The sequence below is a fragment of the Nicotiana attenuata genome, chromosome 6 (genome assembly GCF_001879085.1).
Source record: "Nicotiana attenuata strain UT chromosome 6, NIATTr2, whole genome shotgun sequence".
Taxonomy (NCBI): domain Eukaryota; kingdom Viridiplantae; phylum Streptophyta; class Magnoliopsida; order Solanales; family Solanaceae; genus Nicotiana; species Nicotiana attenuata.
Window position 1 is genome coordinate 76547492 of NC_031994.1, and position 62304 is coordinate 76609795.

At 40.8% G+C, this 62304-nt stretch overlaps 1 protein-coding gene and 1 long non-coding RNA gene across 2 annotated transcripts in view; both read left to right on the forward strand.

Annotated features, from left to right (window-relative positions):
• The window catches only part of LOC109227250, a 2341-nt gene extending 1498 nt beyond the window's left edge, over nucleotides 1-843 (forward strand). The window contains exon 2 of the long non-coding RNA XR_002068248.1: nucleotides 251-843. This is a non-coding gene — a long non-coding RNA (uncharacterized LOC109227250). The remainder of the gene's footprint in view (nucleotides 1-250) is intronic.
• Nucleotides 30048-56736, forward strand: LOC109227251 (angio-associated migratory cell protein-like). The gene is made up of 11 exons (XM_019392338.1): nucleotides 30048-30234; nucleotides 30348-30404; nucleotides 30869-30910; nucleotides 47946-48065; nucleotides 48197-48342; nucleotides 48422-48569; nucleotides 48653-48736; nucleotides 49346-49461; nucleotides 49582-49640; nucleotides 56053-56143; nucleotides 56280-56736. Exons 1-11 carry the CDS (start codon nucleotides 30126-30128, stop codon nucleotides 56505-56507), a joined length of 1200 nt encoding a protein of 399 aa, XP_019247883.1. The 5' UTR covers nucleotides 30048-30125; the 3' UTR covers nucleotides 56508-56736.

Here is a 62304-nt window from a genome sequence, read left to right on the forward strand (position 1 = left end):
CCTCCTTTATTAGCATCTGGGAGAGAAAGAAGAGGAGGAGAGGAGGAAATATGACAAAAAGGGTATGAAGTAGGTTGCGTGTAGCGATTGCGATTGCGATTGCTTATTTGGTACAATATTTATTTAAATGGTTAAACCTATGAGAAAGGGGTTCACCTGGTAGGTGGTGTTAGCTGGGTGCCAATCACGTCTAGGGGATAATTCGGGAAGTCATAGATGAATTGAGACTTATGCCGAAACCAATTTGCAGGCTGATCCCCCTTAACTATCCAAAATTCGTGAAGAAGATATTATTGGCGTCACAGTATTGCTATTAACATTATCCTATGCGGGGCAAGAATTTATTCGAGTAGGATATTATGTGAACAATGATTACGATGATGAACAATTAAAAGAGGAACCACCTCAGAAGGTTTTGCTTGATAGGGTCCAGAGGAATATTTTGGCTGACAAACCCCAAGTCACGAAATTCCCCAATGATTTCCATCCAGAAAACAATGAAAATTGAGAACAGGCTCCTGCCTCTCCTGACCATGCCACAGAAGTCAATGTGCATGTAGAAGAACCAATTTTTTCACCCAATCAATGTTTAGTGCAGTGTCCTCAAACCTGAGAAACAAGAAGCAAGTTGCATTGGCTGTCAAAAGTTTTCTTTCAGAGTTTGATATTTTGATGATTTCTTATACCAATTTGGTGTTATGGTCTCAAAATCTACACTGCCTAAATGGTATTTTTAACTTATGCCTTGAAATGTATACATGAAATGTTGTATCTGCTGGAGTTGTAGATGAGATAAATCATTCTTAAATTAAATGCTGATTTGCAAACAAGAATTTGATCACATATGATATTTGCACATGTTATATCTCTGATTACTATAGCAGCCACTTTTTCAGTCTCTTATGTGGTGCTCGAATTCCTGTTTTGTGCTTTTTTCCTTTCCTTTGTGGTGAGATACAGCTACAATTGGGCAAATATCAATATGTTCATAGTTGAACTTATAATATTCTGTCACCTTTTTACAGAGAAAATGTATGTTCTGGAGGGATGAAACAAAGGTCACAAATTTTGACCCTTAAATATTCTGCTCAACACATCCAAACTAAATAGGTTGAATGAGGTTTGTAATCGTTTAAATTTTAGTAGGTGTACTCCAAAATAACCTATCCAAAAGGCTAGGTATATGAAAGGGAAAGAAGACAAACTGAAGAAAGAAAATGAAAAGAAAAGAAAAAAGGAGACTGCAATTACTCCTTGTATTTCTGGTAGCTAAAGCGTTTATCTGAAGATTTCTTCTAAAATAGGAACTTCAACTCCTTAAATTTCTATCATATAAAGAAAGCTATGAAGGGAAGAAGCTTTGTGTAGAATACAATTTGACCAAGATAATGCCAATAAAACTAAATAAACTTTTAGATTATATCTAAACATCCTCAACTACTCCAATTTTCATCTTGTGTTAACTTCCAGAACACATGATTGCTAAGATTCAGACACAAGACACAATCAAAGCTCACCTTCAACAAACATTAGACAGAGAAGTCCCATGACGAAACCCAAGTCTTAGGTTCCATGGCCACCCCACCAATACATGCATAGCCTTTCAGAATTAGAAATAATAATTGTAATGTAAACAAAAGCTTCCAACCTTAAAATGCCAAGGAAGCTATTTGTTTACTCTTGGATCTGGAGAAGGTGAGAGTAGAGGCGGCGGTAGGATTTGAAGTTCATGGGTTTTAAATTCATCATTGAACCCATAGTTTGTCTTAGTAATTATTGGGTCCGCAATTAAATATTTATATATATTTTATAAATTTTCTAATACAAATACAAGGTTTAAGCAAAAACTACTGGGTTCGTCCAAACCCGCAGCTAATGCTCTCTCTCCGCCCCTGGGTGAGAGGTAGGAAAAAGAGGTTTGGATAGAACTAAAAGGCCAGAAGAACTAATAAGGGATGTGGAGGGTCTTATTTACTAGAACGAATTCAAAAATATGACAGTTACGCAGGAACAAAGATATAAGATAAGTACCAATGTGCAGCAGCTTCAGCAAATTAATTGGATTTTAAAGAATACAATGTTGAAACCATCCTTGTGCCTTTCTATATCTAAGGAGAAAACATGATTGTGCTGAAAAATGTTAAGAATCAGCTTACACCTAAATGATCCAAGTCTTATTACTTTAGATACTAAAATTTAACAAGATCAAGTAAAACAGCACAGGCTAAGTAGAAAATGAACCGAGTAAAGTAATAAAAATAACAGTAAATAGAAAACTCAAAGATCGAGAGAAAGAGAGGGAGTCGTTTTATTATTATTCTGCTGTTCGGTCCAAGATGCAAAGCTTTCTTGTTGATATAAAGTCAGTCAAATCTAAGAACAAGAACAAGTAAAACAAACAGAGCTTGACTAATGTAGTAGCTGCAGTGACTAATTGATGATTGATGCCCTTGCCTGGAGGATTTGATTAGGCTCCTTTTATAGGGTGAGGTCTCTATGAGATGACAAGAATCATGGTCACTTGATAAAAGCGTGACCCACGGATGTTCGTTTAATTCAAAGTTTTTGGTCGTCAAGGGTATCTTCTTTGGCTTGTTTAGAAGAGGCTTGTTATTCCTGTAGATTTATTATACCAACAAGGCACCAATTATATTTTTGTTAATGTTAATCCTTCTTCATTATGTATAGATAGAAATCCAAATTGTGAGTTTACTTTTTAAGGCTTCTCAAGTTAGTGAAACTCCTAAAAAATTCAAACAAGTCTAGAGCTGGTCCGGGAAGATAACCCCTGAAATTTTGTCTCTGGAAGCTGCAATATGAGTTTGGTAGCTAAATATAACTCTAAACATACGATGCTACTTGCTTGGATGGCTACGAAGTAGGAATTTAGTAGGTATTTTGATTTTAAAAAAAAAGGATAGGATAAATGACTTTGGATTGTCTTAATATTAGATTTCTAATGCCTTATTGAAAAATAAAATAAACCTCCTAATGATTTAGTAGGCATTTTAATTTGACGAAAGAGGGGTAGGATTATATTTTTTTTAAAAAGCACAACTAGAGGGGAGCTAAATGATGCGTTAGTAAGTTTCACAAGTTTTTTTTTCCTCTTTGGGCATATCTTTCACGAGAAACTTAGATTCTTTGGAGAAAGAAATTTAATGTGGTGACCCTACTATTGCCTTTTGCACGTCAAATTTTCATGTATTATAATGCAAACACATAATGGGTGAAGATGATGGGGTTCCTCGTAGAAGTTGTTGGCCATGTGCACTAAAGTTTGTTTGTATGTGTTAATATACGTAGTACGGCTGTATTGTGGCTCGGGCCCAGCCCGGGACCGCGAGACCATGGGCCAAACGGGCCGGTCCAAACGGTACGGTCCCAAACGGTCCTAGGAGCCCACTGTGGGCCGGTCCTCCATTTTGAGACCGCGAGTCCGGGACCATTTAGACCGGGACCGGCTGGCGGGCCTGGGCCGGTTTAACCGGTCCTAACGGGTCCAACGGCTATTTTTCAAAAAAAAAAATTTAAAATTGGCCAACGGTTGGAAGTTTAAAAACTAGCTGTTGGCCTGCCAATTTAGCCGTTTGGCTTTTTAAAAAATAGTCATTTGGTCCCCAAACTTTGTTTTAACCCCAAACTTTTTATAATTACACTTTTTCCTATTCTCAACTATAAATACCCCCTCATTCTTTCATTTTTACTCACAAAATCATCAATCTCTCTCAATCTAATTTTCTTCTATAATTCGCTTACTTTATTATTGCAATTTGTGAAAAATTGTGAAGTTGGTGAATTGAAGTATTCAAGTCTTCAACGATATGCAATTTTCAAGAAGTTGTTCGTCAATTCGGTAAACTCGTTCCAACTCTTAAGTTTTAATATTATTGTTTGTTTTAGTTTGTATAATTATAATTAATATGGCCTTTTCTTTGAAAAAAATGTTTGGTGATAAGGGAAAATCTAAAATTGGTGAATCTAGTGGCCAAGCTACTAGTCCTCCCCCGGCTCCCCGACCCAGACATGTTACCCGTCCTCCTCCACCTATTATTCTTGATAGTGATAACCCTTGTTTTCAATTTACCGATAGTCAATTTTGCCATGATATTGCACCAGGTCAACAATTAAATGATGAATATATGAATGCTCTTTATAATAATACAATTATCGATGAAGATGATGAGGAAAATAATGATTTAGATGAAACCCAATCGGATTTAGATGATACACCTACTAGTCATGTTGTTAACCCAACTGATAATAATCCAAATGATGCCCCGCCTGACCCTACTGTAGTAATCTCTACTTTTAATAGACAACCTTCTAAACGGCAAAAAAACATCTCTGTTTGGCATGTTTTTACTCAACTAAGAAATCAAAATAAGGCTAAGTGTAAAACTTGTGGGACTTTGGTGGCTCATAAATTTACTAGAGACTGTAGCGGTACGGGTACTTTAACTAGACACATAAAGACACACCCGATAAAGCTAGATTTTTACAAATGAAAGCTGCGCAAGAGGGGACAAGTGTAGGTACTCAGGTTAACCCTAGTACCGGGTCAAATCTAGTTCAACCGGGAATTAACACTGTTACCGGTGGCATTTCATATTACGATCCAAATAAAGATCGTGAAGAATTGGCAAAAATAGTTACTGTTATGTGCTTACCCTATAGTTTTCCTTCTAACCCTCACTTTGTGCATTATATTAGAAAAGTTTTTATTCCTACTTATAAAGGATGGCATCGCGCAACCGTAAAGAGCAATATTTATAAATATAAATATGAATATGAACAATATTTGCGCTATTTATTTACTCATATAGATTGTCGCATTGCTATTACTACTGACATTGGTAGAAGTGGTAATGACTGTGATTATCTTACTGTAACCACTCATTGGATTGATGAGGAATGGAAAATGCAAAAGCGCATTATTGCTTATAGAATAATTAATTGATGTCACACAGGTAATTTTATTGCTAATACAGTTGCAGATATTTGTAGATATTTTTGCATTACAGATAAAATAATGTCAGTTTCAATGGATAATGCTTCTAGTAACACTAATGCTATAGGCTTGCTTACAACTACACTGAATCCTGCATTTAGTAATATTTTCTATGTTAGATGTATTTGTCATATTTACCATTTAATCGTCGGTGATGGTATGAAAATTTTAAATGTGGAAATTGAAAAGGTTAAAATGGCTCTTAATTGGCTTTTTTATTCAAACAGTAGAAGTAGACTTAGAGAATATTTTTAAAAATGTGATGAATTTGGCCTTAGAGAAAGTAAGGTTCCTAAAGCTTGTCCGACTAGATGGAATTACATGTATGAAAGATTAGTTGTTGCATATGAATATAGAAACCCAATAAACGCAACGTTTAATGCTCGTGTTGGTGGTGGTGATGATGATGAGCACCTTACAAATCAGGATTGGACAAATGTTAAAATTCTTGTAGATTTTTTAGAACAATTTCATGTTGCTACAAATGAATTATCTGGGCAATATTATCCTACTATTTCTAAATGTTTAGTTTATATTGCAGCACTTGCAGATTTGTTAGTCACTTTTTAGAGGGTGGGGTAATTTATCAACTTGCTATTAATTCTATAAACGATAAGTTTAAAAAATATTATTTTTTCCTATCCCCCTTATTTATGGTGTTGCTGCCATGTTAAATCCTACCATGAAATTAGGAGGTCCTCACTTTTGGTATACAAATATTTATAAGGCTTTAGATCTTTCAGATGAGGAATTTGCTACACTTGCAGATGCAAAAGCTTCAATTAAAATAAATGCTCAAACAATTTATAATGCTTATCAACTTGCCTTAGATCATGCTAGACCAAATGTTCCAACTCCTACTTCGTCTAGTTGGCAATCATCTAAAAGAACTGCGGGCCTAAAAACACTTAGTTCTTGGACAGAGTTCAGGGGTTCTCAAGGTGATAATATTGGTGATACTTCACAACTAAATGAGCTTCAAGTTTATTTGTCGCAGGGACTTGAAAAGGAGAATCCCGACGGCTCCTTTGATGTTTTGGAATAGTGGAAGGACAAAGAAAAATACTATCCGGTTCTTTCAAGGATGGCTCGAGATATTTTAACTGTTCAAGCTTCAAGGATGACATCGGAGCGCTTTCAGTCAAGCGAGACTTCAAATCGGTGATCATAGAGCGTCTATGAGGGAGAGCTTGAAAAAATCAGTACTCTTCGGAGATTGGATCCGTTCGGAAAGAAGAAATTTTGGACTTGCTGAATCACAACCGGAGATAGACGAAGCTTATGAAGAAATGCTAGCGGAACTTGCGGAGGATGCTGCTTCGCCCGGAAGCGGTGATGAACAAGCTTCTTTTCCGCCACAACCAACGAAAATTCCTCCGAACCTTGAAGGATTTATAAAATTTGTTAGAGATAATATGTGGACTAATATGTAACTTGTATTTTGGCACATCTTAATTAGTTTTTTTTCCTTTAATGGCGGTATTAGCACCTTGTTGTGCTCATTCCATTGGGGGGAGGAAGACTAAGAAAGATATTGCCATTTTTTGTTAATGTCGTAATAATAAAAATTATAAGGCATTTCCTTGAATATTTCTTTACAATTTTTTTGTGTTTAAATTTGAATTAGAAGATTTAAGTCACAATTATATAATATAATTTACAAGAAATTGCCTTAGATAAAAAAAATTTTAAAAAAATGCCCGGAACACTTAGGCCCGTGGGCCCGACCCATTTAGCCCGGGACCTGTGGGCTTAGGACCACAGTGGGCCAGTTCCACCCTCTAGGACCGTTAAGCCCAGGACCGCTTGAGGGCAGCCCGCCAAAGCCCGGGACCATTTGGCCCGGCCCGTTTAGCCCATTTAGGCCCGGGAGCGGACCACAATAAAGCCTTATTTCTTAACTATGAACTTGAAGCTTTATAGCATGAGTGCCTTCTCTGAGCTTTGAAGGATGTTGATCTTATGGATACTACTCCAGAAATTCTACTGGAGATGTCCACTACCCCTGCCATCTGGGACAGCCGCCGCTGATTCGATCTCTCAAAGTGTATGCATGTTTGAAGCGAGGTATAGCAATTTGTAATCATCAGCTGTATTTTTTTTTCAAATTGTACTTTAGCATATGCATTTTCCTATACGAGGTTCTAAGTACGACCATTGTGAGACTTTTTGGAATGTTAAGAATGTAGAGTAGTTGTTACTAAGATTTGATCGAATGCAACAGAAAGACTGAGAAGCACACTTCACTATTTAAAACAAAAAGCTTTGAGGATTTACCAATTTTATCAAAGAAGATTGAAAAGAAAGATTTTACATTTATGCATTAGTCTGTGCTAGAAATAGCTAAAATTGCTCATGTTGAATTTGCAGTGTCTCAGAGAATCAAGGAGCTTAGAGACATAGTACATCTATTTGTTACTTTATTTTTTGATAAGTTTGAATGTTCAACTATTACTTCCTTCTTTTTGTTAATCATGGTATAATGCATTACCTTTTGAATTCAACTAGAGTGCTTTTTTGTTGTCGTCGTCGTCGTCGGATTGCTTTATGTATGGGGTCAAATTTGATCGTCAACATCCCTACGCCAGAGGGTACGCCCAGTGAGTGTACGCCGACTAACGTAGCAGGTACGACTCGGACGCGGGGACAAAAGCGACATCGTTTAGGACTCAGTGTCTTCACTAGGAGACGTTACCTGTCTTTGTAACTTTTTGATTCTTTCGAGGAAGGTCTCTTATTATATAAAGGAGACCTTCACATTATAAAAGGGGGATTCTGATCTAATACAACTCTCTCATTTTTCTGTCTTTCTCTCTCTATCTCTACCTCAAACGAACATATCTTGTTAAATTCATACTATCACTTTGCAATACTAGATCTACAACAATAATATCATCTTTGCATCTCTAGGTTTATTATATTTGATTACGATTTACCCTTTTCTTACTTTTGATTGTTTTCTAGCTTACAAAGTATATTGCTAACTTTTGAGCCAAACAATTTGGCACCGTCTGTGGGGATTTCGAGAATCAAAATCATAGTATCCACCTAGAGAACAACCAACTACCATTCTCTAAACCACACAAACACAAAAGATGGCTGAGAATAACCCAAGATCAAAAGCTATATTGGGTGTCACTACCAATCTCCTTGGCCCTCTCAACGAGGCTAGTGACGATGGCATCCTGAATGCAACCCCTAGTATCACATCGGGTGCGGAGATCTCACCTTCCCCATCCGAAGATCTGAAGATTTTGCACGAAAAGGGAGCCTCCACATCTGCGGCTACGGAAGCACCCTCAGCGGTCAAGAAGCTACTGGAAAGATTGCTAACAAGCACTCTGAGTAGCTTGGTTGAGAGGTCACCACAAAGTAACATCAGGCGTACACCAACGGTAGATACCATTGCTGCCGCGGGCGAACCGGAAGTTGCACTAGCAAATAACGAACCCGTCGAGACACAGACCAACGATGGCATGCTAACAGCCATCCTAAAGAAGATGGAAGAAATGGAAAATAAAAACAAGGCGCTCCACGATCAGATGAAGGAACATCAGGAGAGGGTCGACAAGATCCCCGGTGCCCCCAAGTTGCTACCAAAACGCGACGTGGGAAGGTTCGTTGAACAACCATACACTGAAGAAGCTGCCCCTCACTCCACCCCAAAAACCTTCAAGATGCCACCCTACTTGAGGGTATATGACGGAACCACTGATCCCGAGGATCATCTAATCCACTACGTCACCACTGTGAAGGGCAACGACCTATCAAAGGAACAGGTACCGTCGGTACTGCTGAAGAAGTTTGGCGAGACGCTGACAGGAGGGGATTTAACATGGTACTCTCAGCTACCAGCTAAGGCAATATCAACGTTCGAGGAAATGGCGGATAAGTTCGTCACAGCCATGCAGGCGCGAAGAAAGTGGAGGCCAGGGTCAACGACATCTTCGCCATCAGGCAAACTGCAGGAGAGGGACTCAGGGACTTCCTAGCAAGGTTTAACAGAGTAAGGATGAGTCTACCAAACATATCAGAAGGTATGGCAGTCGCCACTTTCCAAAACGGGCTAAGCAGGGATGGTTCAAGGGCAACCAAGAAGTTACTGAGCTGCCTCATGAAATATCCCCCTACCACATGGGAGGAAATCCACAATGCCTATTGCGCTGAGGTACGAGCGGACGAGAATGATCTTAATGGGCCGACCCAACGGCTAATAGCGATACATCCACAAATGAGGACAGATCGACGGAACGAAGGACGACGAGAACAACTCCCTCGCTCCAACAGAGATCGACATCAGCCATACACCATATCCTCCCATCCGCCACCAAGGCATACAGACGCGCTACAGCGACATGTCGCCCCACTTCGAAACGAAAGAGGTACGCCCCCTTTATTATCCGCCCATAACTTTTGTGTGTCTCCTTCAGAAATAGTGTACGCACTGGACAAGCTGGGCACCAAAGTGCAGTGGCCGCAAAAGATGAAATCAGACCCCTCCACAAGGAAATCAAACGTCCTATGTGAGTTCCATCAGGAACAGGGGCACAAGACCGAAGACTGCATAGGCCTACGGCAAGAGGTGGTCAGGATGCTGAACCAGGGATACCTGAGGGAATTACTCAGTGACAAAGGGAAAATCAACTTTGCACGTGGAAGGGAACAACCCCATGGGCCGCCGAAGCCGCCTTCCCCAGCACGCACGATAAACATGATCGTCGGAGGCGGCGACGACTTGGCGATCAATCACGTCAAATTCACCACCACGCACAAACTAAAGCGGACCATCGCCCATGAACGGTATGGTGACTTCGAAGATAGTATCACCTTCGATAAGTCTGATGCCGACGGTTTGTCTTTCCCTTATTACTATGCTTTAGTTATCACTTTACGTATCGCCGATACAGATGATAAAAGAATCATGATCGATGACGGAAGTGGCGCTTGTATTATCCACCCAAGGGTCCTCGTACAAATGGGACTCGAGGATAGGGTAATACCGTGTTGCATAACACTAACCGGTTTTAACAATGCAGTGGAACGGACGTCCGGAGAAATAGCACTGCCCGTCTTAGCAGGAGGAGTCACGCTGGAAACAACTTTCCACGTGATGAACCAAGAAACGGCGTACAACGTCATCATAGGACGCCCGTGGATACACGCCATGCGAGCGGTCCCTTCAAGCCTTTACCAAGTGATCAAATTCCCTACCCCATGGAGAATATTCAGTATTCGAGGCGAGCCACGCACCGCACAAGAGTGCTACAAAATAGCCCAAGATTGCGCCCACACCCAACAGCTAAAGGGGGCGAGCGCGGAGGCATAGCAATTAGCCGTGTCGGGGACTAAGGTCAACCCGACAACGGACGCCATCAAAGACCCCGACGATGTGGAGGCTTGTAAAGCGACGGTCGAAGATCTCGACCCAGTTCAATTGGACGAAACCAATCTTACGAAGAAAGCCTATATCGGGCACGGTCTCGCCAACTCAAGTAAGTATTGTGACTTCTTAACTAACCATACAGATTTGTTCGCCTTTTCCCATTCAGATATGCCGGGGATCCCGCGAGACATCGCTACCCACAAGCTGAATGTCGATCCACTACATCCGCCTGTGCGACAGATGAGGAGAAAATTCAACGCCGCTATCAATGAAGCGGTCAGTGCGGAAGTAGACAAGTTACACACCAACGGCTCCATCAGAGAATCAAAATACCACCAGTGGATCGCCAATGTCGTCATGGTCAAAAAGAAAAACGGGAAGTGGAGAATGTGTGTGGATTTCACTGATCTGAACAAAGCATGCCCAAAGGATTCATTCCCATTACCCCACATCGACCAACTGATCGACGCCACTGCAGGACACGAACTACTGAGCTTCCTAGGCGCCTACTCCGAATACAATCAAATCATGATGGCCGAGGAGGACCAAGAGAAGACAACTTTCATCACCCACCAAGGGACTTACTGCTACAAGGTAATGCCCTTCGGGCTCAAAAATGCAGGGGCTACGTACCAGAGACTGGTCACCAAAATGTTCAAAGAGCAGCTCGGTAAGACTATGGAAGTCTATATCGACGACATGCTGGTGAAGTCGACAAGAAAAGAGGACCACATCGACCATCTGAAAGAAGCCTTCGAGATATTGAGAAGGTACGGGATGAAACTGAACCCCGAGAAATGCGCCTTCGGCGTGGCCTCAGGAAAATTCTTAGGGTTTCTCGTATCACAACGAGGTATCGAAGTCAATCCAGATCAGATCAAGGCGATAGACGCAATTCGCGAGATACTGAACAGCAAAAAGCAGGTGCAAAAGCTGACGGGGCGAATAGCCACCTTGTCTAGGTTCATCTCACGATCCTCCGACAGATGCCATAAGTTTTTCAATGTGTTGAGAAAGGACAATGGGTTACAGTGGAATGAGGAATGCGTCGAGGCCTTAAGAAAATTGAAAGCGTACCTATCTTCGCCGCCACTGCTGGCCAAAGCAAATCCAAGCGAGCCCCTGCTGGTATACTTGGCCGTATCCGAGGTCGCCGTCAGCGAAGTCCTAGTCCGTGAAAACGAAGGTACGCAATCTCCTATTTACTATATTAGCAAAACCTTAGTGGACGCCGAAACACGGTATCCACACCTTGAAAAATTAGCTTTGGCATTGGTCGTAGCTTCACGGAAGCTCCGACCCTATTTCCAATGCCACCCCATAAAAGTAGTGACAACCTTCCCCTTGAGAAGTATCCTACACAAGCCTGAGTTATCAGGCAACTCGCCAGATGGGCCATAGAACTCAGTGAGCACGATATCTCATATCATCCAAGAAATGCCATCAAGTCGCAAGTACTTGCCGACTTCATAGCCGATTTCAGCGCAGAGATGCTACCAGAGGCGGAACTAGAGGCACGTCGTGCCCCCTCCAATGCCGACCTATGGACTCTTTACACTGATGGTGCCGCTAACGCCTCGGGATCTGGACTAGGACTCGTTTCGAGGTCCCCACGGGTGAAACAATTCGCTAGTCCATACGATGCCCCGAGATGACTAACAACGAAGCCGAGTACGAGGTTGTTATTGCAGGTTTGAAACTAGCCATCAAGTATAGAGCTCGACGACTCGTTCTCCATTGCGACTCTCAACTCGTGGTGAACCAGGTCACTGGGACTTACCAAATCAAGGAGCAGAGGTTACAAAAATACCGGTCAGAAATTCACAGGTTAATAACCGAGTTCGACGAGTGCCGCTTCGAACAAGTTCCGAGAGCACGGAACGTTGAAGCGGACGGCCTAGCGAAACTGGCCGCAGCCACTAAAAACTTCAACAAAAGAAAGCGTGGTCACCGTCCTCCATTCAGCCATTGATCACACTGAGGTACTCTCTTTAAATTTGACTTGGGACTGGCGCAACCAGTTTGTGTCCTATCTGCAGGATGGAACAGTCCCACTCGACAAAAAAGAAGCCAAGAAGCTCCGCGTACAGGCCGCCCGGTATTGCCTAATAAACCAAAAACTCTACAAAAGGACGTTTGGCGGACCCCTAGCCAAGTGTCTAGGGCCGCAACAAACGCGACCAGTGCTCGAAGAGGTACACGAAGGTCATTGCGGCACCCATACAGGTAACCGCGCCCTCGTGCGCTGCATAATACGAGCTGGCTATTATTGGCCCACTATGAAAAAAGACGCAGCGGAATATGTTCGCCGATGCGAACAATGCCAAAAGTATGCCCCCATGATACACCAACCAGGAAAACCACTTCACTCAGCACTTCCCCATGGCCCTTCATCAAATGGGGAATGGACATAGTCGGTCCCCTACCAGCGGGACGAGGAAAGGTACGATTTCTATTAGTTTTAACTGACTATTTTTCCAAGTGGGTGAAAGCAGGAGCGTACGCCCAAATACGCGAACAAGAAGTCATCGCCTTCATATGGAAGAATATCATCTGCCGTTTCGGCATCCCCAAGGAAATCGGCTGCGACAACGGACGGCAATTCATCGGCCAAAAGACAACAGAATTCTTCGACAAATGGCGTATCAGCGGATACTATCCACGCCATATCACCCCGCCGCCAACGGCCAAGCAGAGTCTTCCAATAAAATAATACTGAACATACTAAAGAAGAAACTCGAGGAAGCCAAAGGGCTATGGCCCGAGATACTACCGGAAGTGTTATGGGCACACCGAACCACGCCCAAATCCTCCACAGGAGAAACGCCGTACGCACTGGTCTATGGAACCGACGCGGTCATACCGGTCGAAGTCGGCGAACCAAGCTTAAGGTATTCACATACCAGCGGAGCAGAGAACGACGTAAACAGACTTCAAGACCTCGACGAGGCCGAGGAAAGAAGAGAAATGGCCCACATAAGAATGGTGGCTCAGAAGCAACAAGTCGAAAGATACTACAACAAGAGAGCCAAAATAAGACCACTCAAAGTGGGGGACTACGTCCTCAAAGCCAAAACATTGGCATTAAAGGACCCAACCGAAGGAAAACTGGGCAACAACTGGGACGGACCCTACAAAATCACAGCGGCAGCAAGTAAAGGAGCATTTCAATTAGAAACAATGGAAGGAAAAACGCTCCAAAACAATTGGAACGTCGCCCACCTCAAGTATTTCCATTTCTGAAAGGCGTCTCCCGAGTCGCACTATTTTTCCCTTACCCGGGTTTTGTCCCAATTGGGTTTTCTCGGGGAGGTTTCTAACGAGGCGACAGAGGGGACACCTGGAGATATTTGAGAAACAAATTTATCATACCAGCCACTCCATATGTCCTCCCGACTGGCATGACAAAGGGACTGGACTAGCGTGATCTCCAATGTATGAACGGCTACAGCCATCTCCAATGTATGAACGGCTACGGCCACCTCCAATGTATGAACGGCTACGGCCATCTCCAATGTATGAACGGCTACGGCCATCTCCAATGTATGAACGGCTACGGCCATCTCCAATGTATGAACGGCTCGGCCATCCCCAATGTATGAACGGCTACGGGCCATCTCAACGTTTAAAAGGCTAAGGCCATAAATGATATTATGGCGAAAGCCATCGACGCCGATAAGTCGACCCAGCTCGACCATGACGGCAAATAACTCGACGACAGTCGAAGTTACGCACATGGCTAAGGCCATCAACGGTATAATGGCTAAGGCCATCGACGCCGATAAGTCGACCCAGCTCGACCACGACGGCAAATAACTCGACGACAATCGAAGTTACGCACATGGCTAAGGCCATCAACGGTATAATGGCTAAGGCCATCGACGCCGATAAGTCGACCCAGCTCGACTATGACAGCGAGTAACTCGACGATAGTCGAAGTTGCGCACACGGCTAAGGCCATCAACAATATTAAGGCCGAAAATAAAAGGTACAAAAAGAAAAGAATAACAGCAAAAGTATAACTTCCATTATCATCCAAAAATACATGTACAAAAGGACCCATTTACGTCTCCAAATACAGCAAAACAAAATGAATACAAGTCCTAAGGGGCTTCGCCATTCTGTTCACCGCCCCCCGTCGGACCGCCATCTCGTCCACCGCCGTCCTCGGCCTGATAGGCCGCAGAGATCCAAGAGCCGGATTCTAGACGGTTGACGTCTTCGGAGTTATAGCCCGCCCGGTCTGGGGAATCAGAACTATACCCACAAGTTTCACGGGCGACACGGGCTATGCGCCGTTGCTCTTGAACCTCCGCCTCAGTAGCTCGACCCGCAGCTAAGAACTCCTCGAATACGACCAATCTGGCCTCGGCGTACACCCACATGTCATGCGCCTCACGATGCGCATCCTCATCAGGCCTTGGTGCAGCAGTCCGCTTGAGGACTTCAATCTCAGCCGCCTTGGCATCGAGTTCGGTGGTCATAGCGGCAACCTTGATCCGCAAATCAGCAGCTTCCGCCGCTACCCCACGGCCAACCTCCAACTCTTCTTCCTTAGACTGGAGAAGAGTCTCCAGCTCAATGTTCCGAGCCAGGGCGGTCATCAGCTGCTCGTCGATCTGCTCCAACTCGGCCACCCTCCGTTTCAGCTGGGCCTCCGACTGCTCCAAACCCTCACGGAAAACCCGAAATTCCGGGTCCTGCTTGAGTAGGTCCGCCAGCGCCTGATGCTTGACGCGGCACCGCCGATATTTCTTTACCATCTTGTTAAAGGTGGCTGCCTTCCTTTGCGCTCGCCGCCCCCTCTCTACCTCCAAGATGAGAGTCTAAAAAAGAGGAAAAGGAGGAAAGGCAAGTCAGTATGCATCAAAATTTACTTTACGGTACATGAAGAAAATCGAAAAATACCTGCAAGGCCGCGCCGGCAACCCTCCGGGATAGTTCCCCGTCGCTAACCCCTTTTAACATTTCACGCTCAGCGGCCGCACATAGCAGGGTCATATCCGCTGCGGCCTGCTCGCTGTGTTGCAACAGGTTATACCCTCCTGGGATCAGAATTCGGCGGTTGGATCTACCTGCCGTCATCCCCACACGGGCCGAACCCCGCGTTAACACATCTGCATCCGCCTGGGCGGCCTCAGGGCCCACCCTCTCGGTATCATCGCCCGCTTCTCCAACGGCAGCCGACGAGCCACTCTCCGGAATGCGTGTTGGGCTGGCGTCGAGAAGCACCCCCCCCCTTGGGGAGGCGACCTCCCGGAACGGATGGCATCTGCCATAAAAACTGGCCTTAACTCCCGACGCGGCTCGCTCGCCCCCTCGTCTTCTGCGGCTATCCCCTTGCCGGTTATCAACCGGCATCTTTTCCTTTTCGGCGGCTCCTCGTTCTCAGAAGTTTCCTCCACAGCCCGTGGAGATGGCATTGAAGGAGTCGCTTCCCTCGTGGACACCGCCACGGGCAGCGGTTGAGGAACCTCCGCGCGCCATCACTGGGCGAGCCACAGGGTATGTATCCATCTTCAGAGTCAGTCCCCGCCCCAGGTGAGGTGACGTCATTCTTCTTCTTCTTCTTCTTAGGGGCGCTCCGACCTGCCAACGCGAATAAGTCAGGTAACAAGAACGTAGGGAACTCCCAAACCGTAGCCAAAGAATTACCTGACGGGCCGTACTGTTGAAGAAATGCAGCCCAGGTACGGCATTCCTCCGCATAAGGTATTATTTTTTCCACCCATGGCTGTATGGTCAAAAGCGCAAGCAGTCCTGAATTCTACGAGTAGAAATACTTATGTTCTGGATTCCATCTTTCTGGGAACCCTTCGGGATTTGACACACCAGGTGCTCCGTCCTGATGTAGAAATATTTACGCCAAAGCGGCGGTTGGGCTTATCATCCGCTTTAACAACCAAGCCCCTTGTACCATGACTTTTTAACTGCAGCATGGTACCCCTCAAGTAACCAGGGCTGAATAACTGCAAGAGGTGGCAGACCGAGACGCTGCACTTGGCCCTGGCCGCATAAGTGGTCATAATACGGCACACCTTCAAGGTGTAAGGAGTGAGCTGAGCCGTACACACATTGTAAAAACGGCAAAGCTCCTCCGTCAGAGGGTAGATTGGAAGATTGTAACCGATCAAGAACGGGTACTCATAGAATGTGCAGTATCCAGGCCGGTGCACATTGGCATAGTCCATCCCGGCCGGAACCATTTCCACATGGTCTGGAATATGGTGCGTCTCTTGAAGATCATCTAAGTGGGATTGCAATAAAACGCTGTGCTCCCAGGGAAGGTCTGGGCTTTTAGTTGGAAAATCCCTACGAACATGCATCTCCTTCGGAAGGACGTTGTCTACACTGAGAGGAACAAGGGCCTTCTCCGCCTTTTCCCCTTCTCCACCGGAAGATGGCGGAACCCTAGACGGGGCATTATCTTTAGCCTTTTTACTACTCTGTCCACGTTTTGTCATGATTATATTACGTAAGAAACGAAGCACCGACGATAGGAAGTGTGGTTTCAGCAGAAGTGGGAGAGTCCCTCACGAAATAACGGTTACAGGAAAGGAAGACAAAGGAGTAAATCGGAAAATGCTTTCTGAAGTCTTGAAAGGTGAATCGAATCGAACCTCTCCCCTACTTATAGGGATAAGTTGCGCAGAAATCGAAGAGTCATGATTCAAAACGTGCGCGGGAAACCAAAATGTCACATCACCCTCTGAACCGCCTCGGGGGCAAATATAATAATGACGCATACAGGCGATGACGTCATTCCAAAAAGGAAGCCACGCGTCAGTGGCTCTACAAACGTCATATATCTCACCTCATTCATATTGCCGCCCCTGGTCGAGGTCAAATTCTCCTAAGCCGAGGTTCGCATTTCCGCCCATCGAAGACGCCCACCGAATGTGTCTCCAACGAGCGGAGGGACTAACTGTATGGGGTCAAATTTGATCGTCAGCATCCCTACGCCAGAGGGTACGCCCAGTGAGTGTACGCCGACTAACGTAGCAGGTACGACTCGGACGCGGGGACAAAAGCGACATCGTTTAGGACTCACTGTCTTCACTAGGAGACGTTACCTGTCTTTGTAACTTTTTTGATTCTTTCGAGGAAGGTCTCTTATTATATAAAGGAGACCTTCACATTGTAAAAAGGGGATTCTGATCTAATACAACTCTCTCATTTTTCTATCTTTCTCTCTCTATCTCTACCTCAAACGAACATATCTTGTTAAGTTCATACTATCACTTTGCAATACTAGATCTACAACAATAATATCATCTTTGCATCTCTAGGTTTATTATATTTGATTACGATTTATCCTTTTTTTACTTTTGATTGTTTTCTAGCTTACAAAGTATATTGCTAACTTTTGAGCCAAACACTTTAGTTAGTCCATCGGGTTGTGACGGGATTCACCCCTGTTTCATAGTAGTTAAAGTTATTGATGCCGGCATGTTGAACAACTGAAGATGAAATTTGATTTTGTGTCTAGCTTTACATTTCCCTATAAGGCTTAAGCCGCACGATAGATTAATTTGATGGAAAAAAACATTTAGTCCATATAAGGTGCTTTTGGAGAATGTTATTTGAACATTTAAGTTTTCCAAACTCATAGGACCTCATTGAAATGGACTAAGCTGGTACCTTTTCCCCATGTGTGCTTGGGCCCGGGATCGGCACGGGCTCCTCACAACTAGTTATTTATATGGTTGATAAGTTGATATGGTAGCGCCTATCAAGTAAAACCGGCGTTATTCTATACAACTAGTATACGTACCCGCGCGATATACGTAATGGTATTGTACGTGTAATTGCAGTTAACAATATTACTGTACGTGTACTTCAACATGCATCCACAAATCTCCAGGTGACCAAGATCCAACACACATTCAGGGAGGGTAATATTGTGGCATATATTAGCCAAGCATGGGAAGACAACCACGGATCTCCAACCTAATGATGTTATCATTTTTGAAAATCCCCCTACTTTTGCTTTATCGCTTTTACCTTCTAATGTAACTGGAATTGTAACATACCGTTCAGTTCCAACTTTTGTAACACACTAGTTATATTTTAATAAAAGCATTCTTATCAAAAAAAAAACCATGCATCCATAACCATATGCTTTTTTGACAATCAAATTATTCTTTGTTAAATTCACCCAAATACCAATGGCAACTGAAGTAATAAAGAGATTATTAAAGGGCGTAAAATTTCATCAGATGATGGCGCTGTCAGTTTGTTAAGGGTTCAATTATGGTAATACCCTTCTGACCCAAGTTGTAACTGGATGAGCTCTCTTTTATTAGCCAATAGAAATATTTTATTCTTATGCAATTATAAAAAAGGATTTTTACATATCTATACACTATTAGAAACTTTATTACCCTCCGTACTCAAGTTTCAATTTAATTATCTCCTATATAAAAATTTACCAATTATATACACTTTAGAAATTAAATGAGTATCCCTTTATATTAGGAATCAATTATTTCTCATGCTTATCTCTCTCTCTCTCTCTCTCTCTCTCTCTCTCTCTCTCTCTCTCTCTCATCTTTTCTGTATCTTTCAATCCCTAATTTCAGTAATGTAGAGCAAAGGAAAAGAGAGCATCAATTCCACCATTGACAACCATTAAAAAGCTTTGAAGCTTTGAATTCGAATTTGGGTTTTCAAAAAATATTATTTGTTTGAGTTGGGTGTTGTTGCAAAGAATTGAGAATTCTCTCTATGTCTCTCTCTATCTCTCAATCCCTAATTTCAGTAATGTAAAGCAAAGGAAAAGAGAGCATCAATTCCACTATTGACAGCCATTAAAAAACTTTGAAGCTTTGAATTCGAATTTGGGTTTTCAAAACCATTATTTGTTTGGACTGGGTGTTGTGCAAACAATTGGGAATACGGTTTGAAGTTTATATCTCAATTTTGAGGGTGTTTTGGTGAAGATTAGACTTGATTTTGGCTGAATTTCAGATTGAAACTCGAAGAAGAAGAAGAAGAAAACGTAATATACAATTATATTTACGAAATTGTAGTAAAATTGTAGAAAAATTATATTTTGTTGTTTATATATTTTTCTTTTATTTAACTATTGTATGAAAGTTGAACAATATTGTATAAAAATTATATTTAAGTTGTATGATGTTGTAGTTGTATATAACTGAGTGAAATAATGTATGAAAATTGAGATAAGTTGCAGATAAGTTGTATAATATATAATTGGTTGTATGAAATTTATTTTTACTATGTATAAATCAGATACAAAATATACAAAAGACATATTGTCTGAAATTTGTATAAAAATTATATTTAAGTTGTATGATATTGTAGTTGTATTTAACTGTGTAGAAATAATGTATAAAAGTTGTAGATTAGTTGTAAATAAGTGTATACTGTAACTATTGAGTATGATCCAACAGGAAACAGCTGGGAAAATCTCCAGATCATAGAAAAAAGATAATTAGAAAAGAGACAAAGGCTAGTTTAAACAAATACTTTTAAAATTATATTTAGTTAATCCCTTTTATTTTTAATTCGTGTGGGTTGCAGATATGGTGAGCCTGTGAGAAAGTTTAATATGCCACCTCCATAAACTTTGTTTGTGAAGCACTGAATCATGATCTTTGATGCATGATTTTTATACAAAAAACACAACTAGCATCCTCTGGCAGCAGCCTAAACCAGCAAATTATGTATGGAATTGGAATATCTAAGCTCTATTTCATTTGCTTACTCATCAATGTAAGCGAGCAGAGAAATCTCTTTTCAGAATATATTCTTTTTTTTAGCAAATATACCACTAGGCGGGCTACCTAGTGGCTAATATATAAATAAAATCCTAAAATGGGTCCAAAGGTTACAAGATGAAACCAAAATAGAAGTTGCATGAAGCTACTAGCTACTAAAAGGATAGGAAAGCTAAAGTCTAATGAACTAATTATTACAACATCGTCCGCTGAATGCTTCCTTCTCCTGTCAGTGTATGTGAATCCAATTGCCAGTGCCAAATACCAACCAACACCTATCAAGCTCTCACCTGGCGCCAGTGTATCCAGTCCATAGGCTAGAATGAATTCCAAACATCTCCACCACATAATTGAAGCTAGCATAGTCTTCCAATCATTAGTGTTGCTACAATATGATCTCCATATGCAGTGTACTGACTCTATCCAAGTATAAATCATGTGGTCGATCCTCAATATTATTATGTAAAAAAGCATGGCTACAATTGTCTTGAGGCTGGCTTTAGGCAGGCTTTTCAAGGCAAAAGCCAGGCTGGGGCTGGCTTTAAGCAGGCTTTGCAAGGCAAAAGCCAGGCTGGGGCTGGCTTTAAGCAGGCTTTGCAAGGCAAAAGCCAGGCTGGAGCTGGCTTTAGGCATGCTTTGCAATTCAAAAGCCAGGTGGGGCTGGCTTTAAGCAGGCTTTGCAAGGCAAAAGCCAGGCCAGGGCTGGCTTTAAGCCGGCGACGCCAGTGTAACGCTAGGGTATCATCAGGCTTTAGCCTGGCGCCGCCAGGCCTGTGAAGCTGGGTGATTTTATGTTCTTGTAAGCTCAGATCCTTCTCTTCCCGAACCTTTAATGTAGAAATCATTCTAAACATTGCTAAACCATCCTCAGATTGATCACGAAGACATGCTAATACCACTGAGAAATGATTCAACAATCTCCAGAAATTCCACATAACAAATTCAACCTTTTCCTTAACATTTGAACATATCAGAAGTAGAATAAATTGCACCATCCAATATCTGCTTATCACATTGGTCTTGTACACTATCAAAGCACCCCCAGAATGATCATGTGACCATGCTAATACTACTGGAAAGTACCTTAATAACATACAGAATACATAAGAGAAACACGCAGGTATGTGCAGATTCCAATCCTGTGAAGCCATCAGTCTGGGGCTCTTCTCTTTGCTATTCTAACCCTAAGGTTAGGAGTTTGAGACTTGTCTAAATTAATCAACCTCCTCCCTGCACTAGGCAGTTCAGAGAATGAGTGAAACTCAGATGTACCTGCAAAAGAGAAAACAATGTTAGCTATAAAATCCGCCACTGAGTTGCCTTCTCTGAACACATGTTGAAAGATCACATTGAAGTTGCCCCTCATCTCTCTAATTTTCTTCACATCATTTGCAATTACCCAAGGAGGATCCCATTCCCCTTCTATCACTTTCTTCATCACTAATGAATCAGTCTCCAATATGAGAGGGTGAAGATCATGCACCACACAGTATTCCAATCCTTGAAGAATAGCCTTAGCTTCAGCCACCACATTAGTTGTCACCCCCAGGTCTACTACCCTTGCATACACCACATCACCTTCATCATTCCTCACACAAAAGCCTAATGAGCTAGGACCAAGATTTCCTTTTGAGGCTCCATCATTATTGCATTTTTACCAACCATGAAAAGTAAGCTGCTATGTTACTCTTGTAGTGATCAATATAGGTTTATATCCTTCAAAATATTGAATTATGTCTAGCCATAACAATGGAACATTAGGCATCCAAGCATACCTCACCCTTGCCAGTTGATGCAATGTCCTATTGATCTCATGAATTACCCTATTTGTGGACACTGAACCCCCATGTTTACCTGCATTTCTTCTCTTCCAAAGTTCCCAAGTGATGATAGCCGGTACTGCTTGAAACAATTGTTTTAGCTTTGGACAACATTGAGCATACCACCAATGCCTTATAACCTGCTTCAATTGAATCAATGGCACAGTAATTCCAACAGCCCCCATGAACAAGTTCCATACTTTAGAGGCAGTAGGACTTGTGATAAATATATGCTCAATAGATTCCTCTTGGGGCTGCTGACAATACCAACACCTAGACATCACCATTTGTCCTTGCCTCTCCCATATATCATCAGTGGCTATTTTCTTCCTCCACAATCTCCACAAGAAGAAGGATATCTTAAATGGTAATCCTTTAATCCACGTTAACTTGAATTCCTGATTATGATCAGCTTTATGCCTTAATATTTGCCAAGCACTGCTAACATTGAACTTGCCTGAAGGAGTTGGCATCCAGTATGGCCTATCCTAGTATCCCTCACTGACCCTTCATAATGTACATTTAGCCTTATATGTTCTGCAATTTTCTCATTGAAGGTTTGATCTAGCAGCTGATCATCCCATGTTTCACCTTGCCGTAATTCTGCCACATCCTGAAGATCTTCATTGATTGTGAAAGTCTTCAGGTAATACATGATAAAGTGCAACCAATCCAGTCCAATTTTCATGCCAAATATTAGTTGTTCCACTCTTCAATTCCCATAGGATCTCATGTTCTACTTCTTCCCTAGTATTCAACATTTTTCTCCAAACATTAGACCCTCTTCTACACTACACCACCATTGGTATCTCCTTCTTGCAATACTTATTCCATATGAAATTAGACCACAAAGATTTTGTGGTCCTAAACCTCCACCATAGTTTAGCAAATAATGCCCTCGACACATCATGTAAGGACCTAAAACCTAGGCCCCCTTCCTCTTTAGGAAGGCAAAGATTTTGCCATGAGGCCCAATGTCTGCTTCTCCCTTCTTCCTTTGTGCTCCAAAAAAATCTAGCAAAAATCTTATGAAGATGCTCTAGGACATTTTTTGGTGGATGCAGGACTGATAACATGTGGACTGGCATACTTTGCAACACACTAGTAATGAGTGTTGCCTTTCCACCAAATGACAGCAGCTTTCCTTTCCATGAATGCAATATAGCCTTTATTTTCTTGATAAGATCCTCATAATATTCCTTCCTCCTTCTAGTGTAGAAAACAGGACACCCTAGATATGTGAAGGGGAATTTACCTTTTGCAAATCCTGTAATAGCTTCAACCACCTGACACAATCCAGTAGGAATCCTTGAATACATGTAGTATGAACTCTTATCTTTGTTGATCATCTGGCCTGATATCTTCTCATAGTTCCCCAACACGGCCATAATATTTCTCAAGCATGGAGGATGAGCAGAAGCAAAGATTATAGTATCATCAGCATATGCCAAGTGGTTTAAAGGATCAGACCACTTAGGCATTCCAAATCCCACGAATGACCTGTCTTCAAATAGCTTATTCAAAGACCTGGAAAGTACCTCAGCGGATAGAATGAACAATGCTGGTGATAGAGGATCCCTTTGCTTCACACCCCTTGTAGACTTAAAGAACCCTGAGGACTGCCCATTCACCAATACTGAATACCAGTTATTTGACATCAAGTTCCACACCATGTTGATGAAGTGCTCAGAAAATTCTATCTTCCTTAGTACATGCAATAAGTACTTCCATGAAACCCTATCATAGGCCTTATCCATATCAAGCTTGATCACCACATTAGCTGGCTTTCCCCTTAACCTTATGTCAGTGATAATTTCTTGAGTCAATAAGATGTTCTCAAATATACTCCTACCCTTCACAAATCCGGATTGATTAGGAGATATTAGAGAAGGCAAAAAATTTCCAATCTATCATGTAATACTCTAGACAAGACCTTGTTAATGAAGTTGCTCAAGCTAATAGGTCTTAAGTCAGAAAAGGTCTCAACTCTAGGCTTCTTGGGCAGCAACACTAGATTGGTGTGAGTGATGGATTTAGGCAGTGCAGCTCCTTCATAGAAGTGTAGCACCATGTTGTGTATATCAGCACCAATAACATCCCAGCATATTTGATAAAATAGGCCAGTGAATCCATCTGGACCACTAGCACTCTCCCCAGTAAGCTCAAAAACTGATGTCCTTACCTCTTCAATTATTGGCAATCTACTAAGTTCCAAATTCTGTTCCATAGTGACCATCGAAGGTACATTATTGAGCAAGGAAAAGTCAGATGCATCACCTTCATTTGTGAATTGTTCTTGATAAAGTCTACTGCAGCTGCAGCCAACTGCTCCTGGTCTTCAATCCATACCCCACTTCCACTTTTGATCCTCTTCAGTTGTAATTTCTTTCTTTTTTCCATTGACATGATTGTGAAAGAAACTGGTATTCCTATCTCCTTCAGCAAACCAAGTCATCCCTGCTTTTTGCTTCCAATACTGCTCCTCAATACTCAAGTATTTCTTCAATTCAGATTATGCCTTTTGAAGCACAATCCTGTTCTCAATCGAAGGCTCTTCTTCAAACAACATCTCTTTTACCCTAACAATGTCCTCCAAATAGCCAACTGCTTGAAGATATCACCAAATGTTTCCCTACTCCATTTTGACAGTAGTGTTGCCTTCACCCTCTTAAGCTTCTTCTTGAACATCCAAAACGGATCCCCTATGAAATCAGCTTCCCAATTCTGCCTCACCACATCCATAAATGTAGCATGTTTAGTCCAAAAGTTCAAGACCCTAAAAGGCTTGACAAAATTGGTGGTCTGCTCCCCACATGTCATTAACAATGGTGCATGATCTGACCCAGTTCTGATTAGATGTTCAACTTCAATAGTTGGCAACATGTTTTGAAATGGCAAATTCACAAAGATCCTATCCAATCTTTTGAATATACACGCATCTCCCATTCCACCATGTAAATGGACTTCCATTGTATCCTTGCTCAAACAAACCACAAGAATTTACACAAAATGCAAAATCCTCATATTCAGGCGGGTGTACCGGTAGTCTTCCTATTTTCTCATCTTCATGTAATATCACATTGAAATCCCCTCCTACCAACCATGGCAATTTCATATCACTTGCTAAGTAATACAAGTGATCCCACTATTCCAACCTCTCAATTGCTGAGCATTTTGCATAAACAAATGTCATCATCATGTGCTGCCCTAGGTCATGGTGAAGTACTCTCACAATCACCTGTTGCTCAGTATCCTCCACTAATTCCCATTCCACCACTGCATCAAAGAACAACCATATTTGCCCATTAATATTTGCATAAGCCGTCTCTATATTCGACCTTCTTCTATATCTATCAATGAATCTCTTCCTTTGAAAAGGTTCCATCAATGCAACTACACAAAAGTTATTCTCCCTATTCATGTTGATCACCCTAGGAAAGGCCTGCTGTGTATTCACAGACCTTATGTTCCATATTAATGTTTTGATCATCATTTAGATAGAGAAGTTGCCTTCCTGGGCATAATTCTTAGAGGTTGTTGTGACTCTTTATTCTGATTCTTCTTTGTTTTCTTGCCTCCTTTAGCACTAGTTGTAGGTGATATATCCCCATCCCTAGCCACCTATTTGAAGTTTTCTTCTGTTGATTCATTATCTCCCTCATCCTCTATAGGATTTTGTCTCATTAATTTTTCATCAATTGGCGTCACATTGTGTGTAACTAAATCATGTAGATGTTGTAGTGGAGTCTTCAGTGGAACATTAAGATGCAGTTGCATAATTTGATTAGTGCCATATTCCATAGGCACTTCCTCTATTTCATGCTCTTGGAACAATTGCCTGCTCATCATTCTTTTCATTGCAATTCTCTGGTCCTACTGTATCATCCCTAACCTTCACGTTATCATAGAGTTTGTTCTCTAATGCATACACCGGAACATCTTCAACATGGGCCAAAATCTTGCCAGTTGCACTAGGAATAGGGTTTACTATCGATGCTTCATCAGGTGACCCTAGCGCCAGGCCTGGCGTCGCCAGACTAACACCTGGGGTACCTGGCTTTAGGCGTGGCGTCGCCAGCCTAACGCCTGGGGAGCCTGGCTTTAGGCCTGGCGTCGCCAGCCTATCGCCAAGTGGGCTGTTGTCCCTCACTTTGTCTCCTGTTGTCTTTGTCGTGCCTATTTGATCATCCTCCACCTCAATTACATCACTCCCTCCAGCCTTTGGTGAGTTTATCTCATCAAGGTTCTCAAGCTGCCCAGAATCTGCAAATGTTTGAGACGGCATATCTTGAGATGATTGGTTTGTAGTCACATTGAGTTGCCTTAGCTCCTCTTTGCTAGTTCCAAACCTTCTATGAACCCAGTCGATTGTGGATTCCTTATTAGCCTTTTCATCAGTACTTTGATCACTAGGAACAATAGGATTAGCCTTAGCTAAGTTCCCATTATGCTGATCTTCCAGCACTTTGTTCTTTGATTGATTTTCCCCATGTTCCTTCTTCTTACCATTGCTAAGATCCTCACCTTTGCCTTCAGTAATTTGTAGAATAGGTTGATGAACTTCCTCAACCTCTAATGCATTAAACTTGTTCTTGGTTGCTACTTCCTCAAGTTTGGCCTTCCCTTTACCCTTGTCAGCTTCCTTACCTTGTTTGTTATCAATAATGTGACCCCTATTATCCAGTTGGTATTTGTTCTTCCTTGCTTGTATCCATTCCTGCTTGGCATGATTAGTAGCAGGCTTACCAACCACCTTTCCACTTGACAGAACCTTTGTTGAATTTGCAGCTGTACCAATTGCTTCAGTACTCACCACAACTGTCTTATCCTTGCCTTGATCCTCAACATCTTCATCAAATCTCTTGTGTAACTCAGGATGAATTACCCAACATTCTGCCTCACTATGCCCNAAGAAGAAGAAGAAGAAAACATGATATACATTATATTTACGAAATTGTAGTAAAATTGTAGAAAATTTATAAAAAAATTATATATATATATATATATATATATATATATATATATATATATATATATATATATATTGTATGAAAGTTGATCAATATTGTATAAAAATTATATTTAAGTTGTATAATATTGTAGTTGTATATAACTGAGTAAAAATAATGTATAAAAATTATAGATAAGTTGTATAATATATAATTAGTTGTATGAAATTTGTTTTACTATGTATAAATCAGATACAAAATATACAAAAAGACATATTGTGTAAAATTTGTATTAAGTGGTATGATATTGTAGTTGTATTTAACTGGATAGAAATAATGTATGAAAGCTGTAGATAGGTTGTAGATAAGTCGTATAATATGTAATTAATTGTATAAAATTTGTTTTTACTATGTATAAATCAGATACAAAATACACAAAAGACATATTGTATAAAATTTGTATTTAAGTGGTATGACATTGTAGTTGTATATAACTGAATAGAAATAATGTAGATAAATTGTATATAATTGGGTAGAAATAATGTGTAGTTACATGCCACTGTATGAATGCCCAACAAAAAATAATCTCACAATTCACTAAACTAAGCAATGGCTGATCAAAATAGTACTGGTTCTCCTGGAAGTTCTATTCACGACGTTACTGCAAAGAGCAAACTTTTGCCTTCTCAGTTAAATCCGATCTCAAAATCCCCACAGACACAATAGTAAAATATTTAAAAACCAGCCCCCTGGGGCACAACCGGTATAATTTTGTGTTTCTACTTACTTCCAATGGTCTGCCAGTTATAGAACTGCGGCTACCTATATTTACGAGTTTTGGTTTTTATTTTCTTTTTGTTTTTGTGTATGTAGATAATTTTTTCTATAAGATACTATTATTACCAGATTAGGAAAAAGTATATGTGATTATGGTGTTTGCTAAACCGGTTGGGAGGGGAACCAGTAACTTTACTGAAGCAAAAGCTGCCTACTTTGGGGTGAAATGGTGCATATCACATGGCTTTCTGGATTTTATTTTGGAATGTGATTCTTTGTTAATTGGTAATATGATAAAAGGCAATGCAAAATTGGTGTGGCAAATGCAGGAAACTATCATGAAGATTAGAAGAATTAGTTTGCAGGCAAATCAAGTTGCCGATGCCCTTTCCAAATACAGTATTGAAGACATGGAAGCAATTTTCTATGATCGTAAAGATCTTCCCAGGAATGCGATAGGCCCTTATGTTCTTGATAAAGCTCAAATCGCGTCAATAAGGCATAGACAAAGGAAAAATCTCTTTGAGTGATATGGTATTTTTTGTTGTATCTATCTTTAGATTACAAGATAATGTATAGCAGGATATACTTTTCCTTGTCTCTACTATGTTGTCCATTTGTAATCAGTTGCATTTGCTGAAGCTTTTGGCTCAAAAGTCCCCCTCTGTTTTTGTATAATCTTTTGGTTTGCAATAAAGACCAGCGCCACCTAAAGGCGTGAATTATATATAAAAAATAAATAAAAAAAAAACAAAAAGCATCATACAGAAGCTATAAAGAAGCTCCAAACAGGAAACCTGAAAACATAAAATGTAGAACACTCTAAGGGAACCTTTCGAATAGCATAAATACTCCAAAACTAGAAATAGTTTATGATGCACGAACAATTTTTGGTCAGGAAAAACTGATCACTTTACATAAATTTGTAAGTATTTGGACGGACGAGGGGGAGAAAGAGAGAATTTGGAGAGAAGAGGGGAGAGAGAAGAGAAAAAAGGAAAAGGGTGTAATTACATCTCTTGATTGAAGGCACAAATAATGGATTGAGAGCCTTTTAAGGTGAATTGTATATATTTTGTAAACAAAACTTGTTTATGCCGGGTAATTAACTAAACAAGGATATTAAAAGTAATAAAGTTTCAAATAGTGTATAGAAATAAAAAAATACCATACAAAAAATCCTTCTTTGACCCGAATTTTAACCGGATGCACCTTTTTATTCAACCGGATGCCCTCTCATTCCCACTTATTAATAGTAGGAAAGTTAGTTATATGAAAACTCGATTTAAGTTATCGAGGTTACACTACTTCCTATTACCCTTTCAAACAGAAATGGCCCTCTCCTCACGGATCACTCAAACCGACCTTCTAAATGGACTCGTGAAGGCCATATGTCAACCCAGCCATAAGTCAATTCATTAATAGCTTGTTTGGTCAAGTTTATTTTGGGCCATTTTTTTTGTGGTTAAAAGACTCTTTTTTCAAAAATTAATGTGTTTGGCCAAACTTTAGAATGAAAAAAAAAGTAATTTTAAATAGAAGCAAAAGCAGTTTTTGAGAAGCAGAAAAAATAGCTATTTTTCTGAGAAACATTTTTGAGAAAAATACACTTAGAAGCGGTTTTTAAAAGCTTGCCAAATACTAATTACTGTTCAAATTACTTATTACCAAACACAAATTAATTAGCCAAATACAAATTGCTTATCACCAAAAATACCTTTTAAAAAAAAATACTTTTCTAAAAATTACGTTTTAAAATAAGCTAATTTTAAAAGCTTAAACATGCTATAAGTCAATTTGACTGAATTTAGCCGTTGAGTTCAATTTGGTAATTAATTAGGACACCAGTTTATAGCTTGTTTGGATGGTTGTTACGTATCGTTTCATAATGTATCGTATCGTATTGTATTGTACTGTACTGTATCATTTGATAAATACAATATTTGGATGGATTGTGTCCTTTTGCCGTCGTTTTATGGTATCACGCACTAGTAATATGATGAATAAACTTGCTATATTATAAAAAAAAAATGATACGGTATATAAAAAGGTAGGGTAAGTGATAAAATAAAATTATTTAATAATAATGAAGGGTGAGATTGAGAGAAAAAAAAATAAGAAAACGACGCAACCACACCAAATCGGTCGTTACATAAAGTGGCACATTTCATCATTACGTAACGACAAATTTAACGATACGATACAATAAAATTTAAATAACAATCAAAACAAATATTGTATTTAAAGTAACAATACGATACGATACAACAGGTAACAACCATCCAAACAAGCTGTTAAGGAAGACATGGGTTGTTATGTAATTTTCAACAAAAAACAGAAAAAACTCTTCTAATACCCTACCCAAGACGATGCAAATATCACCGCTTTTTTTCCGCCGCCGCCCAAAGATCACCGCTTTTCTTCAGCCGCCGCAGTTGCAGTATGGACATACACATGATTGCTCCATCACTCTATCAAGATGAGGAATTTGGAGATGACTTCTATATAGATGAAAATGATATAATTCAAGAAATAAACGTTGATGAAGAAGGTAGAAAAAAATCCAATCTTGCCCCCCTAACTCTTCTTTTATTTATTTTATTATATACACAGTTAGATTTATGGCCAAGCACAAAACAAAAAGTTATTAATTTATGGTTGCAGAGCTTGTTGATGCTGATGAAGATGATGAAGAAGAACAAGGAGGAGGAGGATTCATAGGTGTGTAGGTTTGGCTCAATTACTTCCAGAAGCTTCCTTTTCTCATTTACGTTTTCAGCTTTCTATTCGACTCAATTACTTCAGCATCTTCTTACACAATTAGGTCGTTATTTAGACAATTACAGTTAAACTATGTACTAGACTACTTAGTATTATTGGTGAACAGGTAAAAGTGTCAATGTATATGATTTAAATCCAATTTTCCTATATCCTGGTTACTCATGTTGCTGCAGTAACTTTTTTTACTTATATTTTACTGCAAGCTGCAAACTTTGCGATATTTAATTATTGCTGCAAACTTTGGGAAATTTAGTTATTGCTATAGTTCTGGGTTTGGACTTTCTATTACTTATTTTTTGGTTGGGTGCATTGTTTTGGGGGTTGGGGTGGGTTTTTTAGTTAAAAACTTGTTCTTTGCTAATTACGTAGCACACTTATACGGATATTTGGGATAATGGTTTCAGATGAAGCTGATGACTCTGTTCATATATTCACGGGCCATACTGGTATTGTACTTCTTTTAGTATTCTTGTAATGTAATTTGATATTGAGTAACGAACAATGCTCATTTCATATGTTATTTAGTTGCAGATTTCAGTTTGGTCCTGCAGTAATTGGTTAAGTTCACATCTTTGTGCATTGTAAAAGAAAAGAAAAAAACATGTGTGGGGTATTGATAGGTTGTTTAGACTAAATAGGGAAACACTGCCTTTTCAGTCACATAGAATTCTATGCTTAGAAGTGATATTGCCTTAGATTGATGGTGCTTCAGATAAGTGGCACAAATAAGCATTGTGGGAGTTGCATTGTGGAATCTTCAATCAAATAAGCAAAGCTAGTTGCCCGAGAGGCAAGCCTGAAATTACAAATAAGTACAAAAAGAAAGATTCGAGGATGAAAGAGCTCCTTTTTGATCATAAGTTTAAGGATTCAGTAACAATTTCAAATTAGATTTTGTTGAGAGAGAATGTCCCCCTTCTCTCTAGGTTGACTTTTCGTCATGTTTCTCCCATCCCTTACAAACATGAGTTTTCTGATCACCTCTCCCCTTCTCTTCTCCTAATACTTTTCCACTCTTTCTATTTCAGTCCTTCAATTTCCACTTTTCTTTCTTACCTTCCTTCCTTCAGTTTTCACTAGATCATCTCTTCTTGTTTTGATCTTCTAATAATTGGTCCCCCCTCTTACGAGGGGCAGGAAAATGCTTCGCAACAAAGCAGAGATCTTTTGAGATAAAGGAGAAAATCACAGAGCATATCTGTTGGTATGAGTGAATAGAAAGGAAACCTCGTTTTAAATTTAGGATATGTCACACCCCTTTTAAACCAACCCTTTTAAAAGACAGAAAGATATTTAAGAGTTAAAGGGGTTTTAAAATTAAAAGTGACTAAATATTGCATTTAAAAAGGACTTTCCGGAGTCGCCACTTGACATTTGATTTTGGTGTGCCAGGTCACTATTTAAGACCAATTTTCCTTTCAAAACACATTTGACTCCAACAACTGATTTGCACAAAGATTCTAAGTAAGGGGGTTTATTTAACTCGGAGAAGGTATTAGGCATTCCCAAGTCCCGTGAAAGACATGATTGCATACTTGTTCCGGTTGGCTTTAAAGGATACTCGGATTGAGATAAAAAACAAACAAGAGGTTTGAGGTCATCCTCACCTAATAAATAAAAGAAAAGGAAATAACAAAGTAAATCTAATTATCCTATACTATGCTTCCATGATGATGTCGCCTCGACTTCCTCTCTATATTCACTTCGGGGCATTCCCGTAATAAAAATATTTACAAGCTACTCGGGGCATTTCCCGGAAGAGGAAAACCTCTCACCTTAAACCTAAAATAAATAAGCGTCCTAATATTGCCTACCCAAATGTGGACGGCCTAAACATGCTCCTAGCGGTTGAAAACAACTAATAAACAAATAAATAAAAATTCATTTTCATGCTCATGTTCTTTTAACCTTTCTGTTAGACCGTGCCCAACTCCTAAAGCATGTAGACAACTTAAATACTAATGGGCTCAATCTTTCCCAACTCCCACAGCCCAATCCATACAAAGAGGCATACAAACAGTGACAAATATGAATCACGTAAGTGAAATCGAACATCTAAACAAAGAAAAACATCTAAGATCATCTGTGACATACATCAGGGAACTAAAGAAGCTAAAAAATAACAAAATAGTAGGAAAATTGAGTTAAAGCCATTCAAGGATGTCCCGCGTCACCCTAATTTTGCTCTCTGTTCGAATTAAATTTACTCTTCATTAACCTATTAAGTGCCAAATAGGATAGTAAGAAGGTAAAATTAAGGGGTGAAGCTAAAAGAACCAAAAACCTAAAAAGTAAAGATGTCCATATAAACCTAACATGAGACTTTTTTTGCCATATGATCTGTACGGGTCTTTGAAAGAATAGGAAGAAAAGAAAAGTAAAATGAAAACGAAAGAGAAATAAAGGGTCCTTGGGAGAAAAAGGGAACAGAAAAATCTTGGTTGCTTAAACTTTTAGATATGCACTCATTGAGAGGCTTTGCTCTGCCAGTGCACTACTTGTCCATTTTACCAATGGATTCCCATGCAAGCTATAAGTCAAGTTTTGTAAAATATTGACACATATATGTAGAACTTTGCTTGAGGGGATGGGTGCAAGTGCACCAAATATTCGAACATAGATCTGCCCCTACTTGAGATCTCTTTTAGTGCTGGGTGGTTTGAAGTGAGCGGACAAAATATGGAGGTTTGTGGAAAAATCCCCTTTCATTCAACCCGTAGTAATGGTACAACCAAAAAAGAGATTTGTAAATGCTGCCAAGATTTCTAGTTCGCCTGCTGAACCCATTCAATGCGAGGAAGTTGATGAGAAGTCAAGGAAGATAGCAATAAATATGATTCTATAAGAACTAGGACATAATCTATAAGCAGCAAGCTGGCTTCATCTGACTCGGTTCTTAAAGTCTTTGTAAACTTGCAAAAAGAGCCACTTAGCAACTAGGGTCTCTTTATTTAGATGCATGACCTTGGTTGTGGAGCGATCCTATTCTAGTTTCCGTCCTTGGCAAAATCAAACAGAATTAAAGTTGGTAAATTTACTAGAGGGGAAAGAGATACGACTAGGACGATGGAGTATGGACATTAGTTGTAAACAAAATCTACAAGATACATGGGTCAGATTCCATGATTTCTCACTCCATCTGTGGTCTCCCAGTTTGTTTCAAGAGGTTGGTGATTTGCTTGGGGTTCTGGAGATTGATTTATAGACACAATGGATAAAGGAAATTTAAGTAAGGTTAGGTTATGTGTAGGAGCCCTATCACATAAAATTCCCAAAGAGATTGAATTAGAGGTGGAGTATCTCATTTACTGCATTCCTATATTAGGTTGGAAACAATCTCAGTTCCGCTTCATAGATCTCCAAGAACATCACCTTTTTAATTGGTACATCCTTTGGACCGTTCAGTGCAAAACATTCAGCTGTTGCTGTCCTAGCAGGTCTAGCCCACATGGGGCTACTCCATCCCTCAGCTCAAATTTTGAATTGAGTAATGTTGGGCGAGTCACTGAAGCTTCTTTTCCACCTTTAGACCTTCCACAATCCCAGTCCATAACAATTATCCCTCGGTCAGTTATAACAAGTACCCAAACCAAACTCACCAAAAAAGATGCCCAAGCTCTTCGAGACAAGTCAAAAAACCCAACCCCCCTTTGGCCAAACCTTTTACCTACGACCTAAACATCCGCCCAATAAATCAAATACACACGACAAAAAAAAGAATCCCCACTTGAGGTATGATTCCTGGTAACCCCTCTCCCGCACTTCCAAAACCCCTTCTACCAACCTCGACAAAGTTGCCTTCTCTGATCCTGTAAATCCACAACTGAAACCAACAATCCCCAAACTGAATCGCCCCCCGCTATAATATCTCACCTAGCTTCTCCATCCTATACATATTGAACAAGAATTTCATAAACCTCTCAGCCAAACTTTGACGGCTGCACGTAATCAATTTGAAATAAAATAACACTACATGATTTGGATCTAGAGCCCCTAATTATAGACAATCTTGAGGAGATTCTCCTCTTGCCTTGGCATCCAATTGGAGACTTCAAATAGAGTTTAGATTCTGATGTAGATTGTCCTGAAATTTCAATGTGGACTTGAAAGAATGCTTCCAAAGTTGGAAAAATTCTAGGGGTCAGAATGGAAAGAGTAGATGACGTTATTATTGATTTTCTTTTGAAATTGAAAAATGCAGACATAATCAGAGAAAACAATCCATCTTAAGTAACTCCTAAGTCCAAACAGTGAGCCAAGAGAAATATTGAGGTCGAGAATTTGGAATGCCTTATCAACTACGAAACAAGCACAAGCAAGGGCAAAGGCATGAAAGTTCCGTCTCTAAAGTACAAATAAAGCTAAAAATTGTCATGGAATTTTAGGGGGCTTAACAGCTCAAGAAAAGAGAAGTTTTAAAACTGTCATTCAGAAAGTAGAAGGCAGATATAATGTGTTTATAAGAAATAAAAATGCAGAATTTCCTCCATACTATGCAAGACAACCGAGAATAGGTCGCAGGGCTAATTTTTAGAAATATGGAACAAAAGGAGGAGTTGTTATTATTTGGGATAAAGAAGTTTGGAATTACACTGAGTTATTAAGGAGACATTCGATACTTCTAAAAAGAATTGTAGCTGGTTTTGAATGGATAATTTCAAGAGTTTATGCCCCTACTTGCGACAATGAAATATCTTAAGTGTGGTTGGATTTGACACAATTAAGGGCCTGTCAGATAAATCGTGGGTTTTATGTGGCAACTTTAAATTCACTAGGTTCGAAATGAGAGGAAGAATTGTAGTCGGGTATCTAATGTTACGAGGGACTTCTCGAACATCATTGAAGATCTTGAACTAATTGATTCGCTACGGGAAGGTGGAAATTTCACATGGTCGAGAGGTGCATCAAGTTCAAGAATTGAAAGATTTTTTTTCACTTCGGCTTGGGATGATTAATTTAGAAGTATAAAACACCTTAATGCCTAGAGTTGTCTCAAATCATTCTCCCTTAATGCTGCTATGTGGTTAGTGGTCTTCAAATCTTGTTATATTTCAAATTTGAGACATGTGGTTAGAACATGAAAGTTGTGATGGCTTGGTAAAAAATTGGTGGGATTCTATGCACTTTAAGCTAATCCAGATTTTATTTTTGCCAAAGAACTACAACAGCTCAAGACTCTGTTAGAAGACTGGACTTTGAAAATCTTTGGAAGATTTGAAAATAGAAAATCAATGATTTTGAGTCAAGTGCAAGTAATGGATTGACAATCTGAAATGAGGGACCTTTTGGGAATTGGTGATCAAAGCTGAGTTGTTAATGGAGTTGGATGAGATTGCTCGGTTAGAAGAGATCTCACGGCGACAGAAGTCCAGAAGTCTTTGGTTGCAATAGGGGGATAGAAACACATGTTTTCCCCGATCATAGCCAACGTGCACAAGAGATACAATCATATAGAAACGTTAATCTAACAATGTCATTCTAGGAGAAGAGAGGCGAATCAGAAACGAGAACCTAAGTTTCTATGAAAATTTATATATTGCTCCTAATCGATGGAGACCAACATGGTCTATGGAAAACCTTCCTTCCATTCTCGAGGATGATGAATAGTGGCTCCAAAGGGACTTTGAGGAGGAGGAAATTTTGGGACTGATCAAAGAATGCAATGGGGACAAAGCCTCTGGTCCAGATGGTTGTTGTATGGAGTTCTACAAGAAATGTTGAATCACTATCAAAGATGACCTTATTCGAGCAGTAAACCATTTCATTCTCATGAACGCTTCGAAATAAGCCTTAATGCCTCAGACATTACTCTTATTCCCACTAAAGCTGGTGCTAAAGGTCCCAAGGATTATTGGCCAATAAACTTGATTAGTAGTTTCTATAAGGTGTTGTCAAAGTAGCTTGCTAACAGATTAAAAACTGTTATGAGCAAGCTGGTTTCCCCTTCTCAAAGGGTTTTGTGAGTGGCAGACAGATTGTAGATGCTTCTCTTATTGCTAATGAGTGTCTTGACTCCAGAATGAGGTAGAGAAATGCTGGAATTTTGTGCAAACTGGATATTGAAAAAGCGTTTGACAATGTACACTGGGATTTCCTCATCTACATGTTAAAGACTGTGTTTTGGAAGGAAATAGGTGAATGGGATCCAATTTTGTATCCATGGTAAAGATGTGCATTATTATAAATGGCTTACCTAAAGGTTTCTTCACAACACGAAAAGGTTTAAGACAAGGAGATCCCTTTTCTCCTTTTCTTTTCACCGCGGTCATGAAAGGTTAAAGCAAAAAGTTGGTGGCAACTGAGTTAAAGGTTTTAATTCAAATATGAGGAATCAGGGAGAGATGCATCTTTCACTCCTCTTTATGCAGGCAATTTCCTTATATTTTGTGATTCGGAGAGATCAAATGTTATATTTACCCATGGTCTCCTATTTCCCGAAGCAATGTTTGGCCTCCACATTAATATTTCCAAGAGTGTTTTATACCCATAAAATGATGTCCCCAACCTATTGGAAATGGCAAATGCTATGGGTTGCACAATATGTACCTTTCTTTCAAAATATTTGGGTCTTCCCTTAGTGGTGAAGACTAAGGCTAAGGCTGTTGCAATATGGAATGACATTTTAGAGAAATATGGAAGGAAACTTTGCTGTTGGAAGAGGAAATACCTCTCACTTAGCGGTAGGTTAGTGTTAATCAATGATGTGCTAGATTCTCCCCCAACTTACATTATGTCTTTGTTCCTCCTTCGGCATATGTGGCTCAAAGAGTGTACAAATTTCATAGAGACTTTTTTGTGGCAATGGAATAAAGAGCATATGACTTTTAATCTGGTAAAGTGGGAGTGGCGGTTACGGATAAGAAAGCAGGAGGCATGGGAGTCAAGGATCTAAGAGCTCAAAGAATTAGCTTGCAACAAAAGTGGTTATGGAGATTTAATAAAGAGGAAGGGGCATTGTGGAGAAATTTTTTCATTAATCATAACAAAATATAGTTTACTAGACCCTTAGATTATCTAACTTCCTCGGATTCCCAGCACATGTGGACTATGGTATTTGGAAGCAATTGACTGGGATTCTTTTCAGCCTTTTGTTACATTAGAAATTGGCAATTGTATGAAAGCAAGATTCTGGAAAGATATGTGAATAGGATCTACTCCTTTAAAGGATCAACATCTACATTTACTCTCTTTGGCACGGAATCGGTAAGGCATCAATGGCAGAAAATTGGTCAGATCTTGGCTAGAACATCACATTCAAACGCAATTTTAGTGACGGGGAAATGGGCAACTTTGCTTCTTTATTGCAACAACTTCACAATTATTCCCTTTTCTCACCAAAATTGATTCTACTCGGTGGATTCATGATTCAAAAGGCCTCTTTTCTGTCAAATCATGCTACAAGTAGTTAAAATCCCCTCTTTGAGAACTGGCCTTGGAAATGCATATGGCGCAACATGGCATCAATGAAAGTAGAATGCTTTTCGTGGTTGGTGGCAAAGGGTGCATGTCTTACACACGACAATCTTCAGAAAAGGGAAATCAACATATGGAGCAGGTGCTCACTTTGTGGTAATCAAAGCGAAGATGTCAACCACCTATTTCTTCACAGTTATTTACTTTACAGATATGGATCTTCTTTTTAAGTATTTTGGGGGTCACTTGGACAATGCCAATGACAACAAAGGAGTTATTACAAAGTTGGCATCTAAGAGGTTTAGAAAAGACAAAGAGTATAACCCGGAACACAATCCCTTCGGTGATTTGGTGGGTAGTTTGGAAAAAAAAGAATGCAAGAGTTTTGAGAGCAAACTTTAATCTGTAATTACCGTTAAATACAAATGTATATCTTGCTTATTTTTTGTGTGCAACATGGCTATTGCAAATGACATTGAGGCCATGGTTGACCTTTCGAGCTCATCATGCAACTCGTAATGTAGTATACTGTTGCAAATACTTCCACATCACTTTCTAATTGCTGAAATCAATATATTACCTTTAACAATAAAAAAGAAAAAAAAGGAACCCAGTTGGTGGAGCATGCATACCATTGTTTAAGACACGAATAGATAGTAGTTGCAGAAAATAGAAACTTATTCCGAGGCGTAGAACCAAACAAGTTTTATACGTGGTGTATGGAATTGGAAAAAAGGACTATATTTAGCTTGGCCTTTCTTGGATAAAGATTGTTCCCTGATGACAAGATTCTAACGTTTGCATGAATTAAGATAAAAATTAGGATTAAGTTAATAGCCAACTAAGCCCAAGGTTGAGGGGCTTGTGTCTTAGGTCACATGATCAAGCCTTGTGCCATTTGAACTAACTCTGGTATTTAAGTGGAGAAGGGTGGGGGGCCATCATCCCCGACTTTCGAATGCTACGGTTGTTTACGGCGAAAATGGTAATAACAATTAGATTTGATTTTGTGGTTCTAAAAATCCGTGATTTATTTTTATGCCATTCGTTAAACAATAGATGCTAAGTGCGAGACTAGAAAAATAATATAAGAGCTTGAAGACAGTATGTTTAAGCAAACCGAGTGGCCGAGAATCGGGGCCTTGAGCCTCGTTATACGGGACCTCGAGGTCAAGCTCGATGCTAAGTTATGGATAGCCGGTGGAGGACCAATAGCTTTGAGAGCTTTGATTAAGGCTCTTTACGATCAATAATGAGCAATAAATGAAGATCAATTAATGTAACACAATAAATGTAAGAAGTAAGCATAAATACTTGAATCAAGGGAGAATGTGTTTAAGTTAGAGAGTAGAGAATGTTCTTGTATTCAATATTGTGTGTTGTATCCTCTTACAAAATGACAAGGATCCCCTTTATATATGAAGGAAAATCTCAACATAGTACATGAGTAATTATTACAAAGAAATATAGCTGGCACAACTATTTACTTGTCTGGTATAAACTAGCGTTTCTCTTGCAGGTGTTGTCAGTTCTGATCACGTGCCTTGGGAACTTCCTGCTCTCTCATGATAATCATCGATTTGTACTGCCTCGAGATTGAACGTTAGGAACCTTCGAGGTCAAACCTCTAGCCATGCCTCGAGCCTTTGGAGATGCGCTTGCAAAGCGCTACGATGGCCATAAAATTGGGCCTTTTGATTTTTACCGTATACGGATAGTCCCCGCGTTTCTTAGAGTAAAACGATCTCGAACTCTTACCCCTTCGGTGCCTTTACCACGACGGTAGTCACGCCCTATCAAGCGATTGATATGACAAAATGAGGCGTCCAAAGGTCGCGTCCACACAACCCTTAAAAGCCTTCGAATTAATTGCAGCGGTTGGCTGTCCTCTGGTCCGCTCCAATGTGCGCGTTAGACCTCTACAAATACTTCTTCTTTCGCTCCTTATTTTTCACTGCACCATCAATCCCTCAAAAGAGTTTTTCTTACCGCTCCTGCGTTCTCCTCTGAAACGCAAATTTCTTTTCCCCTATAAGACCTAACAATAATGGCGAAAACTTCCATTCCTGTTCCTCAGGAAGGCGTGCTTTCTTCTTCTTCGCGCTCGTCTAAGAGTAAGGCAACGATGCCTCCTCGCGCCGGGGAATGTGTTCCAGGAGCCTTTGAAATGACTTTCGACTTCAAGATCGAAAAACCTTCTTCGAGGCCGGGACGATGCGAGCCCGTGTCCCAATATGTTAGTTTAATAGCAGACGTTGAAAGGGCGAAGGCCGACTGCCGCTGGGGGGACACAGTGCTTGTGGAGATTCCTTCTCGAGGGGAGGATATAACGACATATAAGGCTGACTTTCTCAGTGTGTATACTTATCCATTCACCCTTGGCTCGGCGGAACCATCCTCGCCTTCAATAGACCCCGTGATCCTCGATTTCTGCACACGGTATTCATCCTTCGTTCTGGCGCATTGTTTACATGACCATATATTATACGAACATGATTAAGGGGATGCCTTTCACCCTCGACCACCTGGCAAAATATACAATCCCCGACTCTTCCGCGGGGGCCTGATTAAGCTCCACTGTCGGGCCTCGAGGGCCGTTTTTGCTTGTACCGCCGAGGTTAGGAACGGAGGATAGATGAGCCGTTTTGTCCGAGTTAGGATTGCGGACCTGATCCCAGCGGAGAGGATGTCGTTCCCCGAAAAGTGGAACATGTATCGTAAGTATATATGCCAGTTAAATATTCTCTTGCTTCTCTCCGGATACATCTTCTTACGAACTGACCTCCTGCTGATGCAGCCGTTGCCGTGTACCCTAATGCGGTTAAGGACCTCTCGGGCTGGGCCAACCAGCTGGATTTGATTTGCCCATACGTTGAGCGTGTGTGGCGCGATCTGTCCCAGGCTCGATGGAAGTCCGTGATGGTGAGCCTTTACTTCTGCTGTAATTGTATCTCTTAACGGAACTGCTGCTGGTAGCATCCTCACTCCCTGTATTTATATTTCGCATTCGCGCAGGTCTGGGGGAGGTCCCCCTGATGAGGGAAGCACTACTTGGTGAAGCGGATACTCCGAGACCGGACGATGAGAAGAAAAGATGGAGGGAATCGTCGACTGAGCCTCTGAAATCCAAGAAAGCCAAAGTGGGGGAACCTAAGGCTAATTCAGCAGCCTTAACTCCAGGAGTAGGGGGGAGTCCCCGAACTAAAGGTGAGGAGAAAAATGGTTCCTCGATAGCATCCGAGGGAGGGGAAAACCTGATCGCTCCTTATACCGCAGAGGCAGTGGCTTCCAAGTCGGAACTTGGTGCTGTCGTTGTCCAACCTCGGGCTGAAGAGGCCTTCGAGGATGTACTGGGTAATGTCCTTGAGCCGGTGGGTGGCCAAAATATTCCTCGAGCTGAGGTGCGTTTGGTAGGCGGTCCGGAGAAACCTAGCTCTGAAGCTCATCAGAAACAAGAGACGGCCCCGACAGATCCCGTCGGTGTTATTGACGTGAGCGGTTCTCCTCCGGGGCCGACTTCACCTCTTAAGGAAAAGCAGGATGCCCAGAATGAAGATCCTTCCGATGTTGGGGTGCCCATCGGAGATAAGGATGCGTTTGAAAGGCCTTTAGCTGTGCCCGAGAAAATCCCTGAGCTCGATGCCTCCCTCATTTTTAGTGAGATGGACAGGATCTGTGAGCAGGTAATTTTTGTAAATTCTGCTTGTCGTCCTGATCTCCGTTTTTCTAACTTGCCTCTTCCATGGTTCCAGGCAGGGCGCTACGGTTTCAAGCTGAGGTGACCAGCTACGAGCGTGAGAAGACCCATCTCACTGCGCAGGTTACGTAGTTTCCGCTTGCTTTAATCTGGATGTTTACCAGATCTCAACATTTTGACATCTTTGATCTGATTTGCGCAGTTTGAGAAGAAAAATGCCCTAATGAGGGAGGAGCTCCGAGCCAGGGACTCCGAAATTCTCGAACTCAAACGGCACGTGAGTGAGATAGCTTCCGAGAGGAATACCCTCCAGGGAACGATGGCCTTAGTCGGGCATCAACTTCGCGATGCGAGGGCGGAGGGTAGTAAGTATAGAGGTCTTCGTACTGAGTTAGTTGTTGCGCTATCCGAGATCAAAGCTGAAGACGAGGCGCTCATATCCTTGCCCAAAGAGGATGTTGTTATTACAAATGCTCAAGCCAGGAGAGTGCCCGTGGAAGCCGAACTGAAATTGACTCGAGCCGTAAAACATGCTCGGTTAGCATCTCGGAGGCGGGCTCTCGAGGATATATATACGGGGAGCATTAGTCTATCTGCCGAGCTCGAGAGGGTCAAGGCCCTAAAGGAGAAAGCTGCTGCCCTGCTTGCTTCTGAAGGTGTGTTGAGCAGTGGCTCTGGAGATGATGAGGATGGAGGCGGAATCCCCGAAAGAAAAAGTTGAAGACCCTGGGACCGTAGCCGGAACCATTGGGACACAACTTCCGAGGGAGCTGTTGAAGGCATAGACTTGATGGTAGATTAGGGCTTTATTTGATCTCTCCCTTGTAAAGGGCTTTATAGGCCTTGTAAATCGTACCTTTGAGAGCAATATATATATATATATCACTTCTCGTTTTTCTTCTACTTTTTAGGAATAATCTACGATGTTGTTTGATAATTGGTCCGAGATTTTTGGATCTCGTGTTAGACCCTTGGGTTTTCGCTATTGCCGAGCGATTCGTAATGGTCGAAGGTTGAGCGTTTGGGGCTCAGTCCCCGAGTCAGGTTCTCGACTCGGGTTTACCGACTTTTAGGTCTAGAAACCAGTCCTGAGATTTTTTGGGCCGGCTGTTGGGTTGCTGTGACTTGAAATAGGCCCTGAGGCTCGTTAGGCTGGCTTGTAGGCTTTTGCGCATTTGGTCGATCCGACCTCTGATCTAAGCTGGCGACGAGGGCTCTTATGCATGGTCGGTACGACTTTTAGTTTAGACTAGCGATAAGGGCTCTTACGTATTTGCCCTTAGGCGTTTTTTAGTTAATTGTTTCGGGCTCAGTCTTCGAGTCGGATTTCGACTCGAGCTTATTGACCCTCAAGTTTTTTGAATTTCAAGCCGGCCCTTAGGCTCTTACGCATTGGGTCGGTACGACCTCTAATATGGGCTGGCGGCAGTGGCTCTTACGCATGGGGTCGGTACGACCTCTAATATGGGCTGGCGGTAGTGGCTCTTACGCATGGGGTCGGTACGACCTCTAATATGGGCTGGCGGTAGTGGCTCTTACGCATCGGGTCGGTACGACCTCTTAGTGTAGGCTTTATTTTTCCCTCGTTAAAGACTTTTGAATTTTTTATGTTCGCCTGACTCTTCGACGGTTCGATAAGAACCTCGATAGTGAGTCGTTATGCGGCGATAGATGAGCACCTCGGGAGGTTTCGCTCGATGGCTGAATGATTTCGAAGCCTGTAGTTTGGAGCTGATATGATCGAAGGCACTTACGGATGAATTTTTTGGTATCTTTTTCATGCTGTCCCAATAGTAGCCTGCTCTGATTATTTTTCGGATTAGGGAATCGGCACCGGAGTGATTTCCGCACGTGCCCTCATGGATTTCTCGGGGCACATAATCTGTATCTCCCGGCCCTAGATATACTGCTAGAGGCCCATCAGAGGTTCTCCCGTACAGAGTTCCGTTTTCATCGAGCGAGAATCGGGCTGCTTTGGTTCATAGAGCCCTCAATTCCTTTGGGTCCGCGGGTAGCTTCCCACTTTTCAAGTAATCGATATATTTGTTCCTCCAACCCATGTTAGGCTGGTGGAGTTGATCTCAGCGTGGCCTTCCTCGATCATTGATTTGGATAGCTGAATAACAGCCCCGGGAAGTAAGTCATCTTCCTCGACAGATGATCCCAGGTTTGCGAGGGCATCGGCCTCGCTATTCTGCTTTCGAGGTATGTGGACCAGGGTCCATTCTTTGAAGCGGTGCAATGTGACTTGAATTTTGTCTGGGTATCTTTACATTCTGTCTTCTCGAACCTCGAAGCTCCCATTCACCTGATTCACTACCAGAAGGGAATCACATTTTGCTTCGATGACTTCTGCTCCTAGGCCTTTGGCCAATTCCAGACCTGCAATCATAGCCTTATACTCGGCTTCGTTGTTAGTCAATTTCGTAGTTTTTATAGATTGCTTAATTATGCCGCCCGTAGGTGGCTTCAGGACTATACCGAGTCCGGACCCTTTCATGTTCGAGGCGCCATCGGTGAACAAGGTCCATAGCCCCGAAGATGTGCCCGTTTTCAGTAGTTCTTTCTCTACCTCGGGCACGAGGGCGGGTGTGAAGTCGGCCACAAAATCTGCTACAATTTGGGGCTTGATAGCCGTACGGGGTTGGTATTCGATATCGTATCCCCCGGGTTCGATTGCCCATTTGGCCAGACTGCCCGACAGTTCGGGCTTATGCAATATGCTTCGGAGAGGATATGTTGTTAAAACACAAATACGATGGCAATTGAAATAAGGCTTTAACTTTCGAGATGCACTTATTAATGCAAGAGCTAACTTTTCCAGGTGCGGATGCCTGGTTTGGGCATCTCCCGGGGTCCGACTTACAACTTACATAATAGACAGGGAATTGCGTACCTTGCTCTTCTCGAACCAGCACACCACTTACCGCTACCTCGGACACAGCCAGGTACAAATATAGTGTTTCATCCTCCTTTGGTGTGTGGAGTAAAGGTGGGTTCGTCAGGTATCGCTTCAACTCCTCTAAAGCACGCTGGCATTCTGGAGTCCATTTGAAGCTATTTTTCTTTTTGACTAGGGAGAAGAAATGATGACTCCTGTCCGACGACCTTGATATGAATCGGCCCAAAGCCGCTATTCGCCCAGTCAGCCACTACACGGCCTTTATATTGTTCACCACCGTTATCTCTTCGATGGCTTTGATTTTATCGGGATTGATCTCAATTCCCCTGTTTGACACCATGAAGCCTAAGAACTTGCCCGAACCCACTCCGAAGGCACATTTCTCGGGATTGAGTTTCATATTGTAACTTCTGAGGATGTCGAATGTCTCCTACAAATGAGTTAAATGGTCCTCTGTGCGCAGGGACTTAACTAACATATCATCAATGTAAACTTCCATGGAATTGCCTATTTGGTTTTCGAACATCTTATTAACTAGGCGCTGGTATGTGGCTCCCGCATTTTTTAGCCCGAAGGGCATCACATTATAGCAGTATGTACCGTACTTCGTGATGAACGAAGTTTTTTCCCTATCCTCGGGATTCATCTGAATTTGATTATACCTCGAGTAGGCGTCGAGAAAGGTGAGGATCTCGTGGCCGGCCGTAGCATCGATCAAGCGATCGATATTGGGCAACGGGAATGAATCTTTGGGGCATGCTCTATTCAAGTCTTTATAATCCACGCACATTCTTAATTTATTCCCTTTTTTGGGAACTACCACCATGTTGGCCAACCATTCGGGATATTTTACTTCCCTAATAGATCCTATTTTGAGGAGTTTTGTTACCTCATCCTTGATGAAAGCATGTTTTACCTTGGACTGAGGTCTTCTTTTTTGCTTCACCGGTTTGAACCTGGGGTCGACACTTAGTCGATGGGTGGTTATTTTCGGCGGGATCCCTGTCATATCTAAATGGGACCACGCAAAGCAATCGATGTTATTAATAAGGAATTGAATGAATTTCCTCCTGAGTTCGGAGGTTAATCCCGTTCCCAGGTATACTTCCGATCTGGGAGATGCTCGACCAAAACAGCTTGTTCCAGCTCTTCCACTGTCGATTTTGTTGCGTTCGATTCTTCGGGGGCAATGAAGGTTCGGGGGGCCAAGAAGTCTTCTTCATCGTTCTCGGGGGTCTGTTTGTCCTCCGGCTCCTCCGAGGTGGAGGGTATTGAGGCTGGTGGCTCCTCATGAACTACAAACATCTCCCTCGCCGCGTGCTGTTCTCCATACACCGTTTATACACCGTTTTTCGCTGAAAACTTTATCTTCAAGTGAAGAGTTGATGGTACTGCCTTCATGTCGTGTATCCATGGTCTTCCGAGTAATGCATTGTATCTCATGTCACCTTCGATGACATGAAATTTTGTGTTTCGAACTGTATCGGACACGTTGACCGGGAGGGTGATCTCCCCCTTGGTCGTTTTGCCGACCATGTTGAAACCGCTGAGGACTGAGGAGGAAGGTATGATTTGATCGAGTAATTCGAGCTACTCCACCACCTTTGACCTGATTACGTTGGCCGAGCTACCCGGATCCACGAGTACACGTTTAATTTGAACGTTATTCAAGAGAAATGAAATTACCAGCGCGTCGTTATGGGGATGGGACAAGGTCTCGAAGTCCTCGTCACTGAAGGCGAGGGTGTCCTTGGGCACGCGACCCTGGGTTTGCCCTTCCATTGCGACGGAAACCCTTGCCCGCTTAACCCCGGGCCCTTGGGGAACGTCGGTCCCTCCGATGATCATATGGACGATGTGCTGAGATTTTTCCGTTCCGTTTCGTTTCTCTTTGCGTGTACTCTTGTTGGTGTGGGAGCTTATATCGACGTGTTGAGCATCACGTGAGACCACATCCGCAGGGATTGGCTCTGGTGCGTCCCCAGGGTTTTGTGGTGGTACGCCAATACCTGGAACAGCTACGCCATTTTCTCCATGGTCCTCAAGACCGTTGTCACGTGCGTTTACTGAGTTAGGCATTTTGACTTGAAATCAAAGATTCTTGGACGAGAAAAAGTGTGAAAGATAACTTGCGTTATGTAGTAAACCACCATTATTTTTAGCCCCACGGTGGGCGCCAAACTGTTTACCGCGAAAATGGTAATAACAATTAGATTTGATTTTGTGGTTCTAAAAATACGTGACTTATTTTTATGCCAGTTGTTAAGCAATAGATGCTAAGTGAGAGACTAGAAAAATAAGATAAGAGCTTGAAGACAGTATGTTTAAGCAAACTGAGTGGCTGAGAATCAGGGCCTCGAGCCTCGTTATACGGGACCTCGAGGTCGAGCTCGATGCTAAGTTATGGATAGCCGGTGGAGGACCAACAGCTTTGAGAGCTTTGATGAAGGCTCTTTACGATCAATAATGAGCAATAAATGAAGAACAATTAATGTAACACAATAAATGTAAGAAGTAAGTATAAATACTTGAATCAAGGGAGAATGTGTATAAGTTAGAGAGCAGAGAATGTTCTTGTATTCAATATTGTGTGTTGTATCCTCTTACAAAATGACAAGGATCCCCTTTATATATGAAGGGAAATCTCAACATAGTACATGAGTAATTATTACAAAGAAAAATAGCTTGCACAGCTATTTACTAGTCTGGTACAAACTAGCGTTTCTCTTGCAGGTGTTGTAGTTCTGATCACGTGACTTGGGAACTTCCCTCTCTCTCATGATTATCATCGATTTGTACTGCCTCGAGATCGAACGTTAGGAACCTTCGAGGTCAAACCTCGAGCATGCCTCGAGCCTTTGGAGTCGCGTTTGCGAAGCGCTACGATGGCCATAAATTCGGGCCTTCTGACTTTTACCATATACAACGGTTGACCAAAAAGGTCGTCTCTAGTTGGATTCTCAGTCATCCAAAAAAACAAAAGAATAATACGCAACTAAATCTTCATGATTTCATTTGGAGTTCTTTTGGAAGGCGTCGTATTTCAATAAAAGAGAATAAAATATGTTGTGATTCTAGCAAACTGATCCAGCTGTTAATATTGTGATAAACACTTAATCTGGAAATATAATCAAGATTATTGCATCAGATGCTTGTCCTCCACTTTTTGGTATACTACTGGTATACAGGAATTTTCCCACATATTTACCTTACAGAAATAATTGCATCGATGTTTGTGGAATCTACTTCACATCAGATAGTTTTGCCTCATCGGCACAAATATGGAGGTTAAGTGTATTCTCAATGATTTTGTAGTAGTTAATACTTAATAGTTAGATGTATCCATGACTTAATTGTAGTCAAGGCCTCCTGATTGGGTATAGTCTATAATTAGTTTGTACTTTGAAGTGGATTTCTTTTACTGTTCTCTTTATAATTTAATTGTTTCAATATCTTTTCCTCTTTATAGGTGAACTATACACTGTTGCTTGCAGCCCAACAGATGCTAGTTTGGTGGCAACCGGTGGTGGAGATGATACAGTATTCATGTGGAAGATTGGGCAAGGTGATTTTGCTTTTGAGTTACAAGGTAAATGAGTCATGACTAACACTAAGATCTGTCTTTGTCTTTATCATATGAATGGTTCATGTCTTTGTATCGCTAATTAGATTGACTCTTATTCATACACTTTAATTTAGGCTTTTTGAGATATGGTGCAGGTTATGGAGATTCTGTATCTAGTTTGGCTTTTAGTACTGATGGTCAGTTGCTTGCTTCTGGGAGCCTTGATGGACATATAAGAGTGTGGGACATAACTTCAGGTGGTCCGAAGGGCACACTTGAAGGTCCTGAAACGGGAATAGAGGTGAAACTTCTTGTTGTGCGTAAGAATCGATTTTTGCATAAGAATTTTGAGATCAATTATAAACTGTGAGGTTGCTCAGTGGGTCAGGTGGCATCCGAGAGGACATGTGGTATTGGCGGGTTCAGAGGATTCTTCTGTTTGGATGTGGAATGCTGATAGCTGTACTTTTATGAACACGTTTTTAGGTCATGCTGGTAGTGTAACTTGTGGTGGCTTCACTCCTGATGGTACTTCCTTGTTTCTCTGGTAAAATTGCTTGTGTTTTCCTCCCTTTGAGTAGAAATTATGTTTCTTATATGTGCTTGCTCAGGTAAATTAATCTGTACTGGGTCCGATGATGCGACCCTGAGAATATGGGACCCAAAGAGTGCACAAAGTATCCATGTTGTAAGAGGTGAGTTTTTTTCCCTTTCTGGCTGCTGATATCTCGATTTCTTTTGCATCACACTTTTCAGAATTAGGTGAAAAGTATAGCTGTAGTTCCCCCCCTCCCCAAGACACACACACACACACAAAAAGGGAATGGTTCGGGCCCTTGAGATAGAAAGCTCTCTGGCACTTATCTCAAAAAAGAAGCTGAAAGCCTCTCTGGCAATAACAAAATGTGTTCCATATTTTGGGGGACGTGACTGAGATATAAAATGCTGGATAAAATTGTGGATTGAAGCATGTGTTAATATGTTGCTAGCGTTTCTCTTCTTTGATTCTCAAGGACCTTACTCAACAATGTCTTCCTTGAGAGTATATTGGGTTTGTTGTTGTATGTTATGTTGAACTGGCTCTCTGTACTCCCATATCAAGAAATGATGTTAGCACTCCTTAGTGTGCGTCCCTTTTCCGAATCCTGCATGAACGCGAGATGCCTTGTGCTCATGGCTGCTCTTTTTAACATTGGTATTTTATTAGAGAAACTACATTTCTAGATTAAGACATGATTTTTCAGATCTGGTCTTATTGTCATTATTTGTTAATTTTTGAAAAAATGTTTATTTATTGTTGCAAGGTCATCCGTATCACACGGAAGGATTGACATGCTTGACAATCAGCTTAGATTCAACTCTTGCTCTCACAGGCTCAAAGGATGGTTCGGCTCACATTGTGAATATAATTACTGGAAAGGTCAGAAATTTCGATGGATGATAATTTACACTTTACATTTTTCATAATGGTTTTGTAGGTATTGCCGCTTCCAGACCTTGGAGGCTGTTTGTCTGATCACTGATTTTTATTTTCTGTCAGGTTGTTACTTCTCTGAGTGCTCATACAGATTCGGTAGAATGTGCCAGCTTTTCAGCAAGGTTTTGTCTACCTCTGACATCTTTCTATCTATCCTTGTTTTTCACCCTTTCAATGCCTTTTATCTTTAAGAGGATGGAGGACAAGGACTGGAAAAGAATGTGCAACAATTAAACCCCCAAATATGCAGTGTTATCAAAGGCGAAAAACGCAAAAAAGCTCTAAGTTCCGTTGGGGCTTTAAGCGCAAAGCGCATATAAAGCGTGGGCTTTAATGAAAAAAAGGCGCAACTGGAGAAAAAGTAAAAATATGTATATATACTACAAGACTAATAATTATAAGCAGGAATAAAATATATATGGACAAAGATTGAATTTTTTTTACGATAAAGTAAAGTATCCATTGTTTAAAGTCGCCTTTTTAGGATTACACTCATTGGCAAGGAAAATTTTGCCTTAGAGCCTTGATGCGATATTAAAGCGCCCACAAAGCGAGGCGTTGCGCTCAACATGTTTTGAGCCTCGCTTCAGGGCTTAAGCGCGCCTTTGACAACACTGCAAATATGTGAATGTGCCTTGATCACTGAAGACTTGTTTGACGTATTGTAAAATTGCCAAAAGAGGAACCAAATGTTGTCAGCAAGCCTGAGGATGATTTTGCTGAAGAGACGGTAGTTATGTGGACATAGTGGAGGATAATTTGTTGGATTTATTGGTTAAGAACATACTAAAAAGTACACTTTGATGCAACTTTAGAATCAACTGTGTCTAAGCCGTCATCTATTAATTTATGTGAAGATCTTTTTTTTTTTTACGGAGAAATCCGTCTGGAGCTAAACCTTAGGATCCACCACAGCTTTCTAAGCTCGGGGATAATGGGCCTGCCCCTACCCTTCTTCACTTAAATACCCAATGTTGTGAAGAGTGTGAAGCGAGGAAAAGCGACAACCCACATTTCGCTTAAAGCGAGAAGCGAGAAGCGAGAAGCGAAGCTCTCGCTTTTTTGAAGTGAAGCGGAATTTAAAAAAAATATTAAAATATATTCTGTTAAGAGGAAGGGCAGTATATCATTCTGTTAAAAACTGGGCAGCATTTCGACGAAGAGGACAAGGCTGAGAAAGAAGAACCGAATGGAAAAAAACTTCGCCAGCATTTCGCTGCTATTTGGACACTGAAACGGTGAAAGAAAAAGAAAAAGAAAAAGAAGAAGAAGAAGGATGGAGGAAGAAGAAACAGAAATCACTTACCTGTTGCTACTGTTCGTATGTTGAAGTTGAAAAGTGTACAACACTTTGGACCCTTGTAGCCTCTTTCTCTCTGTTGCTGCTGGTCGTATGTTTTAATAAAAGAACACCTTTCTTTTTTAATTAAATAGGTTGGCATGTGTTTAAAACAGAGAAGCGCTCGCTTCGGTCGCCTCGCTTTGCTTCGCTTCTCGCTTTTTAGTGCGAAGTGCACGCTTTTTTCCTACATGAGTTGCTTCATATAGCAGAACCACTCATAGGGTCGCCTCGCTTCGCTTCTTGCTTTAAGCGAGGAATCGACCGCTTTTTACAACACTGTAAATACCAGGCTTAGTTTGCATCGCGCAGGGCTCGGACCTGTGACCGAAGGCACAAGTTCCTCAACCCTTGCCACTTGTACTAAGCCCTGGCGCCAAGTTTATGTAAGGACCTTCTGTTGGCGTAAATGTGGATCCGCAGTGCTGCATTCAGATGTTGTGGAGTCATCATGTTGTATTTTCCTGGGGAGGATCTCTAGTTGTCTTAAGTAACAGACCGTGCTTTCAAACGAGAAAATTCTGCTTAGACAACTTCTTATCCTTAACCTTAAGAAGGTCAAAAGTGTATCGCCATTGCTGAAACTGGAGAACTTGATGCCAGGTCTTGCCTTTCTAATGAATGAGAGGCTAAATTATAGAATTTTGGTCGCCTCAAAGTTTTAATGAGTTAATCCAGTAGGGGAAATACATGCAGACCGCAATGTATCAAATTGGTTAATGACTTTGTGGTTCCATCATTTGGATATGAACTGGACCTAAGAAAGCATCAAGCTTTCCAGGTTAAGAAAGTCATGGTGGAGTAATATAGCATCAGTTTAGTTATTTGTGTGCCGGACTAGCAAGCCGAAAGTCAAAAATCTAATAACATGTGCTCTCTGATGCCTCTATTATTAATTAAAAAGAAATGTATTCTCACAAACATGATGAATCAACTTTGATTTCCTAGCAATAAGAAAGTCATGGTGGAGTAATATAGCTTCAGTTTAAATATTTATCTAATAGATTTTAGCCCCAGATTTTTTGGTATCCAGGTTCTATCGCTCTTCGCTTGTCTTGGTATTAGCTGTTTTAGCTTGTTAGTATTTTCTTGCTTGCCCTTATTTTGATTCTTGTACTGTGCCCGTATTTCCCTGAGTCGAGGGTCTATCGGAAACAAGCATCTCTATCTTTATAAGGTAGGGGTAAGGTCTGCGTACACACTACCCTCCCCAGACCCCATTTACGGGATTACACTGGTTTTTTTTTTTGTTGTTGTTGTACTTTGCCCGTATTCCTTGCCGTTTGCTCTAGCGCTATCGAATTAGTTGCTTTAGTAAAGAACAATATTTACTTGTTTATTCTTTCCCTTGACTCTTAATTGGTGCCTTTAAGCTCTAGTCTATATTTTTATCTTGACTCCTTGCTTGTGCTCTCGCTTATCATGCTTGTACTCCCACGGCTTCGATTTTGGAGATAGAAACGAAGGAGGAACTTCGTTGTTGGATTTTGCTAGAGTGTTTGATTTAGTGATAGCTAACTTGAGTTTTTCGAAAGAGGTGGAGCACTTGGTGACCTTCTAGAGTTCAATGGCCAAGACCCAGATTGATTATCTATTCTTCAGGAAATCCGATAAAGGTCTTTGAACGGATTGCAAGGTCATCCTGAGTGAGAACCTCACGACTCTATATAGGCTCTTGGTCATGGATCTTGAGATCATGAGGAAGAGGAGCAAGAGGGTTGTCTTTGGTCAACCCAAGATCAAGTGGGGAGCCTTGACTAAGGACAAAACGCAAAACTTGAGGGTTAAGTTGCTGACTATGGGGGATAGGAGGAGTAGTGGGGACGAATGGTATGTGGACCACGACTGCGCATTGCATTAGAGAAGTTGTTAGAGAGGTATTAGGGGTCTTGAAGGACTACTCTGGTGGTCACAAAGGGGATTGAGGGTGGAATGGAGAGGTCCAAGGAAAAGTGAAAACTAAGAAACCGAGGTATTTGAAGCTAGTGGAGAGCGTTGACGAGGAGGAGAAGAGGGCGAATATGGAGTGGTATAAGATGGCTAAGAAGGCGAAATTAGCGGTTGCGACGGCTAGGACTGCAACATTTGGTCGCTTGTATGAAGTACTTGAGGGAAAAAGCGGGGATAAACTGTTCCGGCTAGCCAAGGTAAGAGAAAGGAAGGCATGTGACCTGGATCAAGTGAAGTGCATCAAGGACGAGGAAGACAGTTTTGTTGGACGAGGCACATATTCGTCGGAGATAGTAGACTCACTTCCATAGACTCTTGAACGAAGAGGGGAACAAAAATATTGTGGTGGATGATTGGGAACACTGGAGAGTCCTCGTGACTTTGGGTATTATAGCCTTATAAAAGTTAAGGAGGTCGAGGGGGTTATGCGTAAGATGAGCAGGGGAGGAGTGACTGGGCCTGATGAAGTTCTGATGGAATTTTAGAAGAGCGCAGGCAGGTCGGGCTTGGAGTGGCTCACTTGGTTATTTAACGTCATTTTTGGGGCAAAATAGATTCCCGAAGAGTGGAGGTGGAGTATAATGATCCCTTTGTATAAGAACAAGGGTGATGCCCAAAATTGCAACAACTATCGGGGTATCAAGCTGCTAAGCCATACTATGAAAGTCTGGGAGAGGGTAATGGAGTTAAGGTGAGGTGGAGTGCGTTTATTTCTGAGAACCGGTCGGATTTATGCCGGGAGGTTTGACTACGGAAGCCATTCACCTTGTTAGAAGATTGGTAGAGCAGTATAGGAAGAGTAAAAGAGACTGAAATATTATTTTTATTGACTTAAAAAAGGCTTACGATAAAGTTTCGAGGGAGGTTTTCTGGAGATGTTTGGAGGCTAGAGGTGTACGCGTGGCATATATTAGGGTGATTAAGGATATATATGATGGAGCTAAGACCCAGGTGAGGACAGTGGGAGTGGACTCGAACCACTTCCCAGTTGTGATGGGGTTGCACCATGGGTGAACACTCAGCTCCTTTTTATTTACCCTAGCGATGGACGCACCGATGCGCCCCATTTGAGGGGAGATGCCGTGGTGCATGTTATTTGCGGATGACATTGTGTTGATTGACGAGACGCGAGACGATGTTAACACGAAGTTAGAGGTTTGGAGGAAGGCCCTGGAGTCTAAATGTTTCAAGTTGAGCAAGTTTAAGACAGAAGAATTGGAGTGCAAGTTCAGCGGTGCGACTCAGGAAGCAGACGAGGATGTGAGGATGTGAGGCTGGATTCACAAGTCATCCATAGGAGAGGAAGTTTCAACTACCTTGGGTCAGTTATACAGAGGGATTGGAGATTGACGAGGATGTCACACATTGTATTGGGGCGGGGTGGATGAAACGGAGGTTCGCTTTCGATGTTTTGTGTGATAAGAAGGTGCTACCAAAACTTAAAGGTATGTTCTACAGGGCGGTGGCGAGACCGACTATGTTGTATGGGGCTTAGTGTTTGCCAGTCAAGAGCTCTCATGTCCAGAAGATGAAGGTAGCATAAATGAGGATGTTGAGATGAATGTGCAGGTATACCGGTATGGATAGGATTAGGAATGAAGTTATTCGGGACAAGGTGGGTGTGGCCCCTGTGGAGGGCAAGATGCGGGAAGCGAGACTTAGAAGGTTTGGACATGTGTGGAGGAGAGACACAGATTCTCCAGTAAGGAGATGTGAGAGGTTGGCCTTGGAGGGCATAAGGAGAGGTAGATGTAGGCCAAAAAAGTAGTGGGGAGAGGGGATTAGGCAAGACATGGAAATGCTCCAGCTTACCGAAGATATGACCCTTGATAGGAAGGTATGGAGGTCGTGGATTAGGATAGAAGGTTAGGTAAACTAGTGTTTTCCTTGTTCATATCAGTAGTATTAGTGCATACTCTCGTATTTTATTGATATTAGGTTTCTAGTGCTACATGTTTGTTTCTTTCATTTCGGTTAGCTTAGTATCTTGTTGTTATTAGTGCTTCTTTTCCCTGGCTTCTCATTGTTGTTTCTTGCCGTTTTTCTTTTCATTGCTGTTGTGCTTATGCTTTCGTGAGTCGATAGTCTATTGGAAGCAACCTCTCTACCTCCACAAGGTAGAAATAAGGTCTGAGTACACACTGCCTTTCCCAAACGCTACTATATAGGATTACACTGGATATGTTGTAGACTAGTACGTTGAAAATTGTTTCCAAAAGAATCCAATTTCATGTGATGTGGGGAGGGAAAAATTGGATAAAAGCAATCTTTTGAATAGCTTATTGATTTATAATGCGGGTAACTCACACTAATTGTATGTTTTCTTGCTTAGAAGGAATACAATTATGATGTTGACTTATAGCTTGTTTGGCCAAGCTTCTTTTGGCCAAAATTCTTTTTTCTCCCTAAAGTTAAAGGTGTTTGGCCAAAGTTTTTAGAAGGAGAAAAAAGTAGTTTCTCCTCAAAAATACTTTTTCGGAAAGAACTTTTGAGAAAAATATACTTACAGGCACTTTTTAAAAGCTTGGCCAAACATTAATTACTGCTCAAAAGTGCTTTTCAAATTATTTAGCCAAACATAAATTGTTTGTCATCAAAAGTACTTTTTTGAAAAACACTTGTGAGAAAAAACACTTTTCAAATAAGCTGATTTTAGAAGTTTAGCCAAACAGACTATGAGTTTGTTGTCAGTTTGTGTACGGTTAATGTTATCTTTCTATCAGGCATAAAGGTCAGCATTAAGTCGTTACTATGCCCTTGTTTTTTCGAAATTTAAGGTTTGATTCAAGATTGCTTTGAGAAAATCTTTGATATTAACCCCGGAGAACCATTCGTCTTGAGCCTATTACAGCCATAATTTTTCTTGGGAAGTCTCTTCCCATATGATTGGTTGAAGATTGGATTCGTAGCCATTGCATGGATATGTTTCTTTGAGACGGAGAACAGGATGAGAGACGAAAACAAGGGTGTACCTCTTAATATGAGTTTGGTTTAAAACGTAGTATGTAGGAATTTTATATTTATTTTGACTGAAGCGGCTGTTCTCACCCTTCGAATTTTTCTACTAATTCCTTCTGCCTGCCAAAAAACTCCTGATTGATTGTCATATATTGCATGCCATGGATGTTCCTTATCTAAAAGATGTTGCATGCCTTGAATGTTCCTTTCTCTAATACTTATTTTTGGATTTCTAAATTAATAATTGGTGCTTTATACTATTTTCATCATCTGAAATGACTCTTCAGCGCTCCTTGGGCTGCAACTGGAGGCATGGATAATAAGCTTGTTATCTGGGACTTGCAACAATCCTTACCTCGCTCCATATGTGAACATGAGGTTTGAACTTCCTTCCTTGTGCTCTCTCCTCTCTGTATATATTGCTTCTGCAAACACACTGCTATTTCAAGAAAGTTTTGTAATAAACCCCCACTGTTTTCATTGGCTTGCTATTCACTGACAATACTTTGTATAGGAGGGCGTGACATGCTTATTGTGGTTGGGACAATGTCGATATGTGGCAACGGGTTGTGTTGATGGGAAAGTGCGGATATGGGATAGCCGTTCTGGAGAATGTGTGAGGACCTTTAACGGACACACTGAAGCAATTCAGTCTTTAGCTGCATCGTCCAATAGGGAGTACCTCATTTCTGTCTCTATCGATAAAACAGCACGAGTATTTGAGATATCGGAGTTCAACTAAGAGGAGACCCCTATCTTTTTGTGTTGAAGAGTTCAAATAGTTCCTCTGAGTTTTAAGTACTACATAGAAACAGAGTTGCACTTCTCAAAGTATTGCCTTAATTCTTGTTTCAGATTTGCACATATACTTGATAGCTGATTCCAGCATTTGATATTGTCTTGATGACATTGCTATTAAACATATGTCGACCACATTGCCTTATAGTTATTTATCCATGGATATTGCTACATAAGTCCATGCAACTTCAATAAGTATGTACGCCGAGTATCTAAAGGGTGTGGCCTGTGGCTTATTGGTCAATGAAGTGGATGAACATCATGAGCAATCATGGTTCAAAACTTCACATCCCAACAGAGACAAACACTAGGTGATTTTTCTCAATCTGCCTAACCTTTGATGGACAGAGCTATTTGGTACCTGTACTGATGGAAGATAATAGATATCAATGAAATACTCGAGGTGTGCGTAAGTTGACAAAGACAACAACGATATAGAAAAGATAAGCATGTTGTATTCCATGAGACATGGTATCTTTAGCCCTAATTTGTGCAATATAATTCATGAAACTAAGTGACTGATTGCTACAAATTCGAACCATTTTCTTATGGAATTTTTACCTCCTATAGCAAAGGTTAAAACACCTTATTTATTTTAAATAAATACTATTTAAAAAAATTATATTCTATAGATACCTTTTAATGTTTATAGCAAAATATTTAATTATGGTTACCTCCTAGCCCTAAGCCATTAAATACGCTATTCAGTTACACTATTTTCTTTCTCTCTCTACTTTGATACATCCCATTCTCTTCTCCCAATTCCTCTCACCCATACTATTTTCTTTTCATTCCGATCTACATAAAATCTCAATCAAGCTTTTCATTCCAACGCGCGGCGCGTGTAATTTTTTGCAGACGCCATGTCGGAACGGGAAGCTCTACCGCCGCTATTCAAGCAGAAATCATGGTCTCCTGATATGCTTCGAGAAGAAGCCTGGCTTAAGCGAAAAGGAAATTAGCTACTGGAAAATGAGAAAATCTGAACTTGGATTGGTTATTCTTGGATAAATACAGATAAAGAGAGTTTGATCCAAGATTTTGATCATGGCTTCGTACCTGGGTATTCTTTGATAAATACAGATGAAAATCTGAACTTGGATTGGTGAGTTTGATCATGGCTTCGTACCTGGGAGTTGCGAGGAGTGGTACAAAAGCTACGATGGTACTGATGTGTCAAAAGTAATGTACAGGATGTGTGGGAACAGTGAGATTGAGGGTTTTTGCTCGACGGCGGATTCGTCGGAAATTAGGGTTTGTTCTTGAACAAAGACGACGATTTTGGGGCCGAGCAACTTGTTTTTCTGTTAATATATTTCAATGTATTTTCATGTATTTCATTGTATTCATTGTCTTTTTTTTCATTGTAATTCAATGTATTTCGTTGTATTCCATGTATTTTATCGAATTTACTGTCTTTTTTTTTAATTGTATTTCAATGTATCCCGTTGTATTCTATGTATTTCATTGTATTCACTGTGTCGCTATATGCCATGAATGTATTCATATGTTTTTTTAATTAATATTTATGTATTCAGATGTATTATATTTATTTTGTCTGAAGATTGCTATGTTTTTGGCGTATTTTTCGGCTGAGAAATCTTTTTTATAACTGAAAATACAAAATTTGTGTGTTAAAATTGAGTTTGTTGAGTTATATTAGGAGTCTATTATGTTAATTGATTCACTTTTCATTTTAAAAACAGTGTAATCCCCTATTTCACGTCGTGAATACAGTCGAATACAACCGAATACAATAATTTGTCCAATTGTAATCCCACGTTTCACTCCATGAATACAGTCGAATACACTCGAATACAACAACTGATTAGCTGGACTTCCCTGATTCACGCCTATTTTTGCTAATGTATTTATGAATACAATAGCTTAAATACATCAAATACATCTTATAACTACAGAAAAGGTATCTATAATCCGTAATATAGTAAATGATATCTATAGATGGCTACTAAGAGGTGGTGCTTTATGAAAATTTCTCTTTTCTTATTGGTGTCTATTAGTCCTCTTTTAAGTCTAGCTAAAAAAATAAAGTCTATCCCCAGTAAGTGAGTGATGTTACAAGCATCTTTCCTCAGAGACACGAGTTACAGAGTGAACTTTTAACAGGTAATGACATTCCATCGAAGGGTGTTAATTATGCCTTTTACAAGTCATCTATCATACTTCAAATTTCAACGTGATTCACAACATCAATTGAACTTTGCTAGTTGAATTATAATTTTACTAGAAACGTTATCTTACTTGTAGGGTGTTAGTCTTGTTAATTTTTAATTTGTTATTCTGCATGACAATTTTCAACTCATTGTAACCCTGCCATTTTTATTTTTACAACGTTTAGTGCCGCTTAACAGCTGAAAAATCATGGAATGAGATATACATGTTCTAACGTGTTAGAATTAGATGTGGGAGAATTTTGACGTTTAGAAATTAAAGGTGGAGGAATAATATCAATAAAGACAAAAGTTTTTACATGTCGGCAGTATGACGAACTCATCAAAATTAAAATAGCAGGAGAAGCAAGTAACTTTGTCCATTTTTAATTATTACTTCCTGTATATACTAATTTTGGTTTTCATAATGATAATTTTGTCATGCGATCGGCATCCAGCACCCTACCCGACCCGGAAAAACCAATCCATACAATAAATACCATCTAAATGCCTGATAGATGCCTGCGTAAGCCTTTCCAAAGTACTATTACTTTAATAAATAAAAGAAAACAGGAATACAACCCTTGAAATAATCTTTTCATTTAACTAAAGGACCAAAAGGTAAATATATTCATTCATGCATGTCATATGAGTAACCACAGGGTTACGACTGTCTCACTCCAAGTCTGCGGAGGCGTGGCTGGCACCCAATGTCGTACTGCCCCGAGCGAACCACTCTGTAATTTTTTTTTTTCCTGTAACTATCATGGGCCAACATGGCCACAACTCATAATGTATAACTATAAATGGGCAACCGTTGAATCAATGAATCATCGTTCTTAAAACATGAATACATATAGGCCGTCAAGGCCTCTAACATACTCCTATTTACGAAGAGTGCTCGTCCTCGATCTTGATCTCTGGTGACTCCTCAACCAAATCCTTCATCTCTCGCTAGATCACTCCGACCTTGAATTCGCCTCTTGTTGAAGTCACACTGATCGAAGCCCCCCTTAATGCTGACATGGTCTAAATACATTAACTTCTGGCCCATACAAAAGGTTCTCACATATTCTCTAGAACGGCCTCATAAGTGAAATTAATTTTTCCATCGTTACTAGTAGTAGTAGTGGTAGAAATAATAATAATAATAATAATAATAATAATAATAATAATAATAATAATAATAATAATAATAAGTATTTAGGCATGTTCGCATTTGTTCTTCCGACGAGGAAATTAGAAATGATCACAATAGGTCTGCAGATCGATTAGTGGAATACGAGATATAGCATATGCCTTGAACTTAGAGGTGGATCCAAAACTTTTGATCTGAACAATCTTTAAAAACTCTAGCACTAAACTCACAATTCTTTCAAAATAATGAGTTCGAACAAATATTTCTTGAAATTTATTGTTTTTACATATATACATCTATGTTACATAGGAAAACTAATGTGTTTGATTTAAGTGACATAATCAAAATGGGATTATTTATATTAAATTGAGAGTCGCCACTTGGAATAATTTATGGTGTCCCAAGTCACCGGTTTAAAATCCCGAATCGAGGAAGTTTTGACTCTTATTTATGGTCTGCGAACACAAAAATCCGGGTAAGGAATTCTGTTAACCCGGGAGAAGGTGTTAGGCATTCCCAGGTTCCGTGGTTTTAGCACGGTCGCTCAACTATTAATAATTGGCCTAATTATCTGATTAATCACATGTTTTAAACCTATTGTGCATTTTTAACTTTATAACCGCTTTTATTTATTTATGAAGTTATTTCTGGAACAAGCCACGATTGTCGTACACTTGTCGTTTTTGGTACACGTTGGAAACCGCGCTACATGAAATGCACCCGCGGTTTATAACATATTTATTTTTTATTATTATTACAAGTTAAGGTCGGGTCACATGAAATGCACACCCGAATTGGGATTAAGTATCTTGACTATGTCACGGGAACCGTACCCATACTCACGATGATTATTATTAATCGCGTCTAAAGCAACTAGCCCATTTGAATTATTTACCTAATCTTTGAGATTATTGTGATGCCAAATTTATGAACAAGATATTATTGGGGAGCAAACAGGCTGGCTAGCATGATCTATTACTTAGCCAGATTTCTTATGGTCCAAGGCCTACCTTATGGCCCATTCTTATTCCTTGCCAAAAAAGAAATAACTCCAATTTTTCCATCTACCCGATTAAAAGCAGTTATTCAAGATCCCAAGACTACACGCATCACAATCGAAATAAAAGCTAATTAAAACAATTTAATTAAAAACTAAAACATGCTACTCAAACAACGTAGAATCACAAATCAACACGCGCATCAAGCTATTATAACATAAAAAACGAGAATGAAAATTGAGAAATGGACCTTTTATTGATGAACAATGCTGAAAATTGCAAGTCAATCGGGCTAAACAAAGCAACAATCCTTGAACTGAAACACCAAAATTACAAACCGGAACCTCGACTCGACACCGGAATCAACCTTGGCGTGCGACTGAACACTGACGCCAAACCTCAAACTCTACCATCTTTATCCATATGTTTTCCTTCCGTTTTGGCTGATTCCAAAAATCAATTCCAACACCACAATTTTTCTAATGGATTAGAATCTAAAATTGGACTAAAGTTTCTGTCCAAATTCCATTTCCTCCATCCTTGTGTGCGTGTTGTTTGTTTTTTCGTTGTTTGTGTGTGTATTTCCTCACTAATGCCTGGAATAAGTGATATCACTATGTAATTCAATGGTTCAAGTGAACTTAAGACCTGGCTATTTGCTGTGTATGGGTCAGAACCCGACCCCACGATAATTAACGAGGCTAATCCCGTTTTAAGTTAATTTACGATTAATTAGTAGCACGACCACTGATAATTGACGACGTTCAACCCGCCCCTGGCTCGGTCAACAAAGGCCCTGGCCTATCCGCCACTATAAAGGCGAGATCTCAACGTGGTCACGGTCACTTATTGATAGCTCACGAAACCCACAACTATAAATACCAAGAGAAGGGACCTGCATGGGGGGGCTGCTTCTTCACCACTAGTGAGAGGAGAGAGAAACAAGAAAATATACCCCTCTTATGGGAGAAGAAAACACCATTGTAAGGCTCTGAACCTCTTCATGGAGAGGCAGACCAAACAAATATTATCAATAAAGGTTTTTAATGCTTCTCCCCCTAATTCTGAGTTCTTATTTTAGTTTCTTTCATCTGGTCCAACGGATTATTACGATTTGCTATGATTATCCCGGGATTTATTTATATTGTTTTGTACTCGTAAGATGTGTAACATTTTTTGAGCAAACAATTTGGCGCCGTCTGTGGGGATTTCATAGCAAAATCGTGTAGTTCTTCCATGGACTAAAAGGAAAGAAACGCCGGTTGGGAAGAACAACCCAGCAAAAACAAGCCAAAGCGGCATATCAGGCCAATGGAACTCGAAGATCTCGAATCGAGGTCTGGTTCCTCTGTCCCTCATCTATCTAGTGGTGCAAACAAGAAGAAACAGCCCCCCTCTTTTGGGGAGAATCTTCGTAAGAGATCTCCCACATCC

Excerpts from the sequence above, each read along its gene's own strand:
- LOC109227251 (XM_019392338.1), top strand. The coding sequence starts at position 30,126 with ATGGACATACACATGATTGCTCCATCACTCTATCAAGATGAGGAATTT. Across the intron at positions 30,405-30,868 it reads AGGAGGAGGAGGATTCATAG|ATGAAGCTGATGACTCTGTT; the intron begins GTGTGTAGGTTT and ends TAATGGTTTCAG. Across the intron at positions 48,570-48,652 it reads TGGTGGCTTCACTCCTGATG|GTAAATTAATCTGTACTGGG; the intron begins GTACTTCCTTGT and ends GTGCTTGCTCAG.